Source organism: Nycticebus coucang, chromosome 3 (assembly GCF_027406575.1).
Source record: "Nycticebus coucang isolate mNycCou1 chromosome 3, mNycCou1.pri, whole genome shotgun sequence".
NCBI classification, from domain to species: domain Eukaryota; kingdom Metazoa; phylum Chordata; class Mammalia; order Primates; family Lorisidae; genus Nycticebus; species Nycticebus coucang.
Genome location: NC_069782.1, coordinates 118534302 through 118606390, shown reverse-complemented (window position 1 = coordinate 118606390; position 72089 = coordinate 118534302). Strand labels below are relative to the sequence as shown.

Sequence of the window (72089 nt, the reverse complement as noted above, 5' to 3'; positions counted from 1 at the left end):
CGGCTGCCATCTTGGATTGTTCCCCTCCCTCTACTTATTTATTTTTGAGATGGAGTCTTACTATGTTGTCCTTGGTAGAGTGCCATGATGTCTCAGCTCATAGCAACCTCCAACTCCTTGGCTTAGGCAATTCTCTCTCCTCAGCCTCTCAAGTAGCTGGGACTGCAGGCACTCATCACAACGCCCAGCTATTTTTTGTTGCAGTTTTGGCTGAGGCTGGGTTCGAACCTGCCACCCTCAGTATTTGGAGCCGGCACCCTACCCACTGAGCCACAGGTGCCGCCCTTTTTTTTTTTTTAATTTTGAGATAGAGTCTTGCTCTGTTGCCCAGACTAGAATACAGCAGCATTATCATAGCTCATAGCAACATCAGACTCCTAGGCTTACATGATCTTCTACTAAGCCTCTTGAGTAGCTGGGACTACAGGTCCCCGCCATAATGCCGCACAACACAAAGCTAATTTTCCTGTTTTTAGTAGAGACACGATCTTACTCTTGCTAGGACTGGTCTGGAACTCCTGAGCTCAAGCGATCCTCCTGCCTCAGCCTTTCAGAGTGTTAGGATTGCAGGTGTGAACCACCACACCAGGCTTCCCTGGCCACTTTTGAGTGGTACCAAGGTATCCTGCAGAACCATCTATAAACCAGCCCAAATAGTCTTTTCCTCAGTCACCTAGTCACACAGGAACTCTCCACAAAGAGACAGAAGAGAGAGGAGAGGCAATGTGGTAGGAGCAGGGGTCATGGGGATCTTGTTCATATGACATGTGCCTGCAGGACCTACATGAGTCCAGTTTCATGTATACCACCTCCACTTGACGGAGTGCTGCTGTGCGCACTCGTCTTTATAATTTGATGGGTCACGTTTCACTCCATTTACGGGTAGCTTGGGACTTGGGCCCATGGCTAAGCCTTTAGTCTCTACTAGGGCTCCAGAGCAAGCCAGGCACTGTTATTTAAAAGGAGAGTAGTTATCTGCAGGGAATCACATAGATGTACTCCAAGATATTTACTAATACAAATAGACAATATAATACTTATCAAATAAATAGTTGCATACTACATGTCAGGGAATGTGTCAATTTGCTCCAACAACAAAAAGACACCTGGAATAGTAGCTACATTGGAATGACATCTGATTAACTTGGTAATAATCCATTGCCATTCATCACCATCCATCTGCCCTTGGCATAGACATAATTCATCAGTCCTTCAAAGAGGAATACATTGGATTTAAGATGACACAACTTATGTCTGACCAGAATTCAAACCAGTATGTCTAGCTCCAAAGTCTAAGCCTACAGCCCCACACCATAAGACCTCAGTGGCTGTGTGATTTCCTCAGGTCACCACCCACAAATCTGGACCTGCAGATTCATTACTAGGAATTAGTCTTGCTTTTGGGTATAGAATAATTAAAAAAAAAAAAAAAAAACCTTCCCCAAATACTAAATAAAGCAAAGTGTGTACCCAATCCTTCTCCTGCAATACTTAGATGACTTCTGATGGAAGATCAAATCACCACTTTCTAGATGGCTGTTTGGTAAAGTGTTCAAATCCTTAAGGGCCATGGCTGGTTTGCGAGCACAGGGTGCTTCCCAGGGGCCCAGTGTTCATTACTGCCTCAGGCCAGAAGGACCTGAGGAAACAAAAAATTCTTTTGGAAGTTTCCCAGCAAGGGTAAAAAGATCTTAGACTCTTGGCCAAACTGCAAGCGGCTGTTGCTGAACACAAGAGTTCACAAGAGAAAGTGAATGGTTTCATCCTGCAGGATTAGGCTGTAAACAGTAAGCAAAGGCAAAAGTAGTCATGGGAGTTGATGTGGACACTGATAAGGCTCAGCTTTCGCCCAGATATTTGATGCTTCCTCTCTAGTCCCTGTCTGCGGCTGTGTGGATAACGACAGCTCACGTAAACCCACCTCACAAAACCAGGGACTATCCATCTCCTTCTCAAAGGGTCAAAGAGATTTCAGAGGAGGAGTTGGCAGGGGGTAAGGCACCGCTTTGCCAGCAGAGTCAATGCACCTTCCTCCTGGCAGCTAGTGGGCACCTCCTTCTGCATCCAGATTCAAGTGAAGCAGGAGATGTTCCATCTCTGACAAGCTGTTTATTGATTAATTATAAAGAATCACAACTTCAACCCAGGCCAACACCACTCAGAAGAAAACACAAGAGTGGGATTCAGAAGTAGTCTCATCCATGGCAGTGCTACAAATGTGAGCCAGTAGCACCACCATATAGTTATTTATTTACTTTTTAGAGACAGGGTCTTGCTCTGCTGCCCAGGCTGAAGTGCAATGGTGTGATCATAGCTCACTGTAAAATCCTAATATTGAACTCCTGGGCTCATGTAACCCTCCCACCTCAACTTTTGGAGTAGCTAGGACTACAGATGCATGCCACCATGCCTGGCTAATTTAAAAAGTGGGTTTTTTTTGTTTGTTTGTTTTTTTGTTTTGTTGTAGATATCAGGTTCTTTCTATGTTTCCCAGGCTTGTCTGGAACTCCTTAGCCTCAAGCAATCCTCCCACCTCAGCCTCCCAAAGACCTGAGATTATAGTCTGAGCCACCATGGACACCTGCCAGATAAATTTAAAACACATGTATTATCTTCCCAACAAAATGAATCATCCAGACATCATTGGAAAAGAAGGTCTCCTATTTTCCCCAAAGAATTAGGCAGCATAAAGAGTTATGAGGACATGCAAGTCAAGATCGTAGAAAAAAAATTTAGTTGAATGACTAAATATTAGGATGGAGAGCTCTAGTCCAGAAGGGGAGATTTGGGGGGAAAATTCTAGAAGTAAGGTATGAATATGGTGGTCAGTGCCGTGATGATAAAATCTGAAGTTGGGCATTGGGATAATCTCCTAGGTATCTGTCTTGAGATGTCATTATGTTACATTAGACTTTGTAACAAGTATCAAGATCAGTGTCAGACATTGTTGAGGGCAGGAATTTTATGAAGTTACATGAAGAGTCCTATAAAATAGGCCTTTTTTTGTCAGAAGATGACATTCTTGGGTTTGAAAGCTGCATATTAGAATATTGTGTTTTTGTTTTTTTTTTTTTTTGTAGAGACAGAGTCTCACTTTATGGCCTTCGGTAGAGTGCAGTGGCCTCACACAGCTCACAGCAACCTCCAACTCCTGGGGCTTAAGCGATTCCCTTGCCTCAGCCTCCCGAGCAGCTGGGACTACAGGCGCCTGCCACAACGCCCGGCTATTTTTCGGTTACAGTTTGGCCGGGGCCGGGCTTGAACCCGCCACCCTCGGTATATGGGGCCGGCGCCTTACCAACTGAGCCACAGGTGCCGCCCTAGAATATTGTGTTTAACCACATTGTATAATAAAGTTTTGCAGTATGCCAGGTGTTGGTCTGATGGAACTGATTTATTGTAGAATGCTATTTTTTTCATGGAAGCCAAATGAAAGTAGGTAACTGATTTTTTAAAATTCTCACTTCTATCACTGATACTTGGTTGTGCCAGGGAATCACCTAAAATGAATTAGGAAGATATAAGTTCCCCCTTTTTTTTGAGTAGAGAAAGGAGCAGCGTGAAGACTTGTATTGCATGTGTACGTGGGGTTATTGAAATACTGGATGGGAAGAACCTAGGAGGAAGATCCTAGGAAATACCTAACAAATGTTAGCTCTCTTCTTTTGCCTTCGCTTAGGAAGAATATTATCTTTTTTCTGGTTTGGAATACAGAGAATGTCTATTAGAAGGTAGAGGGTAGAGTGTTTTCCTGGTGACTAGATTTGCCTGGACCATTCTAGGATCTAGGAAAGGTCTACTGAGGTCAAGGCATAGCTTGTTTATCATTTACCTGATTGAGTTTATTGATCTAACAGATGATAGGGTCAATTGTAGGGTATAAATCTTTGGTAAGGAAACTAATATTTTAAAAGCTTCAATTGCATTGTTGTCTTACTAACATATCACTTTAAATTTCCCTAAAAGAGGCATATAGTGGATGGAGTAACTTCAGTCTCGAATATCCACACTGTCACGTCATCTTGAAGGATTATAGCTGTGTCCAGAGAAATTAATGCTTATTTTATCTTAAACTTCTACATTTGATCTTAGTCAAAAGGCTAAGAAGCAATTACCTTAAACTTCTTTGTGTAATATGCTGGAGCCTTTAAAATATGTTGAAATGAAGAATAAAATTTTAATTATATCAAAAACAGCTTAAAGGTATGCCTACATTAGATCTGGAAGTTTTATTTCTAGGACTTTATTCTAATGAAGTTACCACGGATATAGAGCTCATTGAAAAAACAATGAAAATAACCTAAACAGGCAGGGTTCAGTGGCTCACATCTGTAATCCTAGCACTCTAGGAGGCCAAGGTGGGAGGATTGCTTGTACTCAGGAGTTTGAGACCAGCAAGAGCAAGACTCTATCTCTATTAAAAATACAAAAAATTAGCCAGGTATGGTGGCACCTGGGACTACAACTATGTCTGTAGTCCCAGCTTCTTGGAAGGTTGAGGCAGAAGGATGGCTTGGTCCAAGAGTTTGAGGTTGCTGTGAGCACGGCTGATGCCATAGCACTCTAGCTGAATGCAACAGAGTGAGACTCTGTCTCAAAAAAAGAGAAAAAAACAGGAGAAAAGAAAACCTAGACATCTAGACATTTAATAGCAAAGAGGTTTTTTTTTTTTTTTGTAGAGACAGAGTCTCATTGTACCACCCTCGGTAGAGTGCCGTGGCGTCACACGGCTCACAGCAACCTCCAGCTCTTGGGCTTACGTGATTCTCTTGCCTCAGCCTCCCGAGCAGCTGGGACTACAGGCAAAGAGATTTGTTAAGTAAATTATTATACCTCCAAATGACAAAATACTAACATGACCATTAAAAATTATTTTTAAAAAAATGTTGGATGACATAGGTGTCCATTATCTGGTAATAAAAGTGGATAACTAAATAATATGTACAATATGAGACCATTTTGTGAAATTATAAAGCAAAGGAAAATAAATTGAAAAGTACATAGCAAAATGGTAATTATATAGACCCTATATAATAACTAAAAGACATTAATAATAAGCAAATAAAATTTGATTTATAAACAAGTATTTACTATAAGGGAAAATGTAAGAAAATATGACAAAAACCAATCAACTATCTATTAAGTGTTAATATGCTAGGAACTATTCTAAGCACTTAACACATGATATTGTGTCCAACTTTGATATTACCCCAGACACTATTAATTCTATTTTATAGATGAAAAAACTGAGGCATAAAGGAGTTAAATCTTGCAGAGATTTGGCCAGCAAGTTGTAGATGTTGGCTTAAACTTGGGTAGCCTGACCCCTGACTGCATTATGAGACTTAGTCCTGGACCATCTACTTCCCTCTTCCAAAGGAGCCAGTAGAAAGATCACGTGAAGAGTATCTTGCGTTCCCTGTGTAATTCCACTTTCCCTCCTCCCTGCTGCCCTGTGGGGTGGGAGGCTTACAACATAGACTGCTCTTGCAGGTTTCTATGTCCTTGGGCTACCTGTTAGGTGTTGTCAATAGGCAGCACCTGCAGAAGGTTGACAGGCAGGAGAAAGTGATGGTAGAGTGTTTATTTCCCAAATGTTACATGGTCCTTTTATAAATCACCTCCCTCCCCCAGACTCATTCTATTCCGAGTGTGCTTGTTAGGATTCTAAGTGGGGACCCTGTTTTCATAAAGCTGACGTTGAGCATTTTGGACACACACAACATGACAGGAGGGTTGGAGATAATATAAAAATACATAATCTGAGGGGAAAGAGTTGATGGTGATAAATGAAAATATTTTAAGTTTCATATTCATAATTGCCCACATCTTATTCCCCATTCCTTATCACTTCTCTCCTAGACTGATGAGATAAGCTGTAGATATGTTTGTCAAGCGTGGTGATCTGGATACACTCGTAGCCATAGAGTAATTATGTAAGAGTCGTAGCCATAGAGAAATTATGTAAGAGTCGTAGCCATAGAGAAATTATGTAAGAGTCATTCTCTGCAGTTCTCAGAGCAATTCAAAGAGCTTCTGGCAAACATGGATATTGAGTCATAGAACATTTTGTAGACCACTCTTGATCTGGAATAGATTTATGAGGTCACTTGGAAGAGCCTCCTTACTTAGATACTAGGAAATAGAAAGCAGAAACTGAAACCGACGTTTTATAAAACATTTTTTATAAAGTCCTCTTATTTTCTACTGTAGATGACACGTAGTCTGAGGATCCCTCATTTGAAATTCCTGGGGCTAGAAGTGTTTCAGATTTTGGAATATTTGCATACATAATGTGATACTTTGGGGATAGGACCTGAGTCTAAACTCAGGAATATTTGCATACATAATGTGATACTTTGGGGATAGGACCTGAGTTCAGTTTTGTTTTATATACACCTTAAACACATAGCAGGAAGGCAATTTATATAATATTTTAAACAATTTTATGCATGGAATGAAGTTTGTGTATACTGAATCATCATCAGAAAGCAAAGGTTTCACGATCTCAGCCACCCACGTGGACAATCTGGGGTTGTAGAGTGTTCTTGTGTGAGCTCCTGAGGATCTTACTGATATGCAGATTCTGATTCAGTTGTTCTGAGCTGAGGCCTGAGTTCTGGCATTCCTGACATGCTTTCTGGTGATGTCATTGTGCTGGCGCTCTTGTCATAGGGGATGTATCACATTTTATTTACCCATGCATTAGTTGATGGGCATTTGGGTTGTTTTCATTTTTTGGCTACTATGAATAATGCTGCTGTGAATGTACATGAGCAAATTTTTGTATGTGTATGAACGTGTTTCCGTGTCTCTTGGGTACCTAGGAGTGGAATTGCTGGTCAAATGGCAGCTATTATGCTTAGGCTTTTGAGGAACTGCCAACTGTTTTCCATATAGCGTTTCTTAAAGTGAGATTATCTCAGGATGAGACCCAAACAATGTTAACATTTACTTAAGATGGTGCATGTCGGGCACCATCTTAGCACTTTTCATGGGAATTTGGCTAACTTCAATAAGACCATGAAGGAGAAGGTACTAGCAATAGCCTTGATTTATAGATGAGTAAATTAAAGGATAATGATGCTATGCATGTTGCTTCAGGCTATGCACTACTCAATGTCCCTTGTGAGCCAGGATAGAAACATTGTACTTTTAACAAAACTAAATGTCTCCAAATGACAAGTGTCTGGCATTTCCCTTAATTAGGTACATATTTTAAAAGTAAATTTTAGTATATGATTGTCACTAGCAGCAATATATCCCGCAAAACACTTATTAATGATTGATAGAACTCTACTGTTTTCATATATGTTGTTTGGGAACTATTACTTTAGTGAAATACCCTAAAAACTACCTCCCAAATTTTTGGTAAATTATAAACATCAAAGTAACTTGGAAATGGACAAAGTTGCTTTATATAAAAAGGAATAACAGGTTAAAACTATTTGCAAGGTACATACCCTAATCAATGATTGTAAACTTTTATTTTCAACATATTTGTTTTCAAAAAATACACTTAGAGGCTGACATAATTGTTTTTTAAATCTCAGAAAGACGCCCACATAATAAAACAGACTAATTAGCCAAAATAAATCAGAAATGACACAATACTTCTTCTTCTTTTCCCCTATCTCTCCCCCCAGTCTCTCTCTCACACACACATACACACACAGTCCTAAAAAGCAGGGTATAAAACTTTATATACAAAATGTTTTCTTATAGTAAAAATTAAATAATTCTATGAGTACAGAAAATAGGTCTGAGAGATACATAGAAAATGTTACCAAAGATTTTATCTTACTGATGAGTTTATTGTAGATTTTCTTTTGTTTCTGTTACACTCATTTTCTATTTTTTGTCAACAAACTCGAACTTGAGTTCTTTTGTGATATGACAAAAATACTTATGTAATTAAGAAAGAGATAATATCAGATAACAAATGAATACTTAGTATATGCCAGAGACATTGCTTAAACACTTTCCATGTATTTTTAATTTTTTAAAATTTCATTAGTTAATTTTTTTTCTAGAAACAGAGTCACACTGTGTTGTCTAGGCTGGAGTACAGTGATGTGATCATAGCTCACTGCAGCCTTGAACACCTGGGCTTAAGTTATCTGCCTTCCTTAGCCTTCCAAGTAGCAGAGACTACAGGTGTGCACCACCACACCTGGCTAACTTTTTAAAATTTTTTGTAGAGAGAGGGTCTTGCTATGTTGCCCAGGCTGGTTTAGAACTCTTGGCCTCAAGTCATCCTCCTGTCTCAGCTTCCCAAAATGCTGGAATTATAGGCATGAACCACTAAGCCTTATGTATTTTAAAATACAAGCCATTTAATAATAAGAACCCCGTTAGATGGGTAGTCTTACAATTCTCAATTTACAGATGGAGAAACTGAGATAAAAAAGCCCCTACCCCTAAACATCTAGAAAGTGAACAAAATTACTGATAGATGTGTTGAACTTAGTAGAAGAACCTGCTGGTGCCTACCAAATTACTAATGCATTAAAAAAGAATAGCATTCCAAGTAGAAGATACAATCCATAGAAAGAAAGGACCTCTTGGGGACTGAGAAATATTAAATATTGCTGCAATTTAGCTCCTGAGGGAGTATGTGACCAGAAATGGGACTGGAGTTGTAAGCAAGGGCAGACTGTGGTGCACCACGGCATGTCATGTCACGCTTACGACCGATACCAAAGACCAGGCGCTTATGGAGGAAAAGAGACAACCTGCCGGCTGATGCAGGCCTGGCCAGGGGCACTCTGAAGAACACAGCTGATGCTCTGCACGTTGTTGTCAAGCGGGATGAGGGCCCAGGGGCCCCGGTAGATTTTTAACTGTATCCCACCACTTCAATTTCTAGAGTGCCTGGAGGGCCCAGCTGAGCTGGCAGGTGAAGCGCCTCCGAGGGCCTCTGGGTCTGACCTGTGGTTTAGGCATCGTGCTCAGTTACATTATGTGGGAGGGCACTGACGGCTTGGACTTAGTCATTTCTGTGTCCTCAGCTCAGGGCTAAGTCTTTAGTAGGTGTCCACAGATGCTGTTAGTGGGAATGAAAAGAAATTATGTGCAGGAATTATAGACCCTTATAAACAATTTCTACTGGTGCTAGTATGTACCACTGCTAGCTACCATTCCGTTTCTGTGATGAAACTAACTGGAGGCCCAGAAGAGAAGGAGCCTTGCTCCCATCCCCTGTTCAAAGCCCGAGTGCCCTACATGCCTGAACTCCATCGATTCTGCCTGTCACAGCTCCTTCCCTTCTCCCCCTAACCTGTTTCACCTGGTAGTTCAACTGCATGCCAATACAACTTTCTTTTCTTTTCTTTTTTTTTACATCAGAGCTTCCAATGGAAAGAAAACAAGACGTGCTTAAATTGGCTCCCTTTGGGAGCCAGGGCAGTCACTAGTGTTTATTGAGTACATAGAGAGGGTGTGTGGTGTGTGTGTGTGGTGGTGGTGGTGGGGGAACAGAGCCAAAGGCTTGTGAGACATTGAGGCCCTAAGTACCAGACTGTCAGGACCTCCCAGGAGAGGGCACAAATGTATGCAGGCCCAGACATAGTCTTCTTGGGCAACTTCTGCCCCCTACTGGCAATTCAGGATGAGACAGCATTCAGGTTTTGTTCTGTTTTGTTTTTTGAGACAAGAGTCTCACTCTGTTTCCCCATGGCATCATCATTGCTCACAGCAACCTCAAACTCTTGGGCTCAAGTGATTGTCCTGCCTCAGTCTCCCAAGTAGCTGGAACCAGAAGCTCCTGCCACTATGTCCAGTTAGTTTTCTATGTTTAGTAGAGACTGGATCTTGCTCTTGCTCAGGCTGGTCTCGAACTCCTGAACTCAAGCAATTCACCTGCCTTGGCCTCCCAGAGTGCTAAATTACAAGCATGAGACAATGGCTGAAGAAAGTTCAGCCTATCTTCTTCCACACTTACCCAAGGCCAGGAGGGCTGGGCTTTCCTATGTTCCCCATCTCCCTGTCTAGTGCTGTCTTCTGAGGGCCAGGAACCAGATATGGCTTATTCTGCTCTGAATCCCCAACACCCAGGAGAGTGCCTGCCACTCAAAATAAGAGATGAGTAGAAATGGGTTAAATTGGAGGTGGAGCAAGATGGCAGCCAAGCAACAGCTTCCTTGCATCTGGGCACCGTGAGTCTGGGGATATAGGACTCCAGGCATCTCTGGCTGGTGGGATCTGCCTATTATCACCCCTGAGAGGATACAGGGAGTCAGCGAGAGACTTCTGGACCCCAAGAGGAGGACTAAAACAGTGGAAAACCGGCAAGTGGTCGCGTGTGATCAATCTGTCTAAACCCGCCCGCAACTGTAAGTTCAGTAGCAGCGAGACTGCAAACCAGAAAGGCCTTACCTGTGAACTGTTTTGGTGTCTTTGGACTTGGCACTCAGCTGAACTGCCTTGGGGAGAGCCTGAGCGGGAGTGCGGAGAACTTTGGCCTTTGTCTAGGGACCGAGTCTGAGCCGCTGAGCCAGACAGAGCTAATAGTGTTTGGCTCTGGGTCACAGGCAGACATTGTGAGCGATCTGCCCCGGCAAGCTCCGCCCTCAGGGTCGCAGAGCTAGAATTGGGTGGGAACTGGTAACCCAGCTACCAAGTAGCCTAAGGGCGGGGTCTGAGCTGCCTTGCAGCCCTAACCCTCGGGGGCAGAGGGAGACCAGTTTTGACACACAGGGTAAGTGGATAGCCACTTCAGCAGTGATTCCAGCAACAAGCACTTCTCTGGGAAAGCTTCTGCTCAGCAAGTTTACAAGTTCAAAGTGCCTTTTAAGTGGGCTGAAGAGAGATTTAGGGTGTCTACCTGCTGGGGTTTGAGAAAGTAGCAGCCTCCAGTTGTATCAGAACTGTGATTAACATCTCATACCCCAGAAGACCACGTGTTGCCCAGACAATATTCAATAACATATACATACTACTTTGTTTTTGGTTGTGTTTTTTTTTTTGGTTTGGTTGTTTTTTTTGTTTATTTTGATGTTGTGGATTGTTGTTTTGTTTTTAAAATTCAACCTTTTCCATACAGATCCTTTTTCTTTCTCAATTTTTCTAGTTTAATTATAATTTCCCATTGCTGCCTATTTCAATAATTAGAACTTCATTTTTGTTAGTGTTTCTACCACTATTATTTGGTTTTTCCAGCCAATTTTCTCCTGTAAAGTTTTCTGTTTGCTTGTTTTGGTTTGATTTATAGCATTTTTGTCTTTCCTCTCTACTTGGTGGAGGTGGGGTACTGTGTCTGATCAGGTTAGCAAAGAGCTGCTGACCTCAAGGGAACCACCCAACAGGGAAACCCCAGAAGGTGATTTTTTTTTTTAAGGTTGTATCAAAGTACCCTACTGTACACCTATATTGCTCTGTCTCCCTCTTTCTGTGCCTCTCTTCTTTTTGTCAATATTCCTTTTACCCACCCCCTCTCCTTTCTCTACTTTTCTTTTTTTTTCCTTATCACTCGGTCCTCCTTTCTTTCATCCCATTTTTGCTCCTCAACCTTCTCACCCTTCTGGTCCTGTAACCCTTAGTCCACAGGCACGAGAACTTAAAGGACAAGAGGAAGTGAAAGGAAAATTAGGGCAAGGAAACAGATAAAAGAAATCACCCATGAGGAAGAATCAGCAGAAAACTCCAGGCAACATGAAGAACCAGTCCAGAACAACCCCACCAAGGGACCATGAGGTAGCTACTGCAGAGGATTCCACCTATACAGAAATGTTAGGAATGACAAAAAGGGAATTTAGAATACACATGTTGAAAACAATGAAAGAAATGATGGAAACAATGAAGGAAACTGCTAATAAAGTGTAAAATAACCAAAAGGACATCCAAAAACAGAATCCAATCAGAGATGAACGATATGAAGAATATAAAAAGGATATAGCAGAGCTGAAGGAAATGAAACAGTCAATCAGGGAACTTAAAGATGCAATGGAAAGTATCAGCAACAGGTTAGACCATGCAGAAGAAAGAATTTCAGAGGTAGAAGACAAAGTTTTTGAGATAACTCAGATAGTAAAAGAGGCAGAAAAGAAGAGAGAGAAAGCAGAGCGTTCACTGTCAGAATTATGGGACTTTATGAAGCGTTCCAACATACGAGTTATAGGAATTCCAGAAGGGGAAGAAGAATGCCCCAGAGGAATGGCAGCCATACTAGAGAATATTATAAAAGAAAATTTCCCAAATATCACCAAAGATTCTGACACACTGCTTTCAGAGGGATATCGGACCCCAGGTCGCCTCAACTCTAACCGAGCTTCTCCAACACACATTGTGATGAACCTGTCCAAAGTCAAGACAAAACAAAAGATTCTGCAAGCTGCCAGGAATAAGCGCCAGTTGACCTACAGGGACAAATCCATCAGAGTGACCGCAGACTTCTCTAATGAAACTTTCCAAGCAAGAAGACAATGGTCATCTACCTTTAATCTACTTAAACAGAACAATTTCCAGCCCAGAATTTTGTACCCTGCTAAGCTAAGCTTCAAAATTGACGGAGAAATCAAATCATTTACGGATATACAAACATTGAGGAAATTCGCCACAACAAGACCAGCTCTACAGGAAATACTTCAACCTGTTCTGCACACTGACCACCACAATGGACCAGCAGCAAAGTAAGAACTCAGAAATTAAAGGACAGAACCTAACCTCCACACTGATGCAAAAGATAAAACTAAGCAATGGACTCTCACAAAATAAGACGAATACAATACTACCACACTTATCAATTATCTCAATAAATGTTAATGGCTTGAATTCCCCACTGAAGAGACATAGATTGGTTGACTGGATTAAAAAACACGAGCCATCCATTTGCTGTCTGCAAGAAACACACCTGGCTTCAAAAGACAAATTAAAGCTCCGAGTCAAGGGTTGGAAGACAATTTTTCAGGCAAATGGAATTCAGAAGAAAAGAGGAGTGGCAATCTTATTTTCAGATACATGTGGATTTAAAGCAACTAAAGTCAAAAAAGACAAAGAAGGTCACTTTATATTGGGCAAGGGAAAAATACAAGAAGACATTTCAATTCTAAATATCTATGCACCCAATTTAAATGCTCCCAGATTCTTGAAACAGACCTTACTCGGTCTGAGCAATATGATACCTGATAATACCATAATAACAGGGGACCTTAACACTCCTCTTACAGAGCTGGACAGATCCTCTAAACAGAAATTAAACAAGGATATAAGAGACTTAAATGAGACCCTAGAACAACTGTGCTTGATGGACGCATATAGAACACTCCATCCCAAAGATAAAGAATATACATTCTTCTCATCACCCCATGGAACATTCTCCAAAATTGATCATATCCTGGGACACAAAACAAATATCAACAGAATCAAAAGAATTAAAATTTTACCTTGTATCTTCTCAGACCATAAGGCACTAAAGGTGGAACTCAACTCTAACAAAAATTCTCGACCCCACCCAAAGGCATGGAAACTAAAAAATCTTCTGTTGAGGGTGGCTCCTGTGGCTCAAGGAGTAGGGCGCCAGCCCCATATGCCAGAGGTGGCGGGTTCAAACCCAGCCCTGGCCAAAAACTGCAAAAAATAAATAAATAAAATCTCTTTAAAAAAAAAAAAAGAAAAAAGAAGTTACCTTTAAAAAAAAAAAAAAAAATCTTCTGTTGAATAACAGATGGGTGAAGGAAGAAATAAAACAGGAAATCATTAACTCCTTGAGCATAACAACAATGAAGACACAAGCTACCAAAACCTGTGGGATACTGCAAAAGCAGTTTTGAGAGGAAAATTTATCGCTTTAGATGCCTACATTCAAAAAACAGAAAGAGAGCACATCAACAATCTCACAAGAGATCTTATGGAATTGGAAAAAGAAGAACAATCTAAGCCTAAACTCAGTAGAAGAAAAGAAATATCCAAAATCAAATCAGAGATCAATGAAATTGAAAACAAAAGAATCATTCAGAAAATTAATGAAACAAGGAGTTGGTTTTTTGAAAAAATAAATAAAATAGATAAACCATCCCGACTAATGAGGAATAGAAAAGTAAAATCTCTAGTAACCTCAATCAGAAATGATAAAGGGGAAATAATAACTGATCCCACAGAGATACAAGAGATCATCTCTGAATACTACCAGAAACTCTATGCCCAGAAATTTGACAATGTGAAAAAAATGGATCAATATTTGGAATCACACCCTCTCCCTAGACTCAGCCAGGAAGAAATAGAGCTCCTGAACAGACCAATTTCAAGCACTGAGATCAAAGAAACAATAAAAAATCTTCCAACGAAAAAACGCCCAGGTCCAGATGGCTGCACTGCAGAATTCTATCAAACCTTCAAGGAAGAGCTTCTTCCTGTACTGCAGAAATTATTCCAAAAAATTGAGGAAGAAGGAATCTTCCCCAACACATTCTATGAAGCAAACATCACCCTGATATCAAAACCAGGAAAAGACCCAAATAAAAAGGAGAATTTCAGACCAATCTCACTCATGAATATAGATGCAAAAATTCTCAACAAAATCCTAGCCAATAGATTACAGCTTATCATCAAAAAAGTCATTCATCATGATGAAGTAGGTTTCATTCCAGGGATGCAAGGCTGGTTTAACATACGCAAGTCTATAAACGTTATCCACCATATTAACAGAGGCAAAATAAAGATCACATGATCCTCCCAATAGATGCAGAAAAAGCATTTGATAAAATCCAGCATCCTTTTCTAATTAGAACACTGAAGAGTATAGGCATAGGTGGCACATTTCTGAAACTGATTGAAGCTATCTATGACAAACCCACAGCCAATATTTTACTGAATGGAGTAAAACTGAAAGCTTTTCCTCTTAGAACTGGAACCAGACAAGGTTGTCCTCTGTCACCTTTACTATTCAACGTAGTGCTGGAAGTTCTAGCCAATACAATTAGGCAAGACAAGGAAATCAAGGGAATCCAAATGGGAGCAGAGGAGGTCAAATTCTCCCTCTTTGCTGATGACATGATCTTATACTTAGAGAACCCCAAAGGCTCAACCACAAGACTCCTAGAAGTCATCAAAAAATACAGTAATGTTTCAGGATATAAAACCAATGTCCACAAGTCAGTAGCCTTTGTGTACACCAATAACAGTCAAGATGAGAAGCTAATTAAGGACACAACTCCCTTCACCATAGTTTCAAAGAAAATGAAATACCTAGGAATATACCTAACGAAGGAGGTGAAGGACCTCTATAAAGAAAACTATGAAATCGTCAGAAAGGAAATAGCAGAGGATATTAACAAATGGAAGAACATACCATGCTCATGGATGGGAAGAATCAACATTGTTAAAATGTCTATACTTCCCAAAGCAATCTACCTATTCAATACCATTCCTATCAAAATACCAACATCATACTTTCAAGATTTGGAAAAAATGATTCTGCGTTTTGTATGGAACTGGAAAAAAACCCGTATAGCTAAGGCAGTTCTCTGTAACAAAAATAAAGCTGGGGGCATCAGCATACCAGATTTTAGTCTGTACTACAAAGCCATAGTGGTCAAGACAGCATGGTACTGGCACAAAAACAGAGACATAGACACTTGGAATCGATTTGAAAACCAAGAAATGAAACTAACATTTTACAACCACCTAATCTTTGATAAACCAAACAAGAACATACCTTGGGGGAAAGACTCCCTATTCAATAAATGGTGTTGGGAGAACTGGATGTCTACATGTAAAAGACTGAAACTGGACCCACACCTTTCCTCACTCACAAAAATTGATTCAAGATGGATAAAGGACTTAAACTTAAGGCATGAAACGATAAAAATCCTCCAAGAAAGCACAGGAAAAACACTGGAAGATATTGGCCTGGGGAAAGACTTCATGAAGAAGACTGCCATGGCAATTGCAACAACAACAAAAATAAACAAATGGGACTTTATTAAACTGAAAAGCTTCTGTACAGCTAAGGAGACAATAACCAAAGCAAAGAGACAACCTACACAATGGGAAAGGATATTTGCATATTTTCAATCAGACAAAAGCTTGATAACTAGGATCTATAGAGAACTCAAATTAATCCACATGAAAAAAGCCAACAATCTCGTATATCAATGGGCAAGAGACATGAATAGAACTTTCTCTAAAGATGACAGACGAATGGCTAACAAACACATGAAAAAATGTTCATCATCTCTATATATTAGAGAAATGCAAATCAAAACAACCCTGAGATATCATCTAAGCCCAGTGAGAATGGCCCACATCACAAAATCTCAAAACGGCAGATGCTGGTGTGGATGTGGAGAGAAGGGAACACTTTTACACTGCTGGTGGGACTGCAAACTAGTACAACCCTTCTGGAAGGAAGTATGGAGAAACCTCAAAGCACTCAAGCTAGACCTCCCATTTGATCCTGCAATCCCATTACTGGGCATCTACCCAGAAGGAAAAAAGTCCTTTTATCATAAGGACACTTGTACTAGACTGTTCATTGCAGCTCAATTTACAATCGCCAAAATGTGGAAACAGCCTAAATGCCCACCAACCCAGGAATGGATTAACAAGCTGTGGTATATGTATACCATGGAATACTATTCAGCCATTAAAAAAATTGGAGACTTTACATCCTTCGTATTAACCTGGATGGAAGTGGAAGACATTATTCTTAGTAAAGCATCACAAAAATGGAGAAGCATGAGTCCTATGTACTCAATTTTGATATGAGGACAATTAATGACAATTATGGTTATGGGGGGGAAACAGAAAGAGAGAAGGAGGGAGGTGGGTGGGGCCTTGGTGCGTGTCACACTTTATGGGGGCAAGACATGATTGCAAGAGGGACTTTACCTAAGAATTGCAATCAGTGTAACCTGGCTTATTGTACCCTCAATGAATCCCCAACAATAAAAAAAAAATAATAATAAAAAAAAAAGAAAGAAATGGGTTAAATTTCTTAGGTAATGAATAATAGCTGGATATCTGGCATCTGGCTATTTGAATTTATACTATAATCATGACTCGAGCCTCTATGCCCTCATTAGCAAAAGGGGAAAAACAACTCCGGGTGGTTCTTGATTCAGTTCTTCATGATAGTGAATGTAAGATACTTAGTGTTATACCTGGCACATGGTAAGGGCTCAATAAATGGGAACTATTAGTATGTTTGGAACAAGGTTATTAAAGTATGATTGATGAGGTTAAACTTAAAGATTGACGGTGGGATACATATTTAGAGTGTATGTTGTGATGGTTCTTGACATATGTATATACACGTGAACCATCACCACAATGAAGATAATAAACAGAGCCATTCCCTCCATGGGTTTCCTCATGCCCCTTTGTAATCCAACCTCCTCCCCCTCAAAAATGAAAAACCTTCCTTAGGCAACCACTGATCTGTCACTGTGGGCTAATTTATAATTTTTAGATTTTTATGTAAATAATATTGTACATGTACTAGTTTTTTCTGTGTTCTTTCTCTCTGCATAATTAAGAGTCATTCATGTTGCTGTGTGCATTACTAGCTCATTATTTTTTTATTGCAGAGTAATAGTCCATTGTAGGCTTATACCACAATTTTTTTTTTATCCATTTACCTGTTGCTGGGCATTTGTGTTATTTCTAGTTTGGGCTATTGCAAATAAAGCAGCTATGAACATTTTGTATACAAATACTTTCATTTCTCTTGGGCAAATACTTAATAGGATAGTTAGTCATAGGGTAGATATATTTATAACCTTTCCTCTACAGGGGCTGCACCATTTTACATTTTCATCAGCAAATGTATGGGTTCTTCAGCTGCTTCATATCCTCACCAATACTTTTAATTTTAGCCATTGTGGTGGGTGAGATAGTGGTATCTGTTGGTTTTCATTTGCGTTTTCCTGATGATTAATATGTTGAGTCCATTTTCACATGTTTATTTTCATTTATATATCTTCTTTGGTGAAGTTTCTGTTCAAACATTCTGCCCATTCGTGATGGGTTTTCAGTCTTATTAAATTATAGGGAGCATATTTTACCATTTTATAAACTTTTAAAAAACAGCTTATTGAGATTGAACCCATTTAAAGTGAGCAATTCAATATATATAGTGTCAACCACTATCACAACTAATTTTAGAAAATTTTCTTCACCCCAACTCTTCCTTTTACTCTCTACCTTTTAGCCATAAACCCACTTTCTCCCTACACCTGCCACCATCCCTCGGCAATAACTTATCTACTTTCCTGCTTCATAGATTTGCCTATTTTGGACATTTCATATAAATGAAATGGTCTTTTGTGACTATCTTTTCACTTAGTATAATGTTCTCAAGACTCATTCGAATTGTAGCTTATATCAGTATTTCATTTTAAAAATTATAGAATAATATTTCATTGTTTGGACACATCACATTTTCCTTATCCATTCTTCTGTTGATGGCCATTGGGTTGTTTCCACTGTTTTGCTATTTGAGTAATGCTCCTATGAACACTTGTACCCAAGTTTTTATGTGGACATAAGTTATTTCTTTTAAGTATACATTTGGAAGTGCAGTTGCTGGGCCATATGACGACCCTACATTTAGGGTTTAGCCACCACACAGTTTTCCAAAGTGACCATACCACTTTCATTCCCACCAGCAGGGCATGAGGGTTCAGATTTCTCCACAACCTTACCACCAGTTGTTATTATCCGTCTTTTTTATTATAGTCATCTCAAAGGGCATAAAGTGGTATCTCACTGTGGTTGTAAAATATCTTTGGAAGAGCAAGTTTTTTACTTTGAAGAAGTTCAATGTGTTGATTTTTTTCTTACAATTTTTATCTTTTCATTGGTTTTAGAGATAGGATCTCACTCTTGTCCAGGCTGGCCTTCAAATCTTGGGCTCAAGGGACTCTCCCAAGTAGCTGAGACACAGGATTGTGCCACCACCCTTGATTGCTCTTTCTTTTGTTATAGGTTGTGTATTTTATGTTATATTTTAAAAAATCTTTGACAAAACTTAGTTCCCTAAGATTTCCTCTTGTGTTTTTCCCCAGGAAGTTCTATAATTTTAACTCTCAAATTTGTGTGTATGTCCCATTTGAGTTAATTTTTTCTATAATATGTGAGATAAGGGTCTAGGTTTATTGTTTTGCAGTAGCTATCCAATTCTTCTAGAATAATATAACATAGAGTATTGAATTGTCACAGCACTTGGTGAAAAATTAATTGAGGGTTTAATTTCAGTACTGTTATTTTAAGTAACCTTACTCAAGAGCTAATTTTGCTCCAATACTGAGGTAATAAATGATTTTATGAATCTTCTGCCAAGTGCCTTGTATATTGCAAGATTTTCCCACTGTGGCTGCAGGCATTCTGAACAATTCCAGGTTCTGTGTGAGCCTTAAAGATTTTACCATCTCGCGATGGTTCTTTCCCTGGTCTAGCATGGCACAGTTTCTTCACATGGAAGCTCTGACCAATCCTTAATTGAAAACTTGAGGAAGCCTTCTTTGGTTCTCTCTGCTCCTGTACTCTGCCTTGAAACTCTACCACCTTAGCCTTCTTAAATTCTCATCTGTCTCCTCCATTCAGAGAAATTGCTAGAGTTTGCTTGAGTTTCTCCTTCCCGAACTGCAGCCTGGAAATTCTCTCCAGGCAGAAGTTATCTGAGGCATTGCAGGGCTCATTTCATTTGTTTTCTTCTTCTTAGGGATTGCTCTCCTGTACTAATTGGCCAGGGTCTGAAACCATTGCTTCATACCCTTTTCCCGCTCGTTGTTTAAGGTGGGAGAGTAAATCTGGTCATTGTGACTCCATCTTGGTTGGAAGCAGAACTGCTACCAGTATTGTTGTTTCTGTCTTAAATCCACAAGTCTGGCTTATAAAGTACCCACCTCAAACACTTGTGTGCACATGTACACGCTCACACACACACCCCATTTTTACTACTTTCTTCATATAACTTTCTCTTTATATTTGTAAAAAGTTGTCAAAAACAAAATGTGATCACTTGTGCTAAAACTCTGACAGATGGATCCAAGGGAGGCCATCAAGGGAGGATTCTCATGCATGTGTGCCTTATAGCAAGAATTATCACAAAAGACTGCAAAATGTATAACTTTGCACAAAGACCACTATAACCTTATGCAGAAAATGCTTGCAAGGACATTTGTCCAGCAGCTGCCTGTCCAACCTTGGTCTCATGCCACCTTGTTATTAATCTTTGTAACCAAGAATTGATTCAAAACAACTTATGTAATCTTCCTCATTTTGTCTTTTAAAAACTTCCCCTTGCCGACATGATTGTAAGAGGGACTTTACCTAACAAATACAATCAGCGTAATCTGGTTTCTTGTACCCTCAATGAATCCCTAACAATAAATTTAAAAAACTTCCCCTTGCCTGAACCCATTTAAAATACATACATTGGAGAGACGGAGCAGGATGGCAGCCGAGTAACAGCTTCCTTGCATCTGGGCACGGTGAGTCTGGGGAGATAGGACTCCAGGCATCTCTGGCTGGTGGGATCTGCCTATCATCACCCCTGAGAAGATACAGGGAGTCAGTGAGAGACTTCTGGACCCCAAGAGGAGGACTAAAACAGTGGAAAACCGGCAAGTGGTCGCGTGTGATCAATCTGTCTAAACCCGCCCGCAACTGTAAGTTCAGTAGCAGCGAGACTGCAAACCAGAAAGGCCTTACCTGTGAACTGTTTTAGTGTCTTTGGACTTGGCACTCAGCTGAACTGCCTTGGGGAGAGCCTGAGCGGGAGTGCGGAGAACTTTGGCCTTTGTCTAGGGCCCCAGTCTGAGCCGCTGAGCCAGACGGAGCTAATAGTGTTTGGCTCTGGGTCACAGGCAGACATTGTGAGAGATCTGCCCCGGCAAGCACTGCCCTCAGGGTCGCAGAGCTGGAATTGGGTGGGAGCTGGTAACCCAGCTACCAAGTAGCCTAAGGGTGGGGTCTGAGCTGCCTTGCAGCCCTAACCCTCGGGGGCAGAGGGAGACCAGTTTTGACACACAGGGTAAGTGGATAGCCACTTCAGCAGTGATTCCAGCGACAAGCACTTCCCTGGGAAAGCTTCTGCTCAGTAAGTGAACAAGTTCAAAGTGCCTTTTAAGTGGGCTGAAGAGAGATTTAGGGTGTCTACCTGCTGGGGTTTGAGAAACTAGCAGCCTCCAGTCATATCAGAACTGTGATTAACATCTCATACCCCAGAAGACCACGTGTTGCCCAGACAATATTCAGTAACATATACATACTGCTTTGTTTTTGGTTGTGTTTTTTTTTTGGTTTGGTTGTTTTCTTTGTTTATTTTGATGTTGTTGACTGTTGTTTTGTTTTTTTAAGTTCAACCTTTTCCATACAGATCCTTTTTCTTTCTCAATTTTTCTAGTTTAATTATAATTTTCCATTGCTGCCTATTTCAATAATTAGAACTTCATTTTTGTTACTGTTTCTACCGCTATTATTTGGTTTTTCCAGTCAATTTTATCCCATAAAGTTTTCTGTTTGCTTGTTTTGGTTTGATTCATAGCATTTTTGTCTTCCTCTCTACTTGGTGGAGGTGGGGTACTGTGTCTGATCAGGTTAGCAAAGAGCTGCTGACCTCAAGGGAACCACCCAACTGGACACCCCCAAAAGGTGTTTTTTTTTTAAGGTTGTATCAAAGTACCCTACTGTACACCTATATTGCTCTGTCTCCCTCTTTCTGTGCCTCTCTTCTTTTTGTCAATATTCCTTTTACCCACCCCCTCTCCTTTCTCTATTTTTCTTTTTTTTTTTTTCTTAACACTCGGTCCTCCTTTCTTTCATCCCTTTTTTGCTCTTCAACCTTCTCACCCTTCTGGTCCTGTAACCCTTAGTCCACAGGCACGAGAACTTAAAGGGCAAGAGGAAGTGAAAGGAAAATTAGGGCAAGGAAACAGATAAAAGAAATCACTCATGAGGAAGAATCAGCAGAAAACTCCAGGCAACATGAAGAACCAGTCCAGAACAACCCCACCAAGGGACCATGAGGTAGCTACTGCAGAGGATTCCACCTATAAAGAAATGTTAGGAATGACACAACGGGAATTTAGAATACACATGTTGAAAACAATGAAAGAAATGATGGAGACAATGAAGGAAACTGCTAATAAAGTGGAAAATAACCAAAAGGAAATCCAAAAACAGAATCAAATAAGAGATTAACGATATGAACAATATAAGAAGGATATAGCAGAGCTGAAGGAACTGAAACAGTCAATCAGGGAACTTAAAGATGCAATGGAAAGTATCAGCAACAGGTTAGACCATGCAGAAGAAAGAATTTCAGAGGTAGAAGACAAAGTTCTTGAGATAACTCAGATAGTAAAAGAGGCAGAAAAGAAGAGAGAGAAAGCAGAACGTTCACTGTCAGAATTATGGGACTTTATGAAGCATTCCAACATACGAGTTATAGGAATTCCAGAAGGGGAAGAAGAATGCCCCAGAGGAATGGCAGCCATACTAGAGAATATTATAAAAGAAAATTTCCCAAACACCACCAAAGATTCTGACACACTGCTTTCAGAGGGATATCGGACCCCAGGTCGCCTCAACTCTAACCGAGCTTCTCCAAGACACATCGTGATAAACCTGTCCAAAGTCAAGACAAAAGAAAAGATTCTACAAGCTGCCAGGAATAAGCGCCAGTTGACCTACAGGGGCAAATCCATCAGAGTGACCGCAGACTTCTCTAATGAAACTTTCCAAGCAAGAAGACAATGGTCATCTACCTTTAATCTACTTAAACGGAACAATTTCCAGCCCAGAATTCTGTACCCTGCTAAGCTAAGCTTCAAAATTGATGAAGAAATCAAATCAATTACGGATATACAAACACTGAGGAAATTCGCCATAACAAGACCAGCTCTACAGGAAATACTTCAACCTGTTCTGCACACTGACCACCACAATGGATCAGCAGCAAAGTAAGAACTCAGAAATTAAAGGACAGAACCTAACCTCCACACTGATGCAAAAGATAAAACTAAGCAATGGACTCTCACAAAATAAGATGAATAGAATACTACCACACTTATCAATTATCTCAATAAATGTTAATGGCTTGAATTCCCCACTGAAGAGACATAGATTGGTTGACTGGCTTAAAAAACACAAGCCATCCATTTGCTGTCTGTAAGAAACACACCTGGCTTCAAAAGACAAATTAAAGCTCCGAGTCAAGGGTTGGAAGACAATTTTTCAGGCAAATGGAATTGAGAAGAAAAGAGGAGTGGCAATCTTATTTTCAGATACATGTGGATTTAAAGCAACTAAAGTCAAAAAAGACAAAGATGGTCACTTTATATTGGTCAAGGGAAAAATACAACAAGAAGATATTTCAATTCTAAATATCTATGCACCCAATTTAAATGCTCCCAGATTCTTGAAACAGACCTTACTCAGTCTGAGCAATATGATATCTGATAATACCATAATAACAGGGGACCTTAACACTCCTCTTACAGAGCTGGACAGATCCTCTAAACAGAAATTAAACAAGGATATAAAAGATTTAAATGAGACCCTAGAACAACTGTGCTTAATAGATGCATATAGAACACTCCATCCCAAAGATAAAGAATATACATTCTTCTCATCACCCCATGGAACATTCTCCAAAATTGATCATATCCTGGGACACAGAACAAATATCAACAGAATCAAAAGAATTGAAATTTTACCTTGTATCTTCTCAGACCATAAGGCACTAAAGGTGGAACTCAACTCTAAAAAAAATGCTTGACCCCACCCAAAGGCATGGAAATCAAACAATCTTCTGTTGAATAACAGATGGGTGAAGGAAGAAATAAAACAGGATATCATTAACTTCCTTGAGCATAACAACAATGATGACACAAGTTACCAAAACCTGTGGCATACTGCAAAAGCAGTTTTGAGAGGAAAATTTATTGCTTTAGATGTCTACATTCGAAAAACAGAAAGAGAGCACATCAACAATCTCACAAGAGATCTTATGGAATTGGAAAAAGAAGAACAATCTAAGCCTAAACTCAGTAGAAGAAAAGAAATATCCAAAATCAAATCAGAGATCAATGAAATTGAAAACAAAAGAATTATTCAGAAAATTAATGAAACAAGGAGTTGGTTTTTTGAAAAAATAAATAAAATAGATAAACCATTGGCCAGACTAACGAGGAATAGAAAAGTAAAATCTCTAGTAACCTCAATCAGAAATGATAAAGAGGAAATAACAATTGATCCCACAGAGATACAAGAGATCATCTCTGAATACTACCAGAAACTGTACGCCCAGAAATTTGACAATGTGAAAGAAATCGATCAATATTTGGAATCACACCCTCTCCCTAGACTCAGCCAGGAAGAAATAGAGCTCCTGAACAGACCAATTTCTAGCACTGAGATCAAAGAAACAATAAAAAATCTTCCAACGAAAAAATGCCCAGGTCCAGATGGCTTCACTCCAGAATTCTATCAAACCTTCAAGGAAGAGCTTATTCCTGTACTGCAGAAATTATTCCAAAAAATCGAGGAAGAAGGAATCTTCCCCAACACATTCTATGAAGCAAACATCACCCTGATACCAAAACCAGGAAAAGACCCAAACAAAAAGGAGAATTTCAGACCAATCTCACTCATGAATACAGATGCAAAAATTCTCAACAAAATCCTAGCCAATAGATTACAGCTTATCATCAAAAAAATCATTCATCATGATCAAGTAGGTTTCATCCCACGGATGCAAGTTTGGTTTAACATACTCAAGTCTATAAACGTTATCCACCATATTAACAGAGGCAAAATAAAGATCACATGATCCTCTCAATAGATGCAGAAAAAGCATTTGATAAAATCCAGCATCCTTTTCTAATTAGAACACTGAAGAGTATAAGCATAGGTGGCACATTTCTAAAACTGATTGAAGCTATCTATGACAAACCCACAGCCAATATTTTACTGAATGGAGTAAAACTGAAAGCTTTTCCTCTTAGAACTGGAACCAGACAAGGTTGTCCTCTGTCACCTTTACTATTCAACGTAGTGCTGGAAGTTCTAGCCAATACAATTAGGCAAGACAAGGAAATAAAGGGAATCCAAATGGGAGCAGAGGAGGTCAAATTCTCCCTCTTTGCTGATGACATGATCTTATACTTAGAGAACCCCAAAGGCTCAACCACAAGACTCCTAGAAGTCATCAAAAAATACAGTAATGTTTCAGGATATAAAACCAATGTCCACAAGTCAGTAGCCTTTGTGTACACCAATAACAGTCAAGATGAGAAGCTAATTAAGGACACAACTCCCTTCACCATAGTTTCAAAGAAAATGAAATACCTAGGAATACACCTAACGAAGCAGGTGAAGGACCTGTATAAAGAAAACTATGAAATCGTCAGAAAGGAAATAGCAGAGGATATTAACAAATGGAAGAACATACCATGCTCATGGATGGGAAGAATCAACATTGTTAAAATGTCTATACTTCCCAAAGCAATCTACCTATTCAATGCCATTCCTATCAAAATACCAACATCATACTTTCAAAATTTGGAAACAATTATTCTGCGTTTTGTATGGAACCGGAAAAAAAACCCGTATAGCTAAGGCAGTTCTCTGTAACAAAAATAAAGCTGTGGGCATCAGCATACCAGATTTTAGTCTGTACTGCAAAGCCATAGTACTCAAGACAGCATGGTACTGGCACAAAAACAGAGACATAGACACTTGGAATCGATTTGAAAACCAAGAAATGAAACTAACATTTTACAACCACCTAATCTTTGATAAACCAAACAAGAACATACCTTGGGGGAAAGACTCCCTATTCAATAAATGGTGTTGGGAGAACTGGATGTCTACATGTAAAAGACTGAAACTGGACCCACACCTTTCCCCACTCACAAAAATTGATTCAAGATGGATAAAGGACTTAAATTTAAGGCATGAAACAATAAAAATCCTCCAAGAAAGCACAGGAAAAACACTGGAAGATATTGGCCTGGGGAAAGACTTCATGAAGAAGACTGCCATGGTAATTGCAACAACAACAAAAATAAACAAATGGGACTTCATTAAACTGAAAAGCTTCTGTACAGCTAAGGAGACAATAACCAAAGCAAAGAGACAACCTACACAATGGGAAAGGATATTTGCATATTTTCAATCAGACAAAAGCTTGATAACTAGGATCTATAGAGAACTCAAATTAATCCACATGAAAAAAGCCAACAATCCCGTATATCAATGGGCAAGAGACATGAATAGAACTTTCTCTAAAGATGACAGACGAATGGCTAACAAACACATGAAAAAATGTTCATCATCTCTATATATTAGAGAAATGCAAATCAAAACAACCCTGAGATATCATCTAAGCCCAGTGAGAATGGCCCACATCACAAAATCTCAAAACTGCAGATGCTGGCGTGGATGTGGAGAGAAGAGAACACTTTTACACTGCTGGTGGGACTGCAAACTAGTACAACCTTTCTGGAAGGAAGTATGGAGAAACCTCAAAGCACTCAAGCTAGACCTCCCATTTGATCCTGCAATCCCATTACGGGGCATCTACCCAGAAGGAAAAAAATCCTTTTATCATAAGGACACTTGTACTAGACTGTTCATTGCAGCTCAATTTACAATCGCCAAAATGTGGAAACAGCCTAAATGCCCACCAACCCAGGAATGGATTAACAAGCTGTGGTATATGTATACCATGGAATACTATTCAGCCATTAAAAAAAATGGAGACTTTACATCCTTCGTATTAACCTGGATGGACGTGGAAGACATTATTCTTAGTAAAGCATCACAAGAATGGAGAAGCATGAATCCTACGTGCTCAATTTTGATATGAGGACAATTAATGACAATTATGGTTATGGGGGGGAAACAGAGAGAGGGAAGGAGTGAGTGGGGTGGGGCCTTGGTGTGTGTCACACTTTATGGGGGCAAGACATGATTGCAAGAGGGACTTTACCTAAGAATTGCAATCAGTGTAACCTGGCTTATTGTACCCTCAATGAATCCCCAACAATAAAAAAAAAAAAAAAAAGATGGCAAAAAAATAAAATAAAATACATACATTGTACAATGGCACGCTTACTGTTATTGCAATGCTACTTCTAAATATATGTCATTTCCTTTTAGGGAGTCTCCTTCTCTTCTCTGTTTATTATTAAGTTTGATGCAGTGATAGTGCGAGTCATCTATAAATCATTGTGGATAGCAATGATTCAAAGCAAGAAGGGGGAAACATCTTCCCTTATCTAGGTAAGGAAACTTGGTTGTATTTATTTTTATTTATTCATTAATTCAGAGGTAACCTGGTTTACTTTGCCTGGGTTGCATTTGGGGCTGCATCACTTTCTACTTTTGTGATATGGGGCAGTATATTCAATTTTCCTAGGCTTTAGTTTCCTTGCTTCTAAAATGAAGCTATGAAGGTAGTTTTTAGGATTGAATGAGACACCCTGTGTAAAGGGGTTAGCACAATGTCTGACACATAGAAAGGCCGCTAAATCTGAGGCTTGTTTCTCTGTGCCAACCTCACTCAAGCTAATGTTGTCACTTGCCTGGACTGATCATTTCTTCTTTTTTGAAATATTTTTCTTCACTTAGTGTCAAGTACACTCATTTCTCCTCTAACCTCGCTGTCTTTGGATTTTATGTTGAATATCTTTTGAATCTTTATGTATGTTCTTTGTTATTTATGCTTACTTTGTAGGAGATCTCATCCAGTCTCCTGGCTTTAAATATTGTATCTAACATGCTTAGTCCCAAATTATACCTGTAGCCTAGAACTCAATATCTTCATGTTGATGTTTTGCTGATCTTTGCCTTTTTGCCTGCAGATCCATTCCTGCCCTCCCTTACGCTGCTCTGTACTGTGGAGGGAGGAGAGGTCTGACTCCTGCAAGCTGCATCTTTTAGGCTGCCTTGGACCCATAGAAGTGACTAGGGGAACACTGGAAGGAAAGCAAAGTCCAGGCACTTCTAGCTCCTCTCTTTTGGCTTTGGACAATGTCTCTGGCAGAGACCATTGTCCAATCTCTGGTCTTTGGTGATATTTCCTTCTCCCATAATGGCCCAGCTCTTCCCACAGTTGCTGGTGATCTCTGTGGTGCCTGTTCAAATCCTGTTTGGCTTCCCCACAATTCCACTATCTGGGTAACCATTTTTTCTGCTTGGAATGCCTAGAGTGGTTTCTGTTTCCTAACATGGCTTAAGGTATCAGAAGTGTCTAACAGACATTTCAAAATCAATATTTGTAGAACAAGCTCTTGTTTTTTAAAACCACAATGAATTATAATACCATTTACACATGAGCACAGAAAAAGTAACAAATCTTACAATATTTATTAAAAAAGCAAAATCAGTCTTTATCAGAGACTAAAAGCCATGGTTCAGTCTGATCATCAGCTGCTGCTACACTAACTTTAGAGCCAAATTTAATTTCAAGTAAAAAAAATTACAACTACAGATTTTTCATAAATGGAAACTGGTCCTTCCTTGATTTCCCTTTGAAGTCACTAATGAGTGTATTGTAGGTTGAATATATTGTCTCATATCCCCAAAGTAGAAAGTGATGCAGCCCCAAATGCAACCCAGGCAAAGTAAACTAGGTTACCTATGAATTAATGAATAAATAAAAATGAATACAACCAAGTTTCCTTACCCAGATAGGGGAAGATGTTTCCCCCTTCTTGCTTTTTTTAAAATCAACTTCCTGAGGGCTGTGCCTGGGAGGAAGGAGCCATGACAATCTGTGAGTGCAGGTTCTGTACTCTGGACTCTGGTCTGCCGTCTAGGTGAGGCCTGAAGGGACGATGGCCTCAGCCTTGGTAGTGGAACTGACTCCATTGGATGTGCTGTATAGCTTCTGTATGTGGACTCCTCGGCATGGAAATGTCTTCTGAACTATTATCTTTATCAGCAGTATGATAGCCAGATCTCTTCTGCATGGTGGTTACAGGGCAATCTTTATGAGCCGGAAGAAGCTGTTCCAGCTGTGCCACTTCATTTCTCAGCAGGGTGACTTCACTCTGCAGGTGATCATTTAATATCTTCTGCTTTCTTCTCTAAAGACAAAACCCAGACTTTCCTTTTTTGTCAGCATATTGAAGCTGCTGCTCTATTTCATTCTAACAACTTTCTCCTGTTTTCATCGGGATCTTCATTAGCTGCTCTTCTTCAATGACCATTTGTATTTTGGGTCTGGGGAGTTGTGTGAGCTGGAGAAGCTGGAGTTTCTGTAGTGGATGTGGCTGCCTGTGGAGATGACTGTGGTCGAGATGCCTCTGACTGAGTCCTAATCAATCCATTACCATGACCTTTGACAGTATCACCATTAGTAACTGGAGGATGTTGCTGTGTCAGAGCAGGTTTTAATCTCATTTTTGCTTCTGACGTATCTGTTGAGGGGAGGAAGGACTTGGGATTCCTGGAACACGAGGCACCATGGTGACTGGTTGAACACATGGGACTGCAGCTGGAACATGCACATTAGAACTTGTAATTGATGCAGGAATAGCAACAGGCATGGTTTGTCCATTAAGGAGATATAACAGAAGAGAAAATGGGCCTGGTACAGGAGCAATTGGCGTGTTAGAGGATAGTGCCTGGGTGATTACAGTACTTGAAGTTGGTGAGGGGACTGCTTGTTGAATAATTACACTTGAATCAGAATTTGAAGGCAGCACCTTAGGGACCTGTAATGATGCTGGATGAATGCTAGCTGATGTGGGCTGTGCAGTTTGTGCCAATGGTACTTCTTTTTCATCACTGGTTGAGGGGTCTGGGTGAGGTAAAGGCCTATCATGGTGAGTTGTTTCTACAACAGAAGGCGCCTCAGTTTTGCTTCTTATGATGGGTGTTGCAAGAGGAGATAAATCTACAGGCATTTTTTTGTCATCTTCTGAAGCTTTCTTGAGTTCATTCTCAAATGGACTTGCCAACTATTAAACGAACCCACTTTTTCACAGTTTTTCAAGAATCTTATAGGTGTTGGGGTCTGATCAGCCACAATGACACTGTCATTATGTGCTGGACCAAAATTTCAGTGTCATCTCATGTTTATGTTTATGGACAGCCAAATGAGCCTCATTGGTAAAACGCTGGCCACATCCAGGTGCAGTACATAGAAAGGGTTTGTCATCACTCATATTCCATAGGTCCTTGTATTGCCTGGCAGAATTCACATGGAACTTGAATTTCATAAGCTGAACAACTTATCATGCCCTCTTCCTCATGGCAAGAATACTTTCTAGCTGGTGGGCCATGAGCATTCATCACTCTGCTGCCAGGAATGCCTTAGCTCTTACCTAGTAAGCAGTACTTCTCAAGTTTCCATCTAGTATCTCTTTCCAGGTCATTAGTTCAAGATCCTCTTGGTTGCTCTGGAGCCCCAAGCACAGTGGTGTTTACAAACTACTCCAGAACAAACTCTTGATTTCCCTCTCAAGCTGCTCTTCCAGGTACTTTCTCCATTTTGGTTCATGACAATTCCATTTTACTAAACTCATGAGTGCCATCCTTGACACTGCTTTCCTTGTCATAACCATATCCAACCTCCCAGCACATCCACGTATCTGGATTGGAACATATCTAGATGTGTGATAGATGTGAACATATCTAGAGTTGACTATTCTTCTCTACCTTCACTGCCATCACCATCCTGGTCCAAGCCATGACAAGCGATCCCCAAGGCAATTAACTCCTTCCAGGACTTCATGTCCTTCTATTTTCCACCATGTATATTCTGTTTCAGCAACAAAGATGTCACTGTTCTGGCTAGACCCACTAGGAATATTACTGCCAGAAGGCCCTTGCACTTGCAATTTTAACCCCAGAGCGCTCTTTCCTCAGTATTCACGCAGCTCTCAATCACCTCCTTCCTGTTTGTGCTCAGATGACCAGATGTTACTGATCCCAGAGTCCTTTCCTGACTACCATGTATTTAACGTAGCATCCTCCTTCATCATCCTTTAATTTTGTTGCTGCTGCTGTGTCCTTCATAGCACTTCACACCACCCCAGGTGTTACATGTGTTTCATGATATATCTCTTCCATTAGAAAGTAAGCAAGAGCACAAGGACCTTGCTTGGTTGGTTTCTACATCCCTACTCTCTTACTAACGCCTGGGATTTAATAGGTGCTCTGTAAAATTTTTGTTGAATGAAATGATTAATAAATAAGATGTGCATACTAAATACTGTTACGTTTCTTTCCCCTAAATATTTGATAATAAAAATGCATTATGCAAAAGGTTGTTTCGCGTCAGGCACAATGCTAAGCGTTTTATATGGAGCATGAGATTTATTTTTATTTGTTTATAGAGCCCACATTGCTCTGTGCCAGGCTCAGAGGGTGCCAGCCGTGCAGGAGCTCCGGGGGCGGAGCCGGAGGCGTCTGCTAAGAGACCAGGCGCCGGCTGATAGCGGGTAGAGCTGGGGACCTGCCGTTCCGGGGAGGAGGCGGCCTGGCCCCGCCGCTCTTAGGTCCGCCCACGGCGCATGCTTCTCCGGGCCCCTGGCCAGCTTGGAAGCCGGAGAGCCGGGCCGGGGCGGAACCAGCGCTGGGCAGGGGCGGGGCCTCCGTGGCACTTCCCGGTGGCCCGCCGCGCTGGTTGGCTGCGAGGGTAGCCTGAGCGGGGTGGCGGGCTATCCTCAGGGCCCCTCCCCGCCGCTCAATCTCTTGGGAAGTGTCACTGCTACTCCGGACAGCGGCCCCGGAGGACGGCTGTCAGGTGAGTGCCGGCCCCTGCGGCGCGTCCAGGTGCGGGTGCGGCGTGGGAGCCGGTGCCCGGCCTCCTCCCTCGGGTGCCACGGAGAGGGCAGCGCACGGCTCTGGGTGCTCGGTCGCCGCGCCCCGCGTCTCTGCAGGCCGGCCGGCCGGACCTCGGCTTTTGGACCCGGCGATCTTGCCCCGGGCACCTGTAGATGCCTGTTGGGTGGGCAGCGGCCCGAGGCATGTCCCACGCACTCAGGAGGCGGGGGCTCTCTCGAGCTGCCCACCTTGCCCTGGGCGCTCTCCGCTGTCCCGGACAGGTGCCGTCCTGGCCCGCGAAGCTGCCTAGAGCTCTGTGTGGGGACAGCAGGAGTGCCTAGTTCCTAGCTCTTCTGACGCTGTGATCCAGAGCAGATCTGGGGATCGGTTCTGGTTAAAATCCCAGCGATACTGCTGTTTCGCCAGTTGACACTTTGCTTCCAGTGCTTCACTTAGACGAACCCCAGTTTCCTGAAAAGTGAATTTTGTGGTACTGCCGTGGGATGGGTGGAGTAATTGACATACTTTAGAAGATGGGAGCGCTGCCTGCGGTGTCTGGCGTAAGGCAAGAGCTCAATTGTTACTAGAAAGCCAAACGACAAGCTGCTTTGGGTCTTCTTTTGTTACTGAACTGTTGGACCATCCCTGTCCCATTTTTCAAAATCTGTATTGTGTGTGTCATTTCACTGTGTCCTGGGGGTACAGAATTGAATCAGACCCAGGCTCTGCCCTGTGGGCTGGCGTGACGGGATGGCAGGCAAACACGTAATCGGACTGTTACAAAGTCTAAAGAGCTGAGATAAAGGTGCTGAGAGAGCCCGGCACTGCACCCTGAATCCGGCCCCAAGTGTTTTTTCCCCCTCCTTTGAACTACTCATATGATCTCTCCCTTAAGACATGAGAGAATCTTGACTTCTCTGTTGAGAAACGAACTTGGCGTTGTGTTGGAAGGAACGCTTACCCAGGTGACATTTCCAGTCGAATAGCATCCTCTGAACAACTGATCCAGGGTCTGTGGGAAAAGCTCTGATTGGAAAGCAGCTCCCACCAGATTCTTAATTATTTTTCGTTGTGGCTATAACTTTACTTTTTTCCTTTTCAGTTTACTTCTTATTCTCTAGTAATAATGGACCTTTGGGAGATCACATTTGTGATAACAAATAGCTGGGGTCTGTACAGTCCTTTCCAGTTATCATAAAGAAATACAAACTGTTAAGTAAAAGCAGCAGCCTTGCTTTGCCAATGCACACTCAAGATAAAATGTACTCCTATCTAGAATTTCAGGTTCTCTACTGCTTGGGGAAATAATTCCTGGAGGAACTGCCTCAACATAAAAAAGACAGTTCACTTTTGTGATCTCCTGAGAACTAATTTTTTAAAGACTTGTGGGATTCATGGATTAAGCACAATACTATTAAGAAAAAACCCAAAGCCAGCAACTTCAAGGTATTATTGACACACACTAGCAGGGCATATATCAAGTGTACAATTTTATAAGTTTTTACATGTGTATATACCTGTGAAACCACCAGTACGTTCAGTATTATGAAGCTGTACATACCCCCCAAATACTGTACATACCTCTTTATAATCCCTTTTTTCCTGCCCATTCTTCCCCAGGCAACCATCAATACAGATTAGGTTGGAGTCTGTTTTCTATCAATATAGATCTTTCTAGAGTTTTATATAAATGGGACCAGATAGCATTTATTTATTTATTTTGCTCTGGCTTCTTTCTCTTAGCATAATTGAGATTCATCTGTGTTGTTGTATTCATTCCTTTTTACTGCTGAGTAGGTAGTATGTACTTATCATAATTTGTTTATCCCTTTTGGAGCATTTGGGTTTTTCCAGGCTTTGGCCATTACAAACAAAGCTGTTATAAACATTTATGTGCAAGTGTTGGTATGGGCATACATGCATGCTTTTTAAAAGTGATTATAGGGCGGTGCTTATGGCTCAGTGAGTAGGGCGCCAGCCCCATGTACCGAGGGTGACAGGTTCAAACCTGGCCCCAGCCAAACTGTAACAACAACAACAACAAAATAGCCAGGTGCTGTGGCAGACACCTGTAGTCCCAGCAACTTGGGAGGCTGAGGCAAGAGAATCGCCTAAGCCCAAGAGCTGGAAGTTGCTGTGAGCTGTGATGCCATAGCACTCTACGGAGGGCAACAAAGTAAGACTCTGTCTCAAAAAAAAAAAAAAAAGTGATTATATTTATTAAAAAATAAATAAATAAAAAAGAGGCCTGGGCCATAGTTTCAGCTTTTTTTTCTAACCATCTGCTTCAGAGAGTCATTTCACTTCTCCTTTAATATCCTCAAGATCTTTGCTGTGATTCTGAGCTTCACTGCCAGAAACTAGGATGGTCTTTGTTGACGGCTGGAGTGTTTCTGAAGGAGAGAGGAGTCGAATTCTTCATCTTGCAGGCTCTCTATTTTTTCATTTCATTTTTTTTCCCCCAGATTGACATTTGAATGTAGACATATAACTTTGGGCAAGAATATCTACCCAGATAAGTGGGTGAAAGAGCTAATATTGACCAAAGTTAATGTTGAAATCACAAGGGAGGGGATGAGGTAGGAAATTAACCCTGGGATTTTGTGGTTCTTCCTTTTTTTTCAACCTATCCTCTTTTAAGCGTTGTCTTTCTGTTATTTCTCCAGAAAAATTTCTTAGTCTTGTGGTAAGTAGATGAGTGGGTGTGCTGGGCCCCATAAGGTCACATATTAACTGAGGGTGGAGAGGTTTCTTAGTAAAAAAGAATTCCTCATTTTTTTCTTTCAGATATGGCTGGAGTCATTTGTTTCATTTTTACTCTTTGCCTACTTTTTACTTGCCCCATATCTGATTTAGATGTTTTCTAGGAGCATTAACCTACCAACATAGTTCTGTGTAGTAAAATTTGGGTAAATAACAATAAACTGTTTTATACAGAATGAAAATGCAGCTCTTGGGGTTGATGGTCTATTTGGTCCTTGGGACACTGCATTTTGAGGGGTCCAGAGGGAAACGGGCAGCTGTGGATCCTGAGGCAAACATGAATGTGGTAAGTTTCTCAAAACATTTTCACTCAGATCAGGAACAAGGCAAGGATGCCCACTGTCTCCACTGCTATTCAACATAGTAATGGAAGTCTTAGCCATCGCCATCAGTCAAGAGAAGGTGATTAAGGGTATCCAAATAGGGTCAGAGGAGATCAAACTCTCACTCTTCGCTGATGATATGATTCTATACCTGGAAAATCCCAGGGACTCAACTTCAAAACTCTTAGAAGTGATCAAGGAATACAGCAGCGTCTCAGGATACAAAATCAATACTTACAAGTCAGTAGCTTTTATATATGCCAACAATAGTCAAGCTGAAAAAAACAATCAAGGATTCAATTCCTTTTACAATAGTGCCAAAGAAGATGAAATATCTGGGAATTTACCTAACAAAGGAAGTGAAAGATTTCTATAAGGAGAACTATGAAACTCTGAGAAAAGAAATAGCTGAAGATGTTAACAAATGGAAAAACATACCATGCTCATGGCTGGGAAGAATCAACATTGTTAAAATGTCCATACTACCCAAAGCAATCTACAGATTTAATGCAATCCCTAGTAAAGCACCATTGTCATACTTAAAAGAACTTGAAAAAACAGTACTTTGTTTTATATGGAATCAGAAAGTCATGTGCTTGTAAATGCATCTTTGATAAATGTTATTTTCCGAAATCAAGTTATATGGGTTACCTGGAGCCACAACTCTTGAACTCTTTATAGCTTTTATGCTTTTCACTTTCCTTGAATCTTAGATCCAGTTTGATAGACTTTTCCCATCAGTTAAGCATATTTAACAAATCTTATTTTATCATTATATACACTTAATAAGATAAATGATAATTTTTTTCATTTAATTTTAAAGTCTCACTGAATTTGTTGAAAGAATAATTTAAAAAGTCCAAAGTTTGCAAGAACGTCACTACTACTAAGTGCTGATTTTAGAATACATTGAACAAAGATTAGGATTAAGAATGTCCAGGGAACGTGCTTCAATGCAAAAGTCAAAGTAGCTAAAAAACAAACTATTTTTGTTAAAACAAATAAGCAAGCATAAATAATTAATTAAAATATTTCCAAGTTATCAATCTTAGGTAAACAGTAAAATCTGGAAATATCTCATTTAGGCATAAAATATGAGAAAAATACAGATTATCCAAGAAAATGGCAGCTTTAGAATAGATGATGTAGTCACCCAACTGAAGAATCAGGCAACTGTAGGGACTTTGACAGAAATTAATAGTGAGCCCAGAGAGTATATGACCTAATAATGGGGTCATAGGGTTAAGTTTTATTTCTTGTCTGAAATATTTTCTTTTACCTTCCCCTCTTTTAAAACATTTCTTCCTCGAAGAATAAAAAATTAAATTCTTTCAAGTGTTTTTGGTAGAGAGGGTAATGATCACTTGTTTACCTGAAAAAGTCTGGGTAATTATCCATATCCCACTGAGCTCCTGATTGACAGTTATCCTGTGGATTCTTCCTTATGGAGAAGTGAATTTGATAATTCCCTATTTTTTAAAGCTTTTCTTCAATCACACTTTGACATTCTAGTGTAGTTTTTTTAGTCAATTGATAAGAACAGACTAAAGTTTTTTGTGCTTCATTTCCCAGGATGGAATCTTTTAAAACAAGGAAAGTGTTTTATGTTTTCATAATATTAGCTGACATGTTTAGGAAAGAAAGAAAGGAGTGTCTGTTTGTACCCGATAGCCATGATGGAAACAAAGAGGCCTAAAGCTGTGGTAAAATTAGATACCCTTGGAGTAGAATATGCTAGAATGATGAAACCAATGTTAACCAAACACCTGTGGGTAGGACACATGGGTAAAACCAGATGATTTACTCTTGTGATGGAATGTTGGCTACTAGACTGAGCAGACTAAAATTTCAATAACTGGCTCGGCACCTGTAGCATAGTGGTTATACCTCCAGCCATATACACTGAGGCTGGCGAGTTTGAATCTGGCCCAGGCCAGCTAAACAACAATGACAAATGAAACAAACAAACAAATAAATAGCCAGGAGTTGTGGCGGGCACCTGTAGTCCCAGCTACTTGGGAGGCTGAGGCAAGAGAATAGCTTAAGTCCAGGAGTTTGAGGTTGTTGTGAACTGTTGAAGCCACAGCACTCTACTGAGGGTGACATAATGAGACTCTGTCTCAAAAAAAAAAAAAAAAAAATTCAATAACAATTGATTTCTTAAATAATTAAAAATGGAGAATGTCATTGACATTTTACCTTCTCTTTTGCCTGTTATTGTGGAGATGGTATCGGACTCTGTCCATAGAATTTACATTGTCCTTTTTCTTTACAGAGTGAAATTATCTCTCACTGGGGGTTCCCTAGTGAGGAACACCTAGTGGAGACAGAAGATGGATATATTCTGTGCCTTCACCGAATACCTCATGGGAGGAAGAACCATTCTGACAAAGGTACAGCATTTTTGGTGGTGAGATAGAAAAGTTCTTAAACATAACAACATTGCTGGATTTTGACCAGTTTTTATGTCAGTAAACAAGTTCGGATTTATCTCGAAAACATAAAAATGGGATTACTTTTAGATCAAAGTACTCAATGTGTTACATTTCTGCAAGGTATAGAAAAACACTTTCTTATAAAGAAGTAAGGATGAGAGTCATCTAATGTCATACTTCGCTTGAAGTTTCAAAGATTAGATTCATTTGATAAGATGCCAAAAGCTCCACTTTATTTTTTAAGAAAGCATCTTATATAATGGAATGTTTTAAATGCTGAGTAAATGGCTTTTATTATTTGGAAATTACTTAGTTTTTCAAATAGCTAATGTATTCATGTGGTCCAAAGATAATAAAAAATACACAGTGAGATACCTCCCTCCTATCTCATTCCCCACTTCCAATTTTTTTATGTATCTTTCTAAAATCTCTTCATTTTTTTAATCCCCCCAATCTCTTTAGAAACAAATACAAACATAGATTTTTATTTTTTCCTTGCCTTTCTTTTACTACAAAGGGAGTACTCTCTTAATTTTCTGCTTAATGTCTTAGAGATTTTTTTCACACAATTCGTAGAACACTTATTCTACAGATACATGGTATCCACTATACAGCTGTATCATGATTTATTTAACAAGTGTTCTATTAATGAGAATTTGTGCTGTTTTCAGCCTTCTAAAAAATTTTGCTGCTGTAAATCTTTTATGTGTGCAAGTTTGGTTATGAAATATATTTCTAGAAATAAAATTTTGGGTTAGAGGATGTATGCATTTGATAGATATTTTTAAGCTCCTTTCTCTGTGCTTTTGTACTAATAATTGCTTTCACTAGGAGTATATGAAAGTTCTCATAGCTTTAGCTTAAAAAAGCATATGTACATGTATGCATAGATATTTTTTCTATCTTTCATTTTATTTATTTTTATTTTTTATTTTTTTGAGATAGGGTCTCACTGTGCCACCCTCAGTAGAGTGCTATGGCGTCACAGCTCACAGCAAGCTCAAACTCTTGGGGTTAAGAGATTCTCTTGCCTCAGCCTCCCAAGTAGCTTGGGACTACAGGCACCCACCACAACGCCAGGCTATTTTTTTTTTTTTTTTTGGTTGTAGTTGTCATTGTTGTTTGGCAGGCCCTGGCTGGGTTTGAACCCGCTAGCTCTAGTGTATGTGGCTGGCGCCCTAGCTGCTGAGCTACAGGTGCTGAGCCTATCTTTCATTTTATAACTCAAACAAAACTGAAGTTTCCAATGCAAATTAAGGAATTTCTACATAGACACACTTGGTATGTAGAACATGCTTAAAATTCTTGAACAGACTTCAGAATAAGGATCTGATTCTTATTCAATCATCTCTCCAGATGTAAAGTTATTCTTTAACATTTTCTGTTTTTAGAAATTTTTCTTGGGAAATTAAAGTTTTGATTAAGGTAATTAGAAAACTATCTCTTCTCAACATTTTATGTGGGCAAAAGAGCCTTCTTTGCCTCAATTCCTTCCCAAATTATCATTCAAAGCAAATTTTAAAACTTTCTGCATAATGAACTTTGTATCATTATCTGCTTTATGTTTTTTCTTAATCTAGTGTAACTTACCTATTTTTGTCCCCCATAAATTCCAGCTGAATAAGGCTTTTTATAATGCTTAAGGGGCCATGATAGCCAATGTTATTTCTGAAATCTATTTTCTAACTCTTGAAATTTTTATGCTTTGCAGATATGTGCTATTAATCTTCCTTTTTATAAATATGTTATAAAAATGTATGGTGGGTTATAGTGAGAGCTATTTTTTCTCCACTCAAAACATACAAAACACTTATTTTATGCTAGAGTGAGCATGTGATCTTGATTTCCTTCCCTTTTTTTGTAAAAGAATAACCCCTTTATACTGATTTCTCACCCCATAGAAAAATTTGTATTTATGTTTTGCTTGAAAGTGATGAGTTGATTAATATAATTAGTAATGTGAATCATTGTTCAACAATGCTGAGAATCTCAGTAAAAATGTGCTGAGAGACTGTACCTGGTCTCCTTTTCCTATGTCCACCTCTAGACTTCTCTCCCCGTGTGGCAGTTAAGGGATGCAAGGCCACTTGTCCTTCATGTGTGTATCACACCATTGCAGGTGATAGTGCAGTGCCCTGGATATGAGGAAAGTGGGCATCAGTCTCGATGTGCTCCCACGGGGTAGGAAGATGAGTTAGGGGACCTTGATGCTGGAGCTGGCCCTTCCCTGACTGCTTGTGTGCTTTTGTCTATATGCATCTGACATTTTTCATCTGTAAGAACAGTCCACTGACTGGGATGATCTTGAAGTTTCCGGATAGTCCTCATCGCTCTCAGGGTCTATGGGTTATATTCTTTATTTTACTTTTATTTATTTTTTGGCAGGGGTGTTGGGAGGTGGGGGAATAGAAACTCTTGACCTTCAGAATGGGAAACGCAGACTGAAAGTACTCTAAGCTAAATCTGGTCGTAACATTAGGTCCCCAGGTTCTTTCTTTGTTCTGAAGAACCTCCCTGTAGGGGATCAGTAATGTATACAGTATCTGTGATGAGCTAACCTAGAGGGGAATTCTCAAGGAAATCTGTGATGAATGACTCTGTTCTCTAAAGGAATTGTGATTTTCCTGAGAACTGCATGGGTGCTTTTCTGATGGCTTACATTTCCATGGCCTGAGGCCAGAGCATGGGGCAGAGGAGCTGTACTGTCCTTCACACCTATTCAAGAGCAATGTCATTGTCAAAAAGATTAGAGGAGGTCTCTCACATTCCCACTAGAACTCTTTTCTCATGGGCACTGCTTCCTCTTCTGACTTCCTCCTCTATTAATAGCACCGTCCTCCCACTGACCTAGGCTGCAAACTGCAGAATTATTCTTGGCTCCCATCAAGTAGCTGACACATCCTCTCTAGGCTGCCAGCATTAAATCACTTTAGTCATTTTTTTCTTTACTTTTTCTGACCATCACCCCTCCTTATGCTCTTCTACCATTTCAACTGGACCCCTGAAATAAACTCAGAAGCTGAAAGAGTCTTGAGCCACTTCCATTTTTAAGGCTCTCCATATACACGTATTAAAATAAGAAAAAAATTTCAAAGCAGGAATATGGGTATTCAGTCTGGGTACTGATAATTTCAAAAAGTAATGCTTTTAATACACACAAAGTAGTGCCATACATCTGTACTATTTGAAAGTAATAACAAGATACATTAAAACATTGTTCACTTATTGATATCATGTTCCTCTGCATGTCCTCACTTGGAGATCACTGGAGGTTTTTATGAACACAGGACTGGGCCATGTGGCTTCTCTTGCCATGTTTGCATATAAGACTTACCAACTGCTCTCCTTTCTGCCAGCCTCCCTGTTCTCAGCCAATGCACGTGGTTTTGCGGGATTAAGCTTCTTAAAGCCCAGCTATAATTATGTGATTTTCCCATTCAACACACTTCAGCAGTTTGATGAATGAAGATACACACCTCCTCTTAATATTCTGTCCTGACTGTTTTCTGTGCCTTTCACTCCCATAACATACAGTATACGTGTGGTGTTTTGCACTGCTAAGCAACCTTTTCAATCAAGTATTGAGCTACCCTTGCTTTTTGCTAACCCCATAAGGGAATTGAAATTCAGGAATTAATCATTTATAGGGAAGTGGTTCTGTTTTCATCAGTTCAGCCTTATTTCAGAAAGTCATGGGGTGTTAGCACTAGAAGGATCTGATTCCTGCCTGGGCCAGGAACTTGGAGAGCTTGTATTTTTTTAACACACTTCCCTGGTGGAATCCAAGATAATTTGGGGGGTTTAGCAACCTTTGTTTTAGCTCAACACCCTGATTTTACTGGGTAAGATAGCCAGGCTTAAATAGGGAAAGGGTCATGCCCAGCCAGTCAGACTACAGACTCGGTGTTCTTTGAACTAGAGATCGTGGTCTTACGTAATAAGTATGACTAAGTTGATCCCATGGTAGTCAGAATATGTATGTTATTTGACTAAAACAAGGAAATGTATGCTGGCCTTGCAAAAACACATAAAATAACAACAATAACAAGGCAGGAAACTGGAAATAAACTCAGAAGCTGAAAGAGTTTTGAGCCACTTCCATTTTTAAGGCTCTCCATATACACGTATTAAAATAAGAAAAAAATTTCAAAGCAGGAATATGGGTATTCAGTCTGGGTACTGATTGAATGCCCAACTAGGAAACTGGTTAATCGTCAGAGAAAACACCAAGAGTGGCATGTTTGTATCTGAAAAGTTATGAATCTGATGGTCCAGTGGGTGGAGAGGTATTCTGGAAACAAGCCTTGGTAAGGACTCCCCAGGGGTTGCCTTTAGAGTAATAACTGAATATTCATAGCATGCCTTATGAATTAAGTCTTTGGAAGGAAAGACTATTGCCCTGCATTTTGCTTTGGTTGTTTGTTTTCTGGATTTTTCTTTCCTTATAGAAACTCTTCCTTCTTTGCTTTTTTTTTTTTTAAGAGACAGACATTTTTTTTTTTTTTTTGTCTGAAGCTACAATGCAGTGGTGTCATCACACCTTACCACAACCTTAAACTTCTGGCCCCAAGCACTTATCCTGCCTCAGTGTGTAGCACCATGACTGGCTAATTTTTTAATTTTTTTGTAGAGACAGGATCTCACTCTCACTATGTTGCTCAGGTAGGTCTTAACCTCCTGGCTTCAAGTGATCCTTGAGCCTTGGCCTCCCAAAATGCTAGGATTATAGGAATTAGCCACTGTGCCTAGAAGAGAAACTCTTCCCTTCCAAAGAAACTATTTATTTATTATTATTATTGGGGATTCACTGAGGGTACAAGATACCAGGTTACACTGATTGCTTTTGTTAGGTAAAGTCCCTCCTATAATTGTGTCTTGTCCCCAAAAAGTTTTTTTCTTTTTTAAATAAATGCAGCACTCTCGCAAGCTGTACACAGCCCTTGACAATCTGGGGTATAATTCCTTGCCCTGGTGGTGCTGAGCAGATGTGGGTTCATTAATCAATGCCTGATCTTGGTGCCTCGGCTGAAGTCTAGGCTCGTTTGGTGCTCTGATGGCACGTTGGGCAGCAGATTGCATCCAGATCTTTTGCCTAGCTGAGCAGCAAGTGCTATGATTCCCGCGCATATCATAGAAACATCCAAATCATAAAAGAAGTCAGAAGCCATCTAGAATAATCAGAACCCTTCTGCCAGATTCTCGACTGTGAATTTGTTTTCTGACACTGCTTCTTCCATGTCTTCCTTCTAATCGTCTGGCACTGGTTTGGAAGCACTCATTTCTATCACTCATCTGCTAATTCCTCTGGTGTGGTATCTATTACTTTTTGAAGTTCTCCAAGACTCATATCTTGAAACTCTTTGCCCCCCAGCTCATTTGCCACATCTGCAGTTTCTTTCATGATTTCCTTGATTGGCCCTGTCATAAATCCTAAGAAGTCCTTGTGCAATACCTGGACATAGCCTTTCCCAGCAGGAATTTATTGTTTCGGGCGTGAGGGCTCTCATGACTTTTCTATAACAATGATGGCATCTCCGATGGTGAAATCCTTCCAGACTTTCATGGTGTTCTCCCCCACCACCCGGGTTTTCTTCCATGGTGTTGATGGTGCTTTCCATAGAGTACACTTTCCGTAGAGTACTCTATGGAAAGCACCATGTGCAGGTGAGCCTTCTGACCCCGATCTAGAGGCTGAATTGGAGATGTTGTATTTGGGGGAAAGTAGACCACTTCGATACCTTCAGGGTTCTGGGTGTCTAAAGACATTATCCAATATCAAAAAAACTTTAAGAGGCAGTCCCTTCCTGGCAAGGTACTCCTAGACTTCAAAGATAGAACATTGATTAAAACTTATCCGGAAAAAGTATGCTTCTTGTCCAGGCCTCCTTGTTGTACAATCAAAAGACTGGCAGCTGGTGTTCACATCTTCTCTTCAAGACTCAAAGGCAGCAGATTTACAGATGAGGGCAGTTCTGATCCTGAATTTATATATTAGCCTTTCTTCCTTAAATCCTGGGACTCGCTCTGATTCATTACTAATAAATGTCCTTTGTGGTATTTTCATCTGGTGATTTTCTTAATGTTATCTGGTGATTTTCTTAATGTTATCTGCTGCTTCTTGGTCAGCAGTGACTGCTTCTCCTGTTATCTTGACATTTTCTTTTTAAGTGAAACCACTTTCTAAAATTATTAAGCCATCTTTTGCTGGCATTGAATTCTCCCGCTTTTGGTCCTTCACCTCCCTTTTGCTTTAAGCTGTCATATAATGACTACACTTTGGGTTAAATCCTATTGGAGTCTTTTGGTATGCCTTTCTTATAGCTCTCCTGCACCCACCTAAAAGCTGCATTTTCAGTATATGATAAAAAGATATTTTTCCAAAAAGTACAAGGTTTTTGCAACCACTGGTGCAATTTCTTTTTAATTGCAATGTTCTTTATTCTGGATTCATTTATCGTAACATGGTGGGCAATCACAGCTGCAGACCTCAATCTACAGTACATGTATATCAAGCAAGTCAGCCTTTTCTTGTAGTGTCATGACTTTTCTTTGCTTCTTGGGAGCACTTCCAGCATCACTAGTGGTACTTCATGTAGGTCCCATGGTGTTATTCAAGGTTTCTGGTATTGCATGATGAAAAATGCATAAAAGCCACGATAGACTGCTTTTTACATTGAAATGCAATTTACTGGAGAGATGAACTGACACACAGCGATAATGAGTATCACTGTGTTTTAAGTGGATACATAGCATGTGTAGCCCTGGAGCTCGGGTAATAGCAACAGGAGGAAGGTACAAAATTATTAAAGTAGTCGAGTGTGTGCTGCAGTTAATTATAAGCAGTTATGATTTAACACAGCATCTTTACATTTGTTTTACGTCTGTGTTTGTGTGCATGAGTTTTGATAAATGTTAATTTTTGTAACTTGTGTATATTTTATGGTAGTAAATGATAAAATAGACTAGTATCTGCATATATTTTATGCATTCGTGACAACCTAACTTTTTCTTACTTTTTTGGATACTTTTAGGCTGTATAGTTCATCTGTGAGTTTATCCAAGTTGTCACAAATCTCCAAAAAATTTCCCAATACATTTATTGAAAAACCGTATTTGAGTGGCCCCCTGCAGTTCAAACCCACATTGTTCAAGGATCCAGCTGTATATACTTATTATTGTTAGCAGGGCCTGTTTTTTATTGTGTATCAGCAGCTTCATCTTCGCCACTGTAGAACAGGACACCTGTGCTTCAGGGAGGCTGTGTAAATCCTACAAGGTTTTATGGCTGGTAAGAACTGAGCTCTCCATCACACTAATGCCGGGGTGTTTGTTCTCCTCTTTGTTCTGCATTTTGGCTCCGCCCCGGATACTGTTTTAGAGTGTGGGCTCAGTGTCTGGGCAGAGAAGGCCAGTGCCATGGAAGCTGGAGGAACTTCCCCACCCACCCAGAGGTCTTCCTCCTGTGTGACCGTGGGCTCAGCACATTCTGTTTCAGAGCCTGAGTAATCCCCTCCTTGTGTCCACCCACGTCATGGGCTGCTGATCAGGCAGGTGGTATTGTGGTGGACTGTCATTGGGCTAATTTCTTTGTCAGCTCTATGCAATTTAGGTGCTAGTGAAGGTATTTGCCCTCTCAAGGCCAAGAAATGGTCCTTTTATCCCTTTCGCCTAACCCCAGCCCTCCTGGAGATACCTACAGGGCACAGCTGGGGAAGGCAGCCCTTGCCCTGCCCTGCTGGTTTGTTGCTCAGACCAGGCCTCAGGGTGCCTGAGTGCCCCAACAGGCTGGTCCTCGCAAGAACTACCTGAGCAGGTCAGGCTGAGTGTTGGGTCCCTTGTCCCAATCTCTGTCCCCTCCATCTACTAAAGATTACTTCCTTCAAGCATTTGGTTCACATCCCCCACCCCCCAATAGCTTCCTGTCATTCAGCCTGTCATTCTCAGAAGGCCTACAGTGTGTTCTAGAAAGAATTCCATCTTGTTAGCCCTCTTTCCCATAGCAAAGCCATTAAGAGCATGGCCCCTGGTGTCTGCCACACTTGGGCTCAAATCCAACTCCCCGACTTTCTAGTTCTTGTCTAGCCTTGAGCAAGTTACTTGACTCTTCTTCACCATAGTTCTGTGTTTTGTTAAGTGGGGGTAGTACAAGCTTACTAGGATTTTTTTTTTTTATGGTCCCTAGAGCAGTGGTTCTCCACCTTCCTAAAGCCATGACCCTTTAATACAGTTCCTCATGTTGTGGGAACACCCCCAAGCATTAAATTATTTTCATTGCTACTTCATAACTATAATTTTGCTACTGTTATGAATCATAATGTAGATATCTGATATGCAGGATGGTCTTAGGTGACCCCTGTAAAAGGGTCATTCAACCCCCAAAGGGGTCATGACCCACAGGTTGAGAACTGCTGCCATAGAGCATGTAAGTCCATAATAACAGCTAGCTATTATTCCAATCAACCATTCTCAGCAAGGTGATAAGAAATCTGATTAAAATTCACTGGAAGAGGTGAATGGCAGTAGGTTCAAACCTCCTAGAGAAAAAGGTCTCTTGCCAGTAAATTTTTAAGTCCTTGACTAGGGGGAAGCTGGGAATGAATGGCCTGATAGCTTGTCTCTTCCCCTTAGTGGTGAAGGGAGAGCCGCTGGCAGGCAGGTGCGTGTGGGGTGGAGCTTCCAGTGTCCTTCTGTGTTTACCCAATGCCAGAGGGAAGCGGCTAGCAGTTTTGCCCCTATTTTTTAAAGTAATGACAATACCCAGGATTTGTTACTGCTTTCTTTCTATTGGTGATCTGTCATGGCTAATGGCATCATGAGCACTGGAAGCTCATGGGTTACACCCCCTGTGTGTCCCTCCTCAGAGGAGCCCTTTTATTCTTGGATAAGAGGAAACTGGCCCAGCCTGGAAAGATGTGTACCCCATGAAGTCCTTCACACCCCTCTAAGCCCAGTCAGATAAGGCACTGAAAGTTCCCAGTGGCCCCCCAACAAGGCTGCACATCTGATTCAGGCAGGGAGCCTTCCCCGTGTGTTCTGTGTCCTATCAGCCAAGGCCTGGGTGCAGTGTCTGTTCTCTGTTACTCTAACTCCATTTGTTCATCAGAACCCTTTGTGGGGAAATCTGCCTCTCACTTAAGATCCAGCTTGAATGTTTCTTTCTCTGGCTGAGTCATTTACTCTTTCCTCTGGGCGTTCCCGGGAGGTGCTCTAACCTTTTTCCAGGCTGGGCTCGAAGGTAACTGTCTCCTCTGCTAGTCTTTCGCTCCCTGGGGGAGGGAGCATAGTTTACCCAATTTTGTGTCCGCAGCATCTGCCATGGTGTCTAATACTCCGTAGGCACCACCAGAGGTTTACAGGAGGTGTGGTGTGTGTTTTTGAATCATTTCTTGGTACTTTAACTTCTACCTCACTGCTTAGCCTACAACAGGTTCTCAGAAAAAAATTCCTCAACTGAATGAGCAGGACATGGTTGAGTGTCCTTGGGCCTCTCTAAGGTCATGCAATTAATCAGACATTTATCTTTCTTTGTCAGCCCCTTTTCTCATCTGCTGGTATTTCCCAATAGAAAGCAATGTTTTCTGTAATGCCCTTTGCAGTGCTTGGCCTGGATTCTCCAGATTTGAAAGCATCTAGCTTTTAAAGAGTAGATTGATTATTTTCTTCTCACCTGGTGCCATGTTTTTTCCATCTTTTGTTCACTGAGCTTTTGTAGTCTGCTTGCAGTAAGGAATGGGAGAACCTAAACAAAGAGGAGAATTAAAACAACGTGGCTCTGATTTGTCCTTTCCCTATTACAGATGCCTTAACAAAGCACTGAGATTTGCCTACAGCCTTCCCTACTTCCCTTCACAAGGGACAGCTTTGCTGCACGGAGAGGTCTGTTTCCATGTGCGTGGACGCATATGTGTGCAACCGTGTTTTCTTTGTCCCTGAGAGGTCCCTTTCATTTTGTGTCTAGCTGCTGGTGTCATAAAGTCAGAGATAGTGAATATCCACAGATAACCTTTGAATGTAAATAGTTTATCTCAATGTAATGTTATCTCAATGTAATGTTCCTTTCTTTGTTTCTTTTTTCCTTAAACATGGACTCTTCATAACCTAGATTGTTTGGGGCAAAGCCACGTCCATGGAAATATAATGCACGGGGCGCTATAGGAGTGCAGAGGTGAGGGTGCTGGGAATTTTTAAGGCACCCCCTCAAAGGATAAAATAACTCCCCGAGAGAAGCCTTGTGCAGCAGTGAATGGTAGGCAAGGGTGGAAATAGTGGTTATTTACAAATCTTTTTAGAACCTCTCAGCAGCCTCAGGCGTTGTCTTCTGGGTAGCACAAGTCTGACCTTCAGGGGCTCCTCCTGGCCCTTTGAAATCCAGGAGTTATTTATTGGTGGTATTTGAAAATGTTCCTGGTCTGTCTTCACCTTATCAATTCCCACATTTCTCCTTTGAAGCTCCTAAGGGGTTAGAGAGAGAAGTACAGAAAGAATAAAGGGAAATGTTACACATTCCCCATCAGGAAAAGGTAGGGAGCCGAAGCCTTGGCCTCTTGGTGTAGCCTGTACCTTCCCTCCAGCCTTGGTCTTGCCCGGCTGCCCATGTACCACCTGCTTCCTCCTCTCTCTGTTATCCCTCCCACCCGTCCTCTGCAACTTCAAACCATCCCTTCCTTTCTCAGACTGTCCTCTGAGAAGTCCATTGAGCAGCCTCATGTTTTCCAGTAAGAGTTAATCTGCAGAGGCACAGACCGAACAAGTGCCAAGGGCTTAGCAGGGCTTTCCTCCTGCCTCACTCTAACTCCATGCAGAGGGAAGATTATTGCTGTGGTTTGTGTTAGAGACGAGCTGACCAACAGGAAGTTTTTGTTCCTGGCCTGTGAGGGTTGAGTTGCTTTCCTCATTGCTCAACCGTGTAAAGCAATGGGTAAAAAGGGCCTTCACATGCCAAAGGACCTAGAGCATGCGCAGGAAAGCCTCTGTTTCTAGAAAATGTTACACACCATTAATGGGCAGAGCTGCTGCATTGCCTGACTTCTGGGCACTGTTCCCACTGCACTGCACAATTACTGCTGGACAATGATGTCTCCTGTAGTTGTCCAGCCAGGCAGCCCTGCTTTGGAGTAACTATCATTTAAAACATATTTTCCCAACTATAATGATGAATTAATTTTGGTAATTATTGTCACTTACACTGAAGTTTATAATTTTGAACTTTTTGTGATTCTTTTCCTTGGTTTCCAAGCTTGATTATGATCATCTTCATTGAAGGCAGGAAGCCTGTGCGTGTAAGGTGCTATACCTACCACAGGGCACTGTATCCTTCACAGTAACTTTTGTCTTGTTATATGGCATTGAAATGAACATTTAAAGGCAAAAATGAGTACATAAAGCAGCCCTGAAGATGTCCAATTTGGTTTCTCTTCTCTCCCTGTGAGTAGAAGGTCATTGCATGGCTCTGGCATTGTGGAAGGCTATCGGTTTGGGATTAGAAAATCATAGGAGTCATTTGGGACTCGTGGCCTGGGGCTCACCATTTTTCAGCATGAGAGAACAGTGCCCCCAGGTTGCACAACTTCATGGCACCATTTGCATCATCATGCCTGTGAGCTAAGGCCACCTTGCATCAGGGGAACTGTCATTTAAAAACAATTTGTTAGTTGCCGAATTTGCATCAGGATGTTAACAGAAATAAAAATTTGTCAATTCACTTTCAGTCTTATCCCAGCAAATCATTCTTCCCATTTTTTCACTAGAATTCTACTTGGCATACATTATTTTTACACAGTTATAGTCCAGAGTAGTCCGTAATTTTGTATTTTGCTTTTTTTTTTTTCCCTTCAAAAGCTATGTTATAAGCTTTTCGGTGCTATCCCAGCCCTCCTTGTGGTCGATGGCTTAGTTATGGTATCAAGTAGACTAAAATGAATTATTTGACCACTTGACAATTAGCTCACTTCCAGTGATTCACTAGTATAAAGAGGGGGCAGAAAGCAAAGGAACTTTGGACTTACCTGTCACTCTGCTAGACACTTAATGATCTCAGTTATTCCTCTTAATAACTCTTTATGGAGCTGAGACTCAGACTGGCTCATCCCCTTAATAAAATGAGCTGATGTGTGTTGAACTCTGTGCGTCAGACTCTTTGCTAAGAACTTTTCATGTAGCATCTCCTTTCTCACTATGTCCTATACTACGAAAAGCACACATTTCCACTCTTCAGGGAATGATGTTCATTTCAGAAAAAGTTTAAATGCTTTGTCCGAGGTGTCCTGTCAGAACTTGGAGAGGTTGGAGTCGAACTGTCGAAAACTCATAGTAGAGTGTCAGCTTCCTGGGGAAGTACTTGTCTCTCTTCCTCTTTTTGTTCTCTGCCGTGTTCCGGGCACCGAGAAGCATAAAGCCCTTACTCGGTGCTCAGTAAAGACTTACTAATTGAATAACTCAGTGGTCTCAGCACTATAGAAGCAGTTTGAGGTCAGGTTTCTTTGACTCCCACATATTTGCTTTTCTGCCATATCACAGTCTTAGTTACAGGTAAGTAGAAAATAAAGTTACACACACATGCAGAAGACACATCTGTTTCTAAGTTTGTATGCATGCGTGCAGTCCTTTTTATTCTAACGGTTTTATTCCACTTAAAAGTTTTTTAAAATTAGGCTTCATTTTTTGCAGAGCAGTTGTAGGTTTACAGCAAAGTTGAACATGAGGTACAGAGATTCCCCCTATATCCGTGTCCCTCCTCAGAAGCATAGCCTTCCCCACTGTAAACACCCCTCACAGAGGGGTTCTATATTCGTCACACTTGATAAACCAACACTGACATATCATTGTTACTCAAAATCTAGAGTTTACACCAGGGTGCGCTCTTGGTGGTGCACGTTCTATGGGTTTGGACAAATGTGTAATGACATGTGTCCGCCACTATAGCATCGTACAGAGAAATCCTCTGTGCCTGTTCTTCCCTTCCTCCCCCAATCCCATGATTTTTTTTTTACTAACTAATTTGGTCTTTTCCAGACTGTCACACAGAACGCAGCCTTTCCAGATTGGCTTTTTCACTTAGCCACGTGTGTTTAAGATTCCTTTGTTATCTTTGTGGTTTGCTAGCTCGTGTCCTTTTAGGGCTGAACAATACTCCCTTGTCTGAGTATACCACAGTTTGTTTATCCATTCACTTACTGAAAGACATTTTTGTTCCTTCAAAATTTCATCAATTATGAATGCAGCTGCTATAAACATCCATGTACAGGCTTTTGTGTGGGCACAACTTTTCAGTTCTTTTGGGTAAGATACAAGGGGGCATGCTTGCTAGATCCTATGGTAGGAGTATGTTCAGTTCTGTCAGAAACTGCCCAAGTGTTTTCCAAGTCGATGCTGCCATTTTGCATTTTCCACCAGCAGTGAGCTGAGAGTTCCGTTATTCCACATCCTTGCCAGCACTCAGCATCGTTGGTGTTTTGGATTTTGGTCTTTCTAATAGGGATATAGTGTTATCTTGGTGTGTGAGAGTGATCTTTTCCTTTCTTTTGGTTTATTTTGTTAGGAGTGATTGTGAGAAATGCAATTCCTGTAGCAAACTGTAAAAACATTTTGTAAATTTTTAAAAATGTATTAATTTTTCCTTTGTTGGTTGAATCAGTGTGTATCATTACTAGACATGCAAAAGCAGTCCAGTTCTGCTGCTGCCTTGCCAGAACTATTTTAAAAGACAAATCCTTCACTTACATGTTATGTGGGAATACACGTACACTGCTCCCTTAATACTTTAATTTGTTTCTATTTCATTATTTTCTCTGGAACCTTTTAAGAATGATTTGTTTAACAAGGTATCATGTTTGTTTTGAAGCTCGGCGCCACTGCCTCCTAACCACATATGTTTCTCAGGTCCCAAACCAGCTGTCTATCTGCAGCATGGCTTGCTGGCAGATTCCAGTAACTGGGTCACAAACCTTGCCAACAGCAGCCTGGGCTTCATTCTTGCTGATGCTGGTTTTGACGTGTGGATGGGGAACAGCAGAGGAAACACCTGGTCTCGGAAACACAAGACCCTTACGGTTTCTCAGGATGAGTTCTGGGCTTTCAGGTATATTTGAATTGATTATGACATGGGGGTATTTCCCTAGTAGCCTTACAGCAGGTACATGGGGATTTCAGCAGAAGAGGCAGACAGATGGGTATTAGAAAAGGTCGGCAGTGTGGAGGCCTCCAGGATGGCTTTCCTTTTGTAAGAACAGAGCCTCCCTAAGGATGTAAAACACAAGAATGAACTGGCTTATTGTACCCTCAATGAATCCCCAACAATAAAAAAAAACAAAAAGAAAAAAAAAAAACACAAGAATGAGAGCTTTTGCCAAAAGGCATGTATAAGAACATGTTTTTTTTCACACCATTCATAATAGCAGACAATTGGAAACTACCCACATGCATCTTAGCAGTGAGTGGACGAATAAAGTGTGATAGGCACATGATGAGAATGAACAACCTACAACTATATGCAACAACACGGGTGAAGCCCGATATAGAAAAATATATACTGCATAATCCCAGTTATAGAAGAAGGAAATAACAGGCAAAACTAATTTATGGTGTGAAAAAATAGGATAAGACTTACTTGTGGGAAGGAATTCCAAGAGGGTTTCTGCGGTCCTGGTAAAGTTCTGTTTCTTTCGCTCAATGCTTCTTTACCTAGCTGTGTTCAGTTTGTGATAACTCAGCAAACTATATGCTTGGTATTTCTGTGCTACTCTACTTTGCGTACTATTTCAATGAAGGAATTCCTTTTTTGGATTGCAGTTATGATGAGATGGCAAAATACGACCTACCAGCTTCAGTTAACTTCATTCTGAATAAAACTGGTCAAGAACAATTGTATTATGTGGGTCATTCTCAAGGCACCACCATTGGTATGTATGTAATTAACATATAGTTTCTTTATTGCGAAGTTTGCACTTGTTCTTAAAAGTGATATATTGAAAGAAGTTAGTTCAATTACAATTTATTTTTCAATGCCAGATATAGATAATGAGCTGCTGGGTAAAGAATTTTGATAGTATTTCGTTTTCTTTGGAAAATTGTGGTATATGGGTCTCTTCAAATTGAAGGAATTAATGTAAGCCACATCCTATTAGTTATTTTTCTAGTTAAGCAAGATGAGGATGTGTGAAGGCAGAAAACAGGAAACTGTCTAAATTAGAGACAGGCCAGGCACGGTGACTCATGTTTGTAATACTCGCACTTTAGGAGGTCAAGGTTGGAGGACTGCTTTTGAAGTCAGGAGTTCAAGACCAGCCTTCGAGCAACATGGCAAGGTCTCTTTTCTACAGAAAATAAAAATATTAGCTGGGCGTGGTGGTGCATGCCTGTTGCCGAAGCCACTTGGGAGGCTAAGGCAGGAGGATTGCTTGAGCCTAGGGGTTTGAAGTTATAGTGAGCTATGATGGTGCCACTGTACACTAGCTCTCTCTCTCTCTTTTAAAGAAAAATAAAAAAATGTACTGTACTGACTTTGAAAGTACTACAGATGAAAGGGTAATGATTCCAGGGGTGTCCAACCTATGGCCCATGGCCACATGCAGATTATGTGAGGACGGTTTTGCTTATCTGTGGTGTTGGATATCATGAAAAGTGTGCACCGTCCTGTTTTCATTGCTCATCAGCTATCCTTAGTGTTTGTATGTGTAACGTGTGGCCCCAGACAACTCTTCTTTTAATGTGTGGCAGAAAAGAAAAAAGGTTGGACACTATATTTATTATTTATAAACATTTTTTAAAAAGCTATATGCATTTTTAATTTATATTGATTATAAAAGTAATGTTTGTTCATTGTGAAGAAAAATATAAAACTTAGCAAAGGTTGAAGAAAGTAAAAATGGCCCATAATTCTAGCAAGCAAGGGTTTTCTCTAACTAGGGGTAGGGACCTGTCTTGTAATTTATTTGAGTCTCCCTTTGAATGTTTACTATGACTAACACCTTTGTGTTCATGTCATACAATCTGCGTAGAGTACGTTTCTCTCGAAGGAGATTGTATGAGAAGCATGAATGCTTTTAAGGGTCACAATATATATGGTTAACTTGCCTCCCCCTCAGAAAAATGGAGTGAGTTGTTTTTCTCCATTCATATTCCTTCTCTCATGACTTGTCTAACTGAGTCCTTTGCCACACCACTCTCTAAAGTGGCATTCTGGGGCCAAGTAGCCAGAAGTGACCTCAGAGAGACTTAAAAGATAATTAAAGCTGGGGGATTCTAAGTTCAGGAGGTCCTGTGTAGTCTTTGGTGTTTGGTCCTGTCTGTGAATTGTTCCTGGAGGAGCCTTGGGGGATGAAGACCAGGGGACGGGGAGGCGGGGCGCTTAGAACTACAGTCTGAGGCTTTCCTTGTTCAAGGAAGGGGGGAGGCTTTGTGGTTTTCTGCCTGGACTTCTTCTAGTGCTTATCTCGGTTGGAGATTTGGAAGAAGTACTTAACAAAGACTTAATTTACTGCTTCGATCAAGTTCAATGCTAGAGCACACAGTTCAGAGGACCCCAAGTCAAGAGTATGGATTCTTGAGGGTGGCATTGCATGCCTGGTTCTCAGGCCACTAACTAAAGGGCATCACAAAGCTCAAGCTTGGCTTTTCTGAGAAGGAAATCCAGAAGATGACTATCTTCCTTTTGTTCCCACAGGTTTCATAGCATTTTCACAGATCCCTGAGCTGGCCAAAAAGATTAAATTGTTTTTTGCTTTGGCTCCTGTGGCTTCATTGGCTTTCTCTACTAGCCCTATGGCCAAATTGGGACGATTTCCAGATCTTCTTGTTAAGGTATTTGGATCACATGCCCTCCTCCCCATCTTTCTCCCTTTCCCCACAAAGTTCCTCCTCAGATCTGAGTAATTGGCCATGGCAGGGCGAATCTGTGCCTTCCTTCACTGCAGGGTGCGATCAGGGGCGCAGGGGGAGTTTGGTTCCCCTTAACCCCTGCCTCGGATCCCGGGAGTCACCACGGTCTGGAGCTAACTGTCCTGCAGCCGTATGTCCTGGTGGCTGCCGCGCCAGTGCACCTGTCTGCCCGGCACCTGGGGAGAGTGCAGGAAGGTCTGTGGAAAGGGGTTGTTTCCCTTTATGGAGGTGGCACAGCAGCGGGAGGCGCGCAGGACACAGGCAACGCGCTGTTCCCGTGTGCCCATCCCCACCTACTCTGAGGGGAAGCATTTTTTTTTGTAATGTAGCACTAATCACAAGCCATCAGTGGTGTAACCTCATCAGGGTTTAGCCCTAACTCTGTGCCCACCCCAAGCTCTGTTCAAGGAGAAAACGGCTTTCATGGGGAGTTTTAAGCCGAGTGCGGCTAGATGCTTTATATTCATCTTACTATACATTTACACACATATGATATCCTGTGCAGAATTATATACTTGAAATAAGGTTATAACATATCTCACTGCCGCTTAAAGGACTTTAAGATGTGGCCATGTTCTAATAAAACTTTGTTTATAAAAGCTAGGGGAAAAGGGAATGGGGGGGGTCATTGGTTAGTTCAGTTTAAGAAGATGAAAAAGTTCTGGAGGTACATCGTGGTGATAGTTGCACAAGGTGAATATACTTACTGCCCTGAACTGAACACTTAAAAATGGTTAAAGTCACAGATTTCATGTTATTTATCTTGTCCCACAATAAGAAAAAAAGTGTTTTAAGAAAAGCCAACGACTAGTAGTAGGCTGATTTGGGCCACTGGCCAGTGGAGTTAAGTTAGACATACACATTTCGGGCAGACATTGCTGATCCTTCACCCCTCCACTGTTTCTCAGAGGGAGATGACAATTATTTGGGGATGGCCCTGGGATGAGGGATTGTAGAAGTCCATTGTAAGCTTATTTGATTTTCTGCCTCCTCTTCATGCAGAGGATTTATACATCTGTAACGTACACATCTGCAATGTGTGATTTTTGCCTTTATAAGCTTATTAGATAAGTATCTAGTCTGAGTGTTCACTGGTTGTCTTTTCCCTTGTGAGGCCGTGTGTGAGGACGCTGGGCACATGTATGTCCCTTCTTCTGAGATAGGTCACGGAGGTCTGTGCACCAAAACGAAATGCTGAGATATCCTTGGGTTTCTTTTTATCTTGTAGGACTTATTTGGGGACAAGGATTTTCTTCCACAGAGTACATTTTTGAAGTGGCTGGGGACCCACATTTGCACTCATGTCATTCTGAAGGAGCTTTGTGGAAATCTCTTTTTCGTTCTCTGTGGATTTAATGAGAGAAATTTAAATATGGTATGTATGTTTATGATAGTATCTGTCAACGTGTTGGATTGTTGTCATATGTATTGGATTGTGTGGGAGAGGCCAGAGCGACCTCAACAGAGCTCTAGAGGGACTTTCGTTTAAAAAGCACAAGAATCAGCTTCGGTAAGAGCCTGGAGTACTGTATAACCCGCTACTATCCTTGAGCTGGCTGCTGTCACCTTCCTACGTTGTGTCTATACAGAGACTGTTGAAGGAGGGGATCTGTCATGATTTGTTATAAAATTTATATTTATTCTGGCGATTTGTTTCTTTTCAAAATTGCTATAGATATACATGCATGTGTACATATACACAATGTGTATGTGGATAACTGTGTATATTTATTTATATTGCAAAAGGTAAAACCTCAGCCAGAAACATGCTGGTGTTTCTAAAGGTATTGATAGTTTGTAGTGTTGCATTTTGAAAGCAGGTTTTAAAATTCTAGAATAAGGACTCTGAAAAAAAATTTTTCAGGTGGTGCCTGTGGCTCAGTGAGTAGAGCGCCAGCCCTATATACCAAGGGTGGTGGGTTCGAACCCATCCCCAGCCAAACTAACAAAAAAATAGCTGGGTGTTGTGGCGGGTGCCCCTAGTCCCAGCTACTCAGGAGGCTGAGGCAAGAGAATCGCCTAAGCCCAAGAGCTGGAGATTGCTGTGAGCTGTGACGTCACAGCACTCTACCAGGGTGACAAAGTGAGACACTGTCTCTAAAAAAAAAAAAAAAAAAAATTAAGCAAGGTGTGATTGTCATATAAAATTTTGGAAGTTCAGGAAAGCATAAAGAAGAAAATAAAAATGACGTGAGTCTCAACCCCTACAGCCTATGCTTGCCATGTTATTCATTTCATAGGTAGTCTGGGTGAGTTTGTATTTGTTTTTAGAGGACATATTTGTAGTCAAAGCATGTCTTCTACTTCTGATCTCATATATTTGGGATTATGACTCTGTAGTTTTTGATGCTTTGAAGGGCAAAGTACAGTATAATGTTTGTTATCACGGCCACCCTAATGCCACTTTCTTTCTTGATTTCCATGTACTTACTTTGCAGTCCAGAGTGGATGTATATACAACGCATTGTCCTGCTGGAACTTCTGTGCAGAACATGTTACACTGGAGCCAGGTAGGTGTTGTAGGAGTGCTGCTAGGGTTCGTCTAAAATCCTCATTAGAAAGGCCTGTGGGTTCTGAGGGTACCTCTCTGCCAGGCAGTCCTTCCTGCATAGAAAGACAATCCGCTTACGAATACGACCTGCTTCCCTTCCCCAGAGTCCTGGGTCCTTGTCATTGTGCTGGTGTTGCTTCTCTCATCCTTGGCGGCGTACTGCATTACCCACAGATCACCCAGCAGCTGCCAGGGTTGGCTTCCACCCCCACCGGCTTCCTGGAGGCTCAGATTTATATATTCCCTCACTTTCTCCCTTTCCAATCCCCCCCTTCCTCTCTCCTGCATCTGTTTTTCATTGAGTCCCATATTTATTTCTGTATTGCATCATAAAGCGTGACTTTAGAGCGTTTTTGGAGCTAGAAAGTGCTGTTTCAGCATTAACTCCCGAACACAACATGCTCAGAGCATCAGCGGATAAAGCAGAGCTAAGCCAATCATGGACATGAGTGGGGACCCCTCACTTTAAAAATATAGCTTTCATCATCTCATCACATAAATAGTGTTATGTTCATTCTAGAAAGTTTAGAAATTATATATAGACAAAAAATTCCTTAAAATGAGCATAAAGTCATTCTTTTATCGTACACAGAGGTAGGAAACACAGATCCAGAGATATTAAAGTCTCTGCATTCTGTGCTATACCTCTTGCTGCAAATCATTTAAAAAGAAAGCCATTTAAGGTACAGATAGAAATAGTAGCTGTAGAAGTAGATTAATTAATTTTTCCTTACTATTTTACACCTTTTCTTTTTCCACAAGACAACATATCAGTGACTTATTTCCACCTCTGGACATATTTTTGTACATTTTTTTCTTGCAATTTTATTTTATATTTTTATTTTTTATTGTTGGGGATTCTTTGTGGGTTTTTGTACATTTTTCCCCCAGCTCACTTCGCTTTGAATTTGAAGTAACCAGCTGTTTAAAGTCTAAACCAAGATGCTACAGGGGTCTTCAATAGTAGTTTCCGAACACTGAGCCGACACTGCCTGCGCCAGTGAATTGATTTTAAAAATGTAAATTTTGATAAGGCGTGGTCGCTCATGTCTGTAATCCCAGCACTCTGGGAGGCCAAGGTGGGTGGATCCCTTGAGTTCAGGAGTTCGAGCCCAGCCTGAACAAGAGTGAGACCCTCACCTAAAGAGAAAAACGATGTGGGCGTGGTGGGACAGGCCTGTATCCCTGCTACTCAGGAGGCTGAGGGAAGAGGATCCTTTGGGCCCAGGAGTTTGAGGTTGCTGTGAGCTAGGCTGATGCCACAGCACTCTACCCAGGGCAGCAGAGTGAGACTCTGTCTCAAAGTAAATAAATAAAGTAAAAGTGTACTTTTAAATAACATATTGCTTTACAAAAGTAATGGTAGTGGGGCTTGTAGCAGACCTGTTGAGTTGGCTACTATCCTGGCTTGTAAAAACAAAGACTCCTGTATCCCAAACATTTGGAGTGGAGAATCTGTTTTTTTATTTTTTTTTTAAACCACTTTATTGAGATATACAAGGCACATATATTTAAAGTGTGCAAGCTGATGTATTTTGACTTTTGTACACACTTGTGAGCCCATCATCATAATGAATATATCCATCACCCCCGGAAGTTCCCTCCTGCTCCTTTGTAACCCCTCCCTCCTCACCGCTCCTCCTCCATTGCCAAGCAATGATTGATCTGCTTGCTGTCACTGTAGGTTAGCTTGCATTTTCTAGAGTTGTATCAGTTCAGTTATACAGTATATACTTGTTTTTGTCTGGCTTCTTCCACTCAGCATAATTATTTTGAGATTCATCCATGTGGTTGTATATATCAGCAGTTCATTTCTTTTTATTCCTAAAAATCTATATTTTTAAAAAATCTGCCTAGTAGATTTCTTCTGCCTGACCAGGTTTGGGGTCACTGATCTGGGGCTTCCTGATGCTTGGGTGCCCTTCCTCAGTTACCCCAGGAACTCTGTCTCTGGGGAGTGTGATATTTCACCTCTCCCTGGCTCATCTCTAAGGACCTAAGAGGAGCCTGGCCTGAGGCTCACTGTAGGGGCCGGAGGGCTCAGAGTTAGATGCCAGTCCCTCAGGTGCCAGAGTCTGCTGTGTCCCAGAGGAGGGGCACGCGGAAGGCAAACAGCTCGTGACATGCTGGCCGGTCCACCCTTCCCTGGAACCTTCAAAAATCCTCAGATTCACAAATGCTCTGTTCCGGTCTGTGCTTTTCTTTTGGTCACATTAATGTTGATAGGCACTTGTTTTTTATATGTTCCCTTTCACCAGAATTCCCATGCAGTTTTGAGTGTATCTGGAACCTCTAACCTAATGGACATTTTCCCAAAAGGCCCACTTTTTGTCTCCTCAGGAGTTAGCACACCCCCAGAGATGCACGGTGGGTGACCAAGCCAGGCCGGAGGCAGATGCTGAGCTTGGTGACCCAGCAGCTACCTCAGCAAGTGCAAATGACCATGAGACCCTGCCTTTCCAGGCCTTTGGTAATATTGAGACCAAGCCTGTCCTAAGACTATTTCTTGTTATACACATTACAGGCTTGTGTTACCTCACCCTCCCTGCTCAGGCCTCCACAGGGCATGGGATTTGCTGTCCAGCCATGGGATCTGGTTCCAGCCCCTTTTATCGAGCAGCTGGGCAGGGTCAAAGGCTGCAGACTGAGGGCCAGAGCTCTGTTTTCTGGCCCAGTTGTGGCCATGTGGCTTTAGGTTCTAACCACCCTGGAATGTGTCTCATGAATTTTTGCAAAGCCCAGATGTAGTGCAGAGGGAAGCCTGGCCCTTTGTCTTCTGGCTCACTGGGATGCTCCTGTGTCAGTAAAACGGTGGCTTGTGCAGCTGTTTTATAGGGTCTTCCCCTTGGCTCTCCCTCCTCTGGGCAGCAGGCAGGAGGCTGCCACTCTGGTGCAGGCAGAGGCCACCCTGACGGGCAGCCCTGGTGCCCACAGGATAGGCTTCTGTGGAATGTGGCAGTCTGGATGCTGGCAGGCTGAGGCCACAATTCATGGTGTTTGAAGGCATCCCTGGTATGAGTTTGGAGGTTTCCTTAAAGGACATGTTACTCACAGTCCAATCAGAAGTATACTTTTTGCTTTAGTAGTTAGCTCTTTGTTAGCAATTTCAAAACCTAGTTCTTTCCTGGGTTTTCAAACTTATTTTACTAATCTTCATATTCTCTTTATAATCTTGATGAGTTTCAGAGTTCCCCAGACCCAAGACTTTTTTTTTTTGAGACTGAGTCTCATTTTATCACCATCAATAGAGTGTTGTGGTATCACAGCTCACAGCAACCTCCAACTCCTGGGCTTAAGCGATTCTCTTGCCTCAGCCTCCCGAGTAGCTGGGATTACAGGTGCCCACCACAATGCCTGGCTATTTTTTGTTGCAGTTTGGCTGGGACCAGGTTTGAACCTGCCACCCTTGGTATATGGGGCTGGTGCCCTACCCACTGAGCCACTGGCCCCTACCCATACTTTTTTTTTTAAGACAGAGTCTCACTTTGTCACCCTTAGTAAAGGGGTGCTGTGGCATCATAGCTCATAACAACCTCAAAGTCATGGGCTCAAGTGATCCTCTTGTGTCAGTCTCCTGAGTAGCTGGGACTGCAGGCAGGCACATGCTACAATGCCTGGCTAGTTTTTCTGTTTTTAGTAGAGATGCTGTCTCACTCTTGCTCAGGCTGGTCTCGAACTCCCAAGATCAAGCAATCCATCTGCCTTGGCCTCCCAGAGTGCTAGATTATAAGCAGGAGTCACTGCACTCAGCCAAGACTCTTGTTATTATCTCTTACCCTCTTGTCAGCCCTGCTCAGAGCCCAAGTACTTACTCTTTGTTGAAGAAACTGCTCCAAACGTATCTTTAGAGTGTTGCTTCACACTACCTAACTGGCTATTAAAAATACAGGTCCCTGGGCCTTTCCAAGACCTACTGAGAATCTGAATTCCTGGAGTGTGTCCCTGGGATCTGCATTTTAATAAGTCCCTTAGAAGATTCTGCTATCCTCTATTGTTTCAAACTCTTGCTTAAAAAATACCCTCCCAATCCCCCCTACCCCCAAAAAACATTTGTACATTTGATAGCCTTTTAAAAACACAACAAAAAGGATATTCAACCTAATTTTTATTATAAATATAATATGTATTATGAAATTTTTGAAAATATGTGAGTGAAAGAAAAATCACTTATATGTTTTGCACCCAGAGATAACCACTATTAATATTTTGGTAACCTCTTGTAAGTTTTTGTTATAATCATTTCCATTGCAAAAGTAGGGTCTACATGGACTATTAAATTTTCATTTAATTAAATAGCATTGTGTTTGTTAGATACAGGCTGCACTGTTGCAATAGACCCGAAAATATAGCTGGTAAACACGTAGTTTTTTTCTTTCTTATAATACAGTCCAGAGAGCAGTGGCCCCTGCTGGTGGTCAAGAAGAGGGGTGTGGCTGTGCTCCATGAGGTTCTGCAGGGACCCAGGTGCTTCCACACTGTAGCCATGCCATCTTCAGGCACCGTCCTCTTCTGCCTGGTTGATGTTCCGGCCTAGCTAGCCAGGTTGAAACTGCCTGGAGACTAGGTCACCTCCACGTCTCTTCTAGCCCAAAGGAAGGAGGGAGAGAAGTCCAGGGCAAGTGGCTTTGTATAAAGGAGATAGCTCCAAACTGAGCAGTACAGCCACATCCCTACTGTTTACAGTGGGATGAGGATGTGGTTCCTAGGCTGCAGCCATGTACTTAGCAAAAGCATTAGGGATTCTATTACAGAAAGGAAGGCAAGAAGGGGCCTTGGGGGGCAGACTCTGCCATGACAAAATATGCCTTTCCAGGTCAGGTACCAAAGTTTTACAATATTTATAATAAAGAACAGTTTTCTATTTCTATTCTTTTTGAATTTTATTATATATGTTTATATATTTTTTTCTGTTATGATACTTTTCCTGCAATTGTAAACCATCCTGAAATAAATATTCTTGTATCATGGAACTGTCCTTATGCACCAGGCAGATTATTTTCTTAGGATGATACATTCATAGGAGTAGACTTAATGGTATAAAGGTAGACTTTTTTTTATAAAACATTTATTTATAAAATATTTACTTAATTTTGTATACTGGAAAATTTTTCTCTGAATAATGGTAAAGTCTCAATTAAGAAGTTTCTTAAGGGTAGCAATACACCTATTATGTTTATCTCTCTGTTTTCTTTTTCTTTTTTTAAATCTTGGTGAGTAAGGTACTATCCTTTAACTAAAATTTAGTTATTTCCTCTTTGAAGACTTTCTCCTCTTGTATAAGGGAAACAGAATTTTTGTGAGAGGTGCTATATATATATATATATATATATATATATATATATATATATATATACTTTTTTTTAGAGACAGAGTCTCACTTTGTCGCCTTTGGTAGAGTGCTGTGATGTCACAGCTCACAGCAACCTCCAGCTCTTGGGCTTAGGCAATTCTCTTGCCTCAGCCTCCCGAGTAGCTGGGACTAAAGGTGCCCGCCACAACACCTGGCTATTTTTTTGTTGCAATTTGGCCAGGGCCAGGTTCAAACCCACCACCTTTGGTATATGGAGCCTGCGCCCTACTCACTGAGCCACAGGTGCCGCTCAGAGGTAACATATTTGGAAGAATTCTGATACATATAATACTTTAGGAAAGCTGAATCTGTTTACATTTTAATTATCTTTAAAGAACTAAGTATAATTTTAAAAATGTTACTTTAAAATTATCCTAATCCTGTATTTCCTCCTGATCTTTATCTACATAGGATTATCACAGAAGTGTAACCTTAGTGCATATTCAATTTCATTTCCTGACTTTTTCCACTTAGTATCATTTATGAAAATCTTTTTAAAACATTTTTATTTTATTATATTTATACTCATGACGGTGGCACACTGTGTATTTTGATGGAGCATATTCTATTTACCCAGAACTTACAGCCTTTATCCAGGCTTTTGTTTTTGTTATTACAAATACTGTTCGTCACACTTACGTCTTTTTGAGATACCTTTTTATGAGGCCAGCTTGAAGTCCTAAGTGACTCTGAGCACAGAAGTCAAGTTTAGAAAATTAATTTTGAGGTATAGGCAAGTTTTTCATTTGTATTCTATAGTCAGTCCTGGTGCTTTATATGAATGTTGACAAATGGAGAATTGATGTCTCTGGGACAAATGGGGAATTGATGTCTCTGTGCAATGGCAGGGTAGTTTGCATTGACATTTTTTCACTGACAATTAGAGATAGAGGAAATAGGCTAACAGGTGCTGTAAATTTGTACTTTTTTCTCTTTGATAAATATGCCACGTGTTTAATAAAAGCAGATGCTCAACATTTATCTCGTAGCAATCTCCAGTAGTATCTAATCTCAGACTTTTATTATGTCAAATAGTAGGATTTTATACAATTGATAGAAACTGAAACTTCACATAAATCAAAAGCAGTTCTGACAAAGAAGGTCTGGGTATTTCTTTTTACCTGGCGCCACCATGTGGCCAAAACGTACATTTCCAATTTATTTGGCTTGTCAATTTTGGGCTTAGTTCTTGACATATTTTTAATTTGGCAGTGTAGAGGGTATACAGATTTGCAAGATTTCCAGTTTTACAAGCATGTAAATTTTTGTATCCCACGCTTTTAACTATGCATAAATTTAATTTCATGTACATTGTCGTTTCATGGCTCCAATCTCCCTAATTAGTTAGAATTGCAGCATAATTCACTGATAGAATAAGAGTATTAAATCAACAAAATTATTAAAAAATGAAAGAATAATATAACTAGACAGTTTCAGTGGAAAAATAGAAAATATTTAGTTGTCCCTTGGTATCATCAAAGGGTTGACTCCAGTCCTGTCGCCAATACTAAAATCTGTAGTTGCTCAAGTCCCTTATATAAAATGGGATAGTATTTATATACAACCTGTGCGCAGTCTCCCATATACTTTAAATCCTCTCTAGGTTACTTGTATTAATAATAACTAGTAAAATATAAATGCTATGTAAAGAGATGCTATACTGTAGTTTTTATTTTTTTTATATTCTATTGTTATCTTTTATTGTCTTCCCCTCACCCCCCAAATATTTTCAGTTTGTGAAAATAGACTGGTGGTTTGACTCTGCAGAAGTGGAACTTGTGGGTATGGACAGCCAAATTGTATATTGTATATATGCATAAATATATGTCAAGTAAAGTTGTTAACTCTCTGAAAAAGTTTAATATGCAAATTTCAGTGGAAAACATCACATGAAGTTTCTCTAATAGGAGAAGCCACTGACCCAATATAATATAAAGCGTCTTGTTTCAGGTAGTAGCCACTTTCCAATCATAAAATGAGAAATTGAGTCATTTAGTCAAGCAGAACAAAACAATACCATTTTATTTTTAAATAATGGTTTGGAAATGAAGAGTAAATCTAGATTCTGGTATAAAATTGATTTCTGAGGACATGGCTAGCTCCAACAACCTGTGATATTATCTTAAACTTCTGTGTCAAGTAACTTTTCTTTCCAATTTTCTTATTTTTAGACTGTTAAATTTCAAAAGTTGCAAGCCTTTGACTGGGGAAGCAGTGCCAAGAATTACTTTCATTACAACCAGGTAAAGTTGTCAGTCTTATAATTATAAGAAAACTCATCAAGAAAGCCAGCATGGCTTAGGGTTCTGGTCTGGCTCAGGTGTTGTGGGAAGGGTTTGGGAGAGTTGACTAGATAGTATCTCCTTCCCCTTAGTCCGTTCCAAAGTAAACCAGGCTTTGCAGTTGGGGTTGTGGACTCAGCCCACTTTTTTCTTTCCACACTTCTAAGAACCATCACAGTCACGTGTTATGCGGGTTGATGGTGAACACATTAGTGTCAGTCCTAGGTCTGTTACCTGATAGCTATGGGGTCCAGGCCAAATTACATAGCTTTAGTCTCTTTTTCCTTGTACACATAAAATTATCATTTTTTGGAGTGGTAAATGCACTAGTGTGAGGCACTCTGCCCATGCTTTTCTTACTCTCAGAATGTCTCTGTGACATAGATGTGAATATCTCTGACTTAAAGGTGAAGAAACTGAGGCTTATAGAATTTCTGTGACTTGCCCTACACCTAAAGGGAGAAAGTAGGAGGGATGACTGCAAAGCCCCTTCCAACTTCCTGCTTTGCGTCCTCTACCTCAGATGAACTACCCTGAGCTCACCCGGGATTGAGCACTGGCTGTGCTGCCCAGCATAGGGTGGCAGCTCCACAGCTAGAACACTCAGTATTCTTTCATTTGGGGTTAGATTTTTTTATTTTTTGTTCTAAACATGGTACCTCAAAAAGGATACTGATAAGGATTTTCAAAATTTAGTTCCATATTCTTAGATTAAACTTACTAGACAGTGTTTAACACAGAATGTGTTTATTGTGATTTTGAAAACTGAAACGATGACAAAGCTTTCTGTGGCTTCTTTTTATTGTAGAGTTACCCTCCCACGTACAACGTGAAAGACATGCTGGTGCCCACCGTGGTCTGGAGTGGTGGTCAGGACTGGCTCGCTGACGTCAACGACGTCAATATCTTGCTGACTCAGATCACCAACTTGGTGTACCACAAGCACATTCCCAAGTGGGAGCATCTCGACTTTATCTGGGGCCTGGATGCCCCTTGGCAAATGTATAATGAAATTATTAATCTAATGAGGAAATATCAGTGAAAGCCAATTGGGAAATGTACCAATGGGTCAGTGATTCAGTCTTACGAAAGAGAATGTGTTTGCTTAATTTCTGTAAAACATTTGTTTTCTTTTTCTTAAGTCTTTTGTATTTTTATATCCAAGAAAATTATGATGTTGAAAATGCCCAGATGTTTCTAGTTAGAATTAGAAACACACTCGCTATTTTTTGTTTAATTATGGCTGGATGTAAAGCTAGTGTCTCAACCATAGAGTTGTATGTAAGTTTTTAAAAAATATTGCTGATATGTGAAAAAGTCATTATAACCATTCTGCTTATCCTTAAAATGTACTGTATTGACTTTTTACCCACACATGGGTCAAATTAATACCCCTAAACATTTTTAAATTGGATCATTCACTGGTAAAAATCTGTCTCTGACTTGAGCTCAGTATAAAGGTACCCAGTTGTATCTTTTTGCTCTCCAGTCTAATGGTCCTGCATCTAGGGATCTAAGTGACATTTTTTTTTTCATGCAGTAGGTTCATAGTCAAAGCCAGTCATATCTCAGCTGTGCCAATAGTAAAAGATTCCGTGATGAATTTTGTCAAAACTAACTGTGACAACTATTATTAAGCACATGTTTAAGCTGCTCAGGCCAAGCAAAATAATTTGCTGGAATTTTCAAAAACAAATAGCACTGATTTTTTAAAAAAGAAACTGTTTCTTAAATAGCTTGAAGAACATATGGATTTGGGTGGATGGGAGACACAATTCAGTTCATAGCACTAACGTTTTGGGAGAAAGACTAACAGAGGTGCCACCTTATAAGACCAAACAGATTTCACACATTTCCCCTAATTCTTTAAGCTTGCTTTATATTTTGATCTAAGAGACAAAATTGACTTCTTTCAAGACAACATTCATAGAATAAATGGCATTTTAAAGGTAAACATCTAGGAGCAGAATTGCTGGGTCGTGTAGTAGCAACGTGGTTGGAACTGAGGGCCAGTATCCTATATGAAGTATCTCAAGAACGTAAAAACACCACATATAGCGGCGCCCGGACCTCTGTAAGAGCTGTGCATGATCAGCGATTGGCACCCGGACTTCCATAAGAGCTGTGCACGATCAGCAATCTGCGTCCGGACCTCCATAAGATCTGCGCCGCGATCAGCAATCTGCCCCTGCCCAGACACTGGTAAGAGCTGCGCCTGCCGGGCCTTCGCATGCCCTGACCAGGAACTGCGGGAGCTGCGCAACCCTGCATACTCCCTCCTGTACCCTTCCTGCCTCCACACCGGCCTGCTCGTCTGGCCAGGGACTCTGGTAGCCACATGCCCTCCGGAGCCCTCCTGCCTCTGCGTGGAGCCCTTCTCCTAGCCAGAGACTGCTGGAGCCTTGGGATCTCTGTGCCAGTCACTGGGCACCAGGCACTCCCAGAACTGTGGGCACCACCTCCCGCCCTGTTGCTGAATCTGGGTGTGTCACGCTCCGGAACTGCTCCCACAACCAAAATTCCCTGGCTGGGGCAGCCCCAGAGGAGCTACACAGGGTTGCTCCCTACAAAGATCCAGCAACAATAGAGTGATCCTGCTGGGGTCTAATCTTGGAGAGGCACCTCCCCAACTCTGAGGACAGTAGAGGCAATGGTGAAAAAACAATCATGAGGCAAAATCAATGGATAAACTCTGGCAATATGAATAATCAGAGTAGATCAACTCCCCCAAGGATCAATGAGGCAGACACAGCACAAGATCCCATGCACAACAAATAGCTGAGATGTCAGAAATCGAATTCAGAATCTGGATAGCAAATAAGATCAAACTAGAATTCCAAGCAGTAACCCAAAAGATATCTCAAGAATTCATGGAATTCAAAGACTAAATGACCAAAGATTTCTGAAACATTGAGACAAGAAGTTGCAGCCCTCAAAGATCTGAGAAACACAGTCAAATCCCTCAATAACAAAATGGAGTAAGCAGAAGAAAGGATTTCTGACATTGAAGACAAAGCTTTTGAATGCTCCCAAAGTCTCAAAGAGGAAGAGAAATGGAGGGCAAAAACAGACCACTCTCTCAGAGAGCTGTGGGATAATTTGAAGAAAACCAATATTCATCTTATAGGGATCCCCGAAAGTGATGAAGTGGCTTCACAAGGCACAGAGTCTCTTCTCCATGAGATTATGAAGGAGAACATTCCAGACATGCCAAGAGATTCTGAATTTCAGGTAGCTGACAGTCTCAGAACTCCAGCAGGACTCAACCTGAATAAGATATCCCCCAGACACATCATAGTCAATTTCACTAAAGTTAATATGAAGGAGAAAATTCTGAAAGCAGCCAGATGAAAGAAAACCATTACCTACAAGGAGAAGAATATTAGAATAACTGCAGATCTCTCTGCTGAAACCTTTCAAGCTAGAAGAGAATGCTCATTGACTTTTAATCTCCTAAAACAAAATAACTTTCAACCCAGGATCCTGTACCCAGCTAAACTGAGTTTCATTTATGATGGAGAAATTAAATACGTTAAGGACATTCACATCTTGAAGAAATTTGCCATAACTAAACCAGCTCTCCAGGATATTCTCAGACCTATCCTCCATAAAGACCAGCATAATCCTCCACCACAAAAGTAAACCCACTCAGAAAATTTTGATCAAATTCCAACTTCCACAGTTGCAAAAGGATTAAAAATGTCCACGGGACTCTCGAAAGGCTTATCAATATTCTCAATTAATGTGAATGGTTTAAATTGTCCTCCAAAGAGGCACAGGTTGGCTGACTGGATACAAAAACTCAAGCCCAATATCTGCTGCATACCAGAATCTCATCTTACATTAAAAGACAAACATAGACTCAAGGTGAAGGGATGGTCATCTATATTCCAGGCAAATGGAAAGCAGAAAAGAGCAGGCGTTGCAATCCTATTCGCAGATGCAATAGGCTTTAAACCAACCAAAATAAGGAAGGATAAGGATGGACACTTCATATTTGTTAAAGGCAATACTCAATATGATGAGATTTCAATTACTAATATTTATGTACCCAACCAGAATGCACCTCAATTTATAAGAGAAACTCTAACAGACATGAGCAATGTGATTTCCTCCAGTTCCATTGTAGTTGGAGATTTTAACACCCCTCTAGCAGTGCTGGATAAGAAGCTAAGCAAGAAATTATAGATTTAAACTTAACCATTAAACATATGGACTTAACAGACATCTACAGAATGTTTTGTCCCAACAAAACTGAATACACATTCTTCTCATCAGCCCACGGAACATACTCCAAAATTGACCACATCCTAGGCCACAAATCCAACCTCAGCAAATTTAAAAAAATAGAAATTATTCCTTGCATCTTCTCAGACCATCATGGAATAAAAGTTGAACTCAGTAACAACAGGAATCTGTATACCCATACAAAAACATGGAAGCCAAATAACCTTATGCTGAAGGATAGATGGGTTATAGACAAGATTAAGAAGGAAATCACCAGATTTTTGGAACAAAACAACAATGAAGACACGAATTATCTGAACCTCTGGGATACTGCAAAGGCAGTCCTAAAAGGGAAATTTATAGCACTGCAAGCCTTCCCCAAGAAAACGGAAAGAGAGGAAATTAATAATTTAATGGGACATCTTAAACAACTGGAGAAGGAAGAACATTCCATCCCCAAACCCAGCAGAAGAACAGAAATAACTAAAATCAGAGCAGAATTAAATTAAATTGGAAAAAAAAAGAATTATACAACAGATCAATAAATCCAAAAGTTGGTTTTTTTGAAAAGATCAATAAAATAAACTGTTGGCTAACCTAACTAGGAAAAAAAGAGTAAAATCTCTAATCTCATCAATCAGAAATGACAAAGACGAAATAACAACAGAGTCCTCAGAAATTCAAAAATATCCTTAACGAATACTATAAGAAACTCTACTCTCAGAAATATGAAAATGTGAAAGAAATTGACCAGTACCTGGAAGTATGCCACCTACCAAGACTTAGCCAGAACAAAGTGGAAATGTTGAACAGGCCTATATCAAGTTCTGAAATAGCATCAACTATACAAAATCTTCCTAAAAAGAAAAGCCCAGGACCAGACGGCTTCACGTCAGAATTCTACCAAACCTTTAAAGAGGAACTTGTACCTATATTACTAAACCTCTTCCAAAATGTAGAAAAAGAAGGAATACTACCCAACACATTCTATGAAGCAAACATCACCTTGATCCCTAAACCAGGGAAAGACCCAACAAGAAAAGAAAATTATAGACCAATATCACTAATGAATATTGATGCAAAAATATTCAATAAGATCCTAACAAACAGAATCCAACAACACATCAAAAAAATTATACACCATGACCAAGTGGGATTTATCCCAGGGTCTCAAGGCTGGTTCAACATACGTAAATCTATAAATGTAATTCAGCACATAACCAAACTCAAAAATAAAGACCATATGATTCTTTCAATTGATGCAGAAAAAGCTTTTGATAATATCCAGCATCACTTCATGATCAGAACACTTAAGAAAATTGGTATAGAAGGGACATTTCTTAAACTGATCTACAGCAAACCCACAGCCAATATTGTATTGAATGGAGTTAAATTGAAATCATTTCCACTTAGATCAGGAACCAGGCAAGGTTGCCCATTGTCTCCATCACTTTTTAACATTGTAATGGAAGTTTTAGCCATTACAATTAGGGAGGAAAAGGTGATCAAGGGTATCCACATAGGGTCAGAAGAGATCAAACTTTCACTCTTCGCAGATAATATGATTGTATATCTGGAAAACACCAGGGATTCTACTATAAAACTTTAAGAAGTGATCAAGGAATACAGCAATGTCTCAGGCTACAAAATCAACACCCATAAATCTGTAGCCTTTATATATCCCAACAATAACCAAGCTGAAAAAACAGTCAAGGACTCTATTCCTTTCACAGTAGTGCCAAAGAAGATGAAATATTTGGGAGTATACCTAACAAAGGATGTGAAAGATCTCTACAAAGAGAACTATGAAACTTTAAGAAAAGAAATAGCTGAAGATCTTAACAAATGAAAAAACATACCATGCTCATGGCTGGGAAGAATCAACATTGTTAAAATGTCTATACTACCCAAAGCAATATATAATTTTAATGCAATTCATAATAAAGCTCCATTGTCATATTTTAAAGACCTTGAAAAAGTAATACTTCGTTTTATATGGAATCAGAAAAAACCTCAAATAGTCAAAACATTACTCAGCAATAAAAACAAAGCAGGAGGAATCATGCTACCAGACCAGAGACTGTAGTATAAATCGATAGTGATCAAAACAGCATGGTACTGGCACAAAAACAGAGAAGTAGATGTCTGGAACAGAATAGAGGAATCCAGCTACTTACCATTATTTGGTGTTTGACAAGCCAATTAAAAACATTCAGTGGGGAAAAGATTCCCTATTTAAAAAATGGTGCTGGGTGAACTGGCTGGCGATCTGTAGAAGACTGAAACTGAACCCACACCTTTCACCATTAACTAAGATAGACTCTCACTGGATAAAAGATTTAAACTTAAGACATGAAAGTATAAAAATACTTAAAGAAAGTGCAGGGAAAACTCTTGAAGGAATCGGCCTGGGTGAATACTTTATGAGGAGGACTCCCCAGGCAACTGAAGCAGTATCAAAAATACAGTACTGGGACCTGATCAAACTAAAAAGCTTCTGCACAGCCAAGAACATAGTAAGTAAAGCAAGCAGACAGCCCTCAGAATGGGAGAAAATATTTGCAGGTTATACCTCCGATAAAGGTTTAATAACCAGAATCCACAGAGAACTCAAACGTATTAGCAAGAAAAGAACACGTGATCCCATCTCAGGTTGGGCAAGGGACTTAAAGAGAAAGTTCTCTAAAGAAGACAGACACACGATCTATAGACACATGAAAAAAAGCTCATCATCCTTAATCATCAGAGAAATGCAAATCAATGCTACTTTGAGATATCACCTAACCCCAGTAAGAGTAGCCCACATAACAAAGTCCCCAAACCAGAGATGTTGGTGTGGATGTGGAGAACAGGGCACACTTCTACACTGCTGGTGGGAATGCACACTAATACGTTCCTTTTGGAAGGATGTTTGGAGAATACTTAGAGGTCCAAAAAGAGACCTGCCATTCGATCCTATCATTCCTCTACTAGGTAAATACCCAGAAGACCAAAAATCACGATATGATAAAGACATCTGTACAAGAATGTTTATTGCAGCCCAATTCATAATCACTAAGTCATGGAAGAAGCCCAAGTGCCCATCGACCCATAAATGGACTAGCAAATTTTGGTACATGTATACCATGGAATATTATGCAGCCTTAAAGAAAGATGGAGACTTTACCTCTTTCATGTTTACATGGATGGAGCTGTAACATATTCTTCTTAGCAAAGTATCTCAGGAATGGAAGAAAAAGTATCCAATGTACTCAGCCCTACTATGATGCTAATTTATAGCTTTCACATGAATGCTATAACCCAACTATAGCACAAGAATATGGGGAAAGGGCCAAGGAAGAGGAAGGGAGGGGGGAAATTAGGGTGGTGCGAAGGTAATAGGTGGGGCCACACCTATGGTGCATTGTAGAATGGGTAGAGGTGAAACTTACTAAAGGCAGAAGTTATTGTCTACATACAATAACTAAGAATATGCCATGAAGGCTACGTTGAACAGTTTGATGAGATTATTTCAGATTGTATATGAAACTGGCACATTGTACCCCTTGATTGCACTAA

At 40.5% G+C, this 72089-nt stretch overlaps 1 protein-coding gene and 1 pseudogene across 3 annotated transcripts; one reads left to right on the top strand and one right to left on the bottom strand.

The window, feature by feature from the left end:
* Positions 1-20590: 20590 nt before the first annotated feature.
* Positions 20591-67916, top strand: LIPA (lipase A, lysosomal acid type). 3 transcript variants are annotated; one of them, XM_053582571.1, is made up of 10 exons: positions 20591-20609; positions 34663-34774; positions 37087-37204; positions 51125-51323; positions 52034-52143; positions 53907-54043; positions 55350-55496; positions 56560-56631; positions 64194-64265; positions 65113-67916. In XM_053582571.1, the coding sequence occupies exons 2-10, from the start codon at positions 34664-34666 to the stop codon at positions 65344-65346; spliced, it is 1200 nt and encodes a 399-aa protein (XP_053438546.1). In that variant the 5' UTR covers positions 20591-20609; position 34663; the 3' UTR covers positions 65347-67916. The 3 variants fall into 3 exon arrangements, with proteins under 3 accessions (XP_053438546.1, XP_053438545.1, XP_053438547.1); XM_053582570.1 differs by lacking the exon at positions 20591-20609 and adding an exon at positions 31630-31705; XM_053582572.1 differs by lacking the exon at positions 20591-20609 and adding an exon at positions 31686-31703 and having other exon boundaries at positions 34660-34774.
* On the bottom strand, positions 29123-30297 carry LOC128580569 (cyclic AMP-dependent transcription factor ATF-2-like; annotated as a pseudogene).
* Positions 67917-72089: the final 4173 nt, after the last annotated feature.

What these genes read in the sequence shown, in the direction of transcription:
- LIPA (XM_053582571.1), top strand. Translation starts at nt 34,664, where the DNA reads ATGAAAATGCAGCTCTTGGGGTTGATGGTCTATTTGGTCCTTGGGACA. An exon ending in TTCTCAAGGCACCACCATTG is followed by an intron (nt 52,144 to 53,906) that starts GTATGTATGTAA and finishes TTGTTCCCACAG; the next exon opens with GTTTCATAGCATTTTCACAG. An exon ending in ATTACTTTCATTACAACCAG is followed by an intron (nt 64,266 to 65,112) that starts GTAAAGTTGTCA and finishes TTTTTATTGTAG; the next exon opens with AGTTACCCTCCCACGTACAA.